This window comes from Coturnix japonica, chromosome 1, assembly GCF_054131305.1.
Source record: "Coturnix japonica strain WE chromosome 1, WE-NBRP24, whole genome shotgun sequence".
NCBI lineage: Eukaryota > Metazoa > Chordata > Aves > Galliformes > Phasianidae > Coturnix > Coturnix japonica.
In genome coordinates, this window is record NC_140663.1 from 139,648,843 (window position 1) to 139,720,931 (window position 72,089).

The 72,089-nt window shown below is 39.0% G+C and overlaps 1 protein-coding gene and 1 long non-coding RNA gene across 6 annotated transcripts in view; one reads left to right on the forward strand and one right to left on the reverse strand.

The window, feature by feature from the left end:
* Window positions 1-9,869: 9,869 nt before the first annotated feature.
* Window positions 9,870-48,722, reverse strand: LOC107308030 (uncharacterized). Its single transcript, XR_001552600.2, has 3 exons — window positions 48,636-48,722; window positions 10,971-11,169; window positions 9,870-10,053 (listed from the first exon to the last, which is right to left on the reverse strand). It is a non-coding gene; the product is annotated as an uncharacterized LOC107308030 (long non-coding RNA).
* Window positions 48,723-66,684: 17,962 nt separating this feature from the next.
* Window positions 66,685-72,089, forward strand: part of SPRY2 (sprouty RTK signaling antagonist 2) — a 5,734-nt gene continuing 329 nt past the window's right edge. Inside the window, exons 1-3 of one of the 5 annotated variants that reach the window (XM_015851580.3) lie at window positions 66,685-66,816; window positions 67,054-67,129; window positions 70,647-72,089. The exon at window positions 70,647-72,089 is cut by the window's right edge and continues 329 nt beyond it. In XM_015851580.3, coding sequence (XP_015707066.1) covers window positions 70,698-71,639 — 942 coding nt within the window. In that variant the 5' untranslated portion in view covers window positions 66,685-66,816; window positions 67,054-67,129; window positions 70,647-70,697 and the 3' untranslated portion in view covers window positions 71,640-72,089. Of the gene's footprint in view, window positions 66,817-67,053; window positions 67,130-67,236; window positions 67,345-68,711; window positions 69,034-70,646 lie in introns of those variants that run through there. The other 4 variants (XM_015851583.3, XM_085553198.1, XM_015851581.3 and 1 more) reach the window with 4 other exon arrangements.

Sequence of the window (72,089 nt, forward strand, 5' to 3'; positions counted from 1 at the left end):
AAGTTACACTTCCCACTACTTTCAACCTTCTATATGATGCACAAATATCCGAGGCCTGTGGTTGAATAGATGTTGTGAAAGCTTAAATTCTAAATGACTGCATGAAATGCATAAGTCTGAAGAAATGAAGTGAAGTTACATCAAAGAGAATGGGAAAATGGCCTTCAGTACTCCTACTGTAATTCCCTTTGTGTTAGCACACAAATTATTCCCTAAAACATGAATCCAATAAGGTTTTCATCATTTAACTATTTCTTTTTCAGATGTGTTTTCTGTATGTTCTCATCTAAGGCTGAGAACACTGAAACATGTAAATCATGAAAAGGAAAAAGTCTAAGAGCAGATTGTTGCATTGATTATACACAGCAGTCTACACTCTAGGAGTCTACACTCTTCAGAAAAAGGAATGATCAGGTTGTTCATGTAAAAGCAGGGAAGTTTGAGAAAATCATCTGTTTCACCTAGTGATAAACTTGCCTCCTTTGAAAGTAAGACAGTGATTCTGGGCTTCTTTATCACACATTTTCAAGGTAATCTTAACTTATAATGCAGCCAGGGCTTAGATAAAGGTAGACCCTTGTTTCTTCTGATAAGTTTTTTACCAATCAGGATGTTGTTCCAACCAGGACTGTTTCATCTCTTTTTTTTCTTGTCTCCTTTAAATTCAATTTACAGATAAACCAGACAAATGAGAAAGATGTATGTTGTAGAACAGAAAAAAAGGAAATGCAAAAGCACATTCCCTCTTATGTCTGGTGTGTGAATTTAGGAGTACACAGATGGTCTGATCTACTCAAAGTAGCAATGACTAACAGACACTAAGAGGCAAATTTTCTATCTGTAAGCAGTGACAACAAACACTTTTCTTGCATCATGCACCTGGTGAGCTGGATATTGATTGTTCACATATAGACATTTTCTTGTTCAGTGGAATTTACAACAGCTCAAATGTATTATGTTTTTTGTGAAGATCTGTAATATGTTGCTATATCATTCCTGAATCAAATACTATATCTAGTTTCATATATAACTAAGTAAAAGTTTGTTTTCATCCTAAAGGACTTACAATTTAAAATCACAAATATTTTTTGAAAGAAAAGATCATTTTGCCTTGAAGAGGGCAAAGTAAGAGTTTTTACATAAAGTACATTAATGTAAAATAGATAATATAAATAAAAAATATAGTAATATATGTAAATTGTATAGAATAAAATTGCATATTTGTCTTCATTTATGTGCTTAAGCTTCATGGAACTTAAGTTTCAGGGGAGATACCAACCTGAATTACCTTGGTTTAATTATGAAGAAGAAGCTTTTTTCCCTCATCCATTAAAATGCCTGGAGTCAATGTATAAATGACAGTTCAGACACTAAGTGCCAATTATTCCTGTATCTGCTCATTTTAGACATCCTCACCTTTATTTCTCATTTCCTTTAAGACAGGATAAAATACAGAGTTAGTTATTATAAGCCAAATCTATAGATAGTCTTCCAGCATTTTACTGCTACACTTAGCACTAAAACAAGTTACAGGCAACCTTAGCAAGGGAATTTATGACCTTACAAATGGAGGCAGCATGTGATAAATACCACACTATCAGTTGTTCAGGTAAGTAATATGCACTCTTGTAAAACCTGTACTGAAAGCTGAGTAATTTATGAAGTAAAAGAAGTCTGGCTTCTTTAACCTCTCATGCTAATTTATTTTAAGATAACATGAGAGTAGACTTGTGTACCACACTCTCCTGCTGTTTTTAATTGCTATGTCCTCTCTTGTTCATTAGTGTATCCTATTTCTCCCATTTATCATGTAAAAGGAGTGAATGCTATTTCACCTTTAAAACTGAAATCCTTCTTCCTGGTGCAGACTGATAGTTTCCAACTTCTTTTTCGAACAAGGAGAAAAAAAAAAAAAAGGAAATTGCTTTTCTGGCCAGTGGCCATGTTGAAGTTGAAAACATGTCTTTTAGTAAAGGTAAAGCATCCTAATGAATGACTTGCTTTTGAAAGAACATGAGACAATCCTTGCAGTCATTCAGTACAAGCACTAATGGAAAAATATAGAAGAAAAAAAAAGACAGCTTCCCATGTGTACTGCAGTAAACATCAAACTCAGCATAGAAGACTTCGGTTTCAGCAAATCAGCCTTATGAATCCAATTCATTAAAAGGAAAAAAGGCTGAGGTCCAAATTTTATATTCATCTGACTTGTGAATTAATCAGACTGGTCTGGGTACATGAAATACCTGCCCTTAGATGGACAGGTGATCTCTGAGACCCTGTGTTCTTTTTATCCTGTAAGTTTAGGGATTTCATATTTCTGTAGCAGCTTCTAATCTTGAAAATGTTACTGATCTACTTAAGCAAAACAAAGACCGTCTAATAAATGACATTACCATTACCTCCAAACTTTGCAATGACATTAAGTTATCCAAGCTACACACAGTACAGATCACCATGAGGAAGATCATACAGCATGTACTGAACAACCATGTACTGATCAGGCTCAGCCAGCATGGGTTCATGAAAGGCAGGTCCTGTTTGACCAACCTGATTTCCTTCTATGATGAAGTGATCCTTCAGCACTCTCCTTCTCCCACAGTATTCTCCTGGAGAAGCTGGTAGCCCAAGGCTTGGACAGGTACACTCTTTGTTGGCTAAAGAACTGGCTGGAGGTCTGGGCCCAGAGACTGATGGTAAATGGAGTCACATACAACTGTCAACTGGTCATGAGTGGTGTTCCCTAAGGTTCTGTACTGGGGGCTGGCCTGTTTACTATTTCTACTGATGGCATGAATGATGGCATTGAGTGCACACTCAGCAAGTTTGCAGATAATGCCAAGTTGTCAGGAAGGTCAAACAGCGTGGGGGTAGGAAAGCCCTACAGAGGGATCTGGACAGGCTGGATCACTGGGATGAGGCCAAGGGGATGAAGTTCAACAAGTCCAAGTGCAAGGTTCTGTACTTTGCCTACAACAACCCCAGGCCATTCTAAAGGCTTGGGGCAGAGTGGCTGGAAGACTGTGTAGAGGAAATGGACCTGGGGGTATTTGTTAATGCTTAGCTGAACAAAAGCAAGCAGTATGCCAAGGCGGCATCCTGGCTTGTATCAGAAATTGTGTTGTAGGACCATGGAGGTGATCATCCCTTTGTACTCAGTACTGATGAGGCAGCAACTTGAGCATTGTGTTCAGTTTTGGGCCCCTCACTAAACAAAGACATCAAGATCCAGACATCTAGTACCTGAAGGGAGCACATAAACAGGAGGGGGAACAACGGTTTATGTTGGTTGATAGTGATAGGACAAGGGGGAATAGTTTTAATCTAAGACGGGAGATTTAGATATTAGGAGGAAGTTTTTCATTCAAAGAGTGATGACACACTGGAACTGGTTGCCCAGAGAGGTTGTGGATGCCCCATCCCTGGAAGCATTCAAGGTAAGGCTGGACGTGGCTCTGGGCAGCCTGGTCTAGTGGGCAACCCCTGCTCATGGAAGGGGGGTTGAAATTAGATGATCTTTGAGGTTCTCTTCAACCCAGGCCATTCTGTGATTCTAGGTTTCTGTGATCCTGAAGCCTGTTCAGGGAGGGGCAGTGAAGCAGGTGAGGGATCTGGAGGACGAGTCTTATAAGAAGTGGCTGAAGGAACTGAGACTATTCAGTCTGGAGGAGTCTTGGTGTGATGTTATCTCTCTCTACAGCTACCTGAAATGAGGTTGTGATAAGGTGGAAGTAGGCCTCTTCTCCCATCTGACTAGAAAAAATTGCTAGAGGGAATGGCCTCAAATTGTGCCAGGGGGGATCAGGATGGACATTAGGAAATGCTTGACTGAGAGACTGGTCTAGTGATGGAATGGGCTGCCCAGGGAAGTGGTATAGTCACTGATGTACTGAGGGACATGGTTTAGTGAGAAATACTGGTGATAGGTGAACAATTGGACTGGATGATCTTAGAGGTCTTTTCCAACCTTGGTAATTCTATGATTCTATGATAAAGAGATGTCAGTCTGTAATCTAGCCATAACATCCACTTTTTGTGTCAAATGTAATTTGATGTTAACTGTCTCACCAAAACATCTCTGATATTGTAGGATATCTCAAATAGCACTTTGCCTATGCTAAACAACTAGCTTCTGTCCCTAGTTGGTCCTTGCAAGGAATTCTGCAAAAATCTGCAAAAGATTCTATTCCATTTCAAATGAACACGTATATGTGAGACTCCACTGGTAAATTTTCCAAACCTCCACTTACTGTAACTCAATTTAGATATGTAATTCACTGACATCTTGACCCAGTTAGCTGGCTACCATCTGCAGACGAATCCCAGCTCTAGCATAATTCTGTGCATTTTATTGCATTGCCTCAGAGCTAAACAGTTGCTGCCAGATGTGAAGGCCACTGGAGCACCAGCTGGATATTCTCTCTCTCTTTAAGTATTCCCCATGTGAAACTCAACTATGTACTTCTAAATATAAAAGAAGAAATTCCCCAAGGATTCCTATTGCTCTTAGGAGCCAAGTAATATCACTAAAATAGTTTTGCAGACACTGCTGCAAGATTTGTACTGCAGGATGTTTGCTGAAACGAAAATTATGGAATATATGGGAGTAGAAAGAAGCATACTCTGCAGAACATCTTCTCACTCCACCTGCTACCCAGAGACAGACTATGACAGTCTTGCCATTCACTTTGTTGTCAGGGCCCTCAAGTCTAGTAAAAAAAGAATTAATATTTACCTGATATGTAACAATGTCTTGAGAAAAAAAAAAAAAAAGATAGCTGGGTCAATTGAGGGAATTGTTTTCTACACATATATTTTTATATTTTTTTTAAAGAGCAAAAAGTGCACATCCTCCCCACTCATTTTGTGTACACTCAGGAAAAACTGCTATGGCACTAGATTAGTTCAGGGTTTATCAACAGTAATTTATAATATAATAAATGTCTAAAATAATATAAAAGTAGTTACACTTCATCTAAAGTTGAAACGTGGAGCTGTTGGAAAGGGTCCAGAGGAGGGCAACAAAGATGATCAGGGGACTGGAGCATCTCCCCTATGAAGACAGGCTGAGGGAGCTGGGCTTGCTCAGCCTGGAGAAAAGAAGGCTGAGGGGTGACCTCATTGCAGCCTTTCAGTACCTAAAGGGAACCTATAACTAGGAGGTACCTTCCCTTCCTTTTCTTTCCCCTCCCCTGCTCTCCCCTCCCCTCTCCTTCCCTTTTTCCCCTCTTTCTTCTTTTTCTTTTTTTCTTTTTCTTTTTTGCCTTTCTTTCAAGCATAACAGAAACTGCTAACTGCTGCAGATAGACAAAAACTCAAATAGTGATCTTTTCTCTGATTTTCTCTCCTTGATCTATTACTATCCAGAACCACTGAAGTAGCTTAAATACAGTGAATTAATCATATTGTCATTCTCCTACATAGCCTCAAAAAAATATTATATTAACTGATTAAGCAGATTGTAGGTGGAGAACATTAATATGTGGAACATTTAATCTGCCCATTAACTTGTGCCATAAAAAGTGACATTTATTAATTCCCACATGCTCTTAAATGCACAGCAACGTGGTGCATTTCAGTTAGTTAAAGTTGAGTAACAACAGCTATTAACAAATTTACATGCCCATCAGGGTTGACATGTCTTGGCTAGCTAGTAAAGCAGGATAAACTCTTGGCACGGTCAAATAATAAAATTCATTGTCATTCTGGAGACAAACATGCAACTTGCTATTTCTTAACTGAGACTTTTGAAAAATTAGTTCTTCCTTTGTGTCTTACTCAGAGAGGTATATCTCTTTTGAAATATTTTTTCAAATTTCTATGTGATAAAAGAATGTATGATACCCATATACTACTACTAAGAATACATTTATAGTCCTGGGCAACCTGCTCTAGGTGGCCCTGGTTGAGAAGGTGGTGTTGACCAGATGAACTTCAAAGTTTCTTTCCAACCCATTTCCATTCTGCCATTCAGTTTATTCTCTTGGCTTAAACAATCAAAACATCAACATATATAAACTCAAGCAGACCTGGGCTAGGAGGCTCTAGCCCACACTGTGTTCTCACAAGCACCAGGCGATACTGTTCTATATCTGCTGTTACCAGGATGTATTTTCTTACTCCAAGCAAAATACTCTCCCAACACAGTTGAGGCTTTTAGTCAGCTTCCCAGACTGCTGTCAATCTAACAGGAGGAATAGCATGGATCTAGATGTTTTACACCTGGAAATACTTAGCCAAGGGACAATTTTTGTGCAAGGTTGACCTATATAGCCTCAAGATGTCCCATGTTTACTAGACACATAGTTCCTGCTGAATTTTGTCACCTCAAATTATTATGCTTACACTGCAAACACTGAGAAAAGGGTACATCACAAGAAGCACTATTTTGGCCAATGACATATGTCTTCTGAAAATGGATCCAGGAAATAGAAATTTGGAAATAATAGGGAACTATAGCATAGTGGATCTGGAAGGAGAAAACATTGAAGCAAAGGAGAGAATGAGTTTCAGATGCTCACATCATTCAAGAATGAGTAGGACATAGCGTTCTGAAAAAATGACAATAGAAATCTTTATCCACCAAGTATTTTATTTATACAATGTGTTTAAAGTATTTTAAAATGTCTTTAGGGTATTTTAAAATGTCTTTACATGTGGCTTCTGTCCTCATGTCCTTCCTGTAAACCAAACTTTCTACCAACATTGCTTCTTTTAAGGTTTCAGAAAAACGGAAAGTTGAAGAATAATATTAGATAAATAAATAAATAAAAGTTAAAGTAGATTTTAATTTTGTTTGATCTATCTGTTAGGGTGTTGAAATCCATTATCATGCTATTAATACTGGGGGGGGAGGATGTGCTTTTAATAAAATAAAAGTACCTTGTTTTATCAAAAATGCTTATCTGTTTGTTCAGAATACTGAACTTCAAATTCACAGTTATATTAATTAAAGTACTATGTTTTAATTAATGGCACAGATCAAAAGCTATTTCCTTAGCAAATCAAGTAAGCTCATGTTTAGATCTCATCTACCTTAAGGATACTTAATAAATGTTGTTGTTTTTTTTTTTAAATTGTGCTGAACTGAGGCCTCTTCCAATTAATTTTAAAATGCATTAATTCCAGTGTCTTTTCTCTGAGTCCTCTACAGCTATGCTCATATAACTTTGGAATCTAACATTAAAAGTTAGAAGTTAATCACCATTTACTTGAATTTCATTGAGATTTCAGGAATTGCTTTACTATCAAATATGTTGCACATTGAAAACTCCATAGTGTTATGTCATAAATACTGTGGCATACTTGGAGAAACAGCAAAAACCTGCTGCTCCAAAGCTAGTGAATTTATTAGAATTTCATTGATGATAAGTGTTTTAAACAAGCAACCTTGTTTTGTTTCATTAAAAAGATAGACAGCATTCAGAAATGCTATTTAAAACAAGTAGATAAATTTTCTTTTCTGTTTTTTCACACAACTTTTCTTCTTAGACATCTCTCATATTTGAATGTGTCCTGAGATATATTTCATGTAAAACCCATGCATCATTTTGATAAATACTTAGTAAAGAAAGTGTACGTACCACATGCACAGTAAACCATGAGCGACAAATCTGTAAGTGCTACAGGTTCATAAGTTCATGAGAAATGTTTTATTACACCAACACACTTGATTTAAGTCTGTCTAAATTTGAGCACACCAGACTTCTGCCCTAAGCTAAAGTTCCTTTGTGATTTACAAATAATGACAAATGCATGTCTGAAATGATTGCTGTAATGGAGACAAAAAAGGAAGGAGAAAAATCCTGACACTTGAAGAGCTGAAGTAAAATCTACTTACCAGCCCAAAGCAAAAGCCTCAAGAGGACTAGTCTGCACTGTCTTTATTCAGCTGAAGGGCGATAAATCAGTTTAACAAGATTTCTGTAATTTCTTATTCTTTTAAAAACAAGACAGAACATTAACAGAACTTTTCCAGGATATTTCTGCATATCAGTATCTGTTAATGGGCATTGTAAAACTCAGTTATTCATTAAGACCAGAGTAGAATAGCATTGCAGATTCTGATTCTATCATACAAAGTCCCAAATAAAATGACACCAGCATTACTCCAGCAAGCACAGCTTAAGATACCATTTTTGAGGATTCATTACTTCCAGTCACATCCTTTATTAAAATTTCCTCATTCTCTTCCTCTTGTCTTGTCTTGTTCTTTCTCTCATACGCAGCGACACACACTTGGACAGAGAAACATTCACATGCTCCTATAAATGTACACACATTCCTACTCTTCGCTTTTGAAAATATCATTGTTGTTCCTTTTACAGCCAAAATGCTGATTGCTGAAAAGTGCATTTTTAATCTGTTTGTTTTTCCTACATCATTAGACCTACTTTCTTGGACAGGTATTAAGCAAGGAAAAGACTCTTAAATAAGCTGAGGATGTATGAAGAAGTTTCACGATATATGACAAAATGACAGAAGGATTTTTAAACATGGCTGTAGGAACATTTTGGCATGAGTCAGTGGAGGATGTCACTTTTGTAAAAGCACTGTGGCCCCTTTTGTTTTTGCAGGTTTGTGTGAAAGCTGTCTTCTCCTGCAAACAATTCTTCCCTGAATGTCCAAGAATGTTCAGAGAAAACATGCAATTGAAATAGGCACAGCGCTTTGTTTCAGACTTTAATGACTTCTTTTGATTAAAGCATACTAGCATGTCATTATTCCTTTAAAGAAGTCTTCTCCATCCCTATGTGTTAACTGAAAAAATATTCATTTTAAACTAAGAAATTATACAAAGTCTTAATATACTTTATTATATCCTTTCTAGTAGGAACTACTATCTAACTGCACCATAAAAGAGCAAAAGGGATATTTTAACATTAAAATTCCAGTCCTATAACTGGAACATTAGTTCTAGTCCTAGAAAGGGACTGGACTTTCTGACCTAGAAAGTTCCTCCTCCTTATAAGTTTATTTAATTTTAGTAGTCTAATAATCAGAGAAAATTTTTTTATTTTGAAAGCTGGGTTATGTACAAGACTGAATAACAACCAATTTAAATGTAACCTTACTTGAATATTATGCTACTATTGCCTTATTTTTCTAGATTGGTCCAGGCCTTGCCAGCAACCTAATGCATCCAATGCCATAGAAGAAAAGAAAACCTTAAAAACAGAATCTACCACATTCCATTCAGATTTAATATTGTCTCCATTATTTTACCATAATGTTTTACCTAATTGCAAATGCAACTACTGTCTGGTGTCAGCAGAAACAGAGAAGGCCCAAGAAAAACCAATAGGTGAATAATTGTTATTCTTCAAAAGCCATGAAAAAGATATACTTCAACTAAATTAGGGAAGTAAATGCTGAAATCTAGATTTTGAAGAAAAGACTACAATTTTGGAATATGTAGCAAAGCAATGTCTAAATTGGAGACAAGCCGTTCACCTTAAACTGTCAGTGTATAAGATTGTGTGCATGCCAGTGGGCACCATTTCTTCCTCGGGGAGGAATTCAATGGTATACCTTTGCTCCGTAAATGCTTCCATGTCAGACACCATTTTGTCAGATTGCCCCTCTGCTGCCATCTGTCACATAGCAACACAATGTACCTAAATGTTGGCAGAAAGTTTTAGCCTCTACCACCATACCATCATAATCTGCATCTGAAGTTGCCAGCCAAATGGGAGGCATTACTTTTGGAACAACCCTTATAGTTCCTAATCCAACAGCTACTGAAAATATTTATTTCCCTTACACTACAATAGCAAATATGATCATTCACATTAGCAATATGAAGAACGTAGTCATCCGGGAAGAAAATACAGCTTCTTAAAAGAACCCAAGAATACATCTGAACGAAATCTGTACATATGCTTTTATTTCTGAACTTCTTTGGGCTTGTTTGTTGTTGTTATTTTTACATTACTGATGTTCGATTGTTATTTGTCATCACAATTGATCTGCCATGTACAGGAAGGAAGAAAAAAAAAAAAGAACTTCCATCCATCTTCAGTAGGCAAATTGATGCAGTAAGCTTTAAGTTACCTGGAAAAAAATAAAAATAATAAAAAAAATAAAGTATTATTTATTCTCTCTTTCCATGGCAAGGTTCTCTCTTCACACCAAGGCACCTTAACCAGAAGCCTGTTTTTTTTGTTTGTTTGTTTGTTTTTAAAGTCTATTTCTAGATAGCAAGAGAAAGAACATTAAAGGATACTTTTTTAAAATGAAGAGTAATGTTTAGCATTTAATATGGTTGAGTAGGTAGAGATAGTGACAGCACAGCTATAAAGTAGCCACTATCTAGAAGCAGTATGTTCAATGGAACTTAAAATACCTTTAATATTGCTGTATGTAATTCATAACAATGTAAGCACTGGCACAGTGTGCATTAGAGAATCCTACACAGTACGTGGAGGAAGGGAAAAATTATGAATAAATGATAGAATATGATAGACTTGGGTTAGAAGAGACCATAGAGATCATCAGGTGCCACCTGCCAGATCAGGCTGCCCAGAGCCCCATCCAACTTGGCCTTTAACATCTCCAGCGATGAAGCATCCACTGATTATCTGGTCAGCCTGTGCCCATGCCTCACTGACCTCTAAGTGAATGATTTCCTCCTAATAACTAATCAGAACATCCCCTCCTTCTATTTAAGACCATTCCCCATTACCCTATCAATATCTGCCATTGTAAAAAGACAGTCTACCTCCTGTTTATAAGTTCCCTTAACTATTGGAAGGCAACAATAAAGTCTTCCCAGAGCCTTCTCTTCTTCAGGCTAAACAGTGTCACTCAGCATCCCTTCATAGGAAAATGTCTCCAGCCCTCTGATCATCTTTGTAGCACTCCTCTGTCCTCACACCAACACTGCTATATTTTCTTGTGCTGAGGACCTTGGGTCTGGATGTAGTATTCCAGATGGAGTCTCATGAGGGCAGAGTAGAGGGAACACTCACCTCTCTCTCCACAGCTGTCACCCCTCTGTTGATGCAGCGTGAGCTACAGTTGGTCTTCTGGGTTGCTGGCTTTTCACACTCCAGAATCCCCAGGTCCTTCTCCAAAGGGTTGCTCTCAACGAGTTCTTCTCCCAGTCCATACACATATGTGGGATTGTCGCAGCTTAAGTGCAACACCTTCCATTTAGACTTGCTGAACCTCATAAAGCACAGCAAAAAATAAATTGCTTTTCTAGTGGAAATGCATAGGACAATAAACAGTTATATGTGGCTGCTCATCTGTTTCAGTGTATTTGTAGGACAGAGGGCAGTGTGGTTCTGTTCCAGAGTATGCCTCCAAGTATTTGGGCTATGGAAGAAACTGGTCTTGTGCAAATTTAAGCAATATATTAAACAGTGTTTATAGGATCTTATAATCAACACCGGTATTTTTTTTTGCTAAACATATTACACTAACACCACTCCATGATGTAAATATTTCTTAATAGCACTGTGAACTTCCTTTAATGAGTACACTCCCTTCTAAACCCAACCCATGTAAAATAACTTCATATGATGTAGAAAGATACTCATGTGGTATTGCAAGAATCTGGCACATTATGTTTCATTGCATTTAAGCCAAATAACCAGAAGTAGCCAAAATTTTCAATTGGGTGCTATCCAGCCATTGTTGATGATGAAAGACATGGCACAACAAATTCACATTCATGTATGGGAATAATGAAATATTTCTTTAATTCTATACAAAAATCCTGAATGAAATAGCTTTCTCTCACTATAAAGTGCCCCTTCTGCATCTGTTCCAACTCAAAGGAACTCAAAGGAAAGCCTCCTATTGATTTCAGTGGAAGCTAGTGAGCCCTGTGAAACTGTGTTGGATTATGGCTCCTGACTTCCTTGAAATCTGTTGCAAATTTGCTTTTGACATGCAAAATAGTGGCCTCACAGCTATAAAGCTTTTCAGAAGGCTGTTAGATTTCAAGCAACAAAGTAAATAAGTACACAGACAAATAGATAAATAAGTAGAAATTCAGATAGAACAGCCTCACTTTAGAAAATACTTGCTCTTCAGCAGGCCCAGTAATAAAATTAATTATGCAGGAAAACCCGAATTTGCAGGGAGTTCAGGTGAGATCTCCAGAGGACCCTTCCAACCCCTATGGATCTGTCATTCGGTGAAAACACATTAAAAACTGGTAACTTAGAAGAGACTAGGGAAAATATATATATATTTTTTTTATATATATATATCACTTTTGCATGTTTGCATGGAATATTTCTTTGAAAAGTCTTATTGATAGAATGATTTGCTAACATTAATAGCTAAATTAAGAATTTTCAGAAATGACAGATATGGTATAGAAAATATTTTCTGAAGTTAAAATATATTCTTGCAAGCCTTCATGCGTAAATATCAGATTTTTTTTTTTTCAGTTTATGATAGAATAAATGTACTTCACACCTTCAAAGCAAGAGGACTATGATAGCATATCTTTATTATGTTCAAAGTCTCAAACTGAGCAATTTGTAGTCTGCAGCCCCTTTTGTATCTGATCCAGTTCTCATTGAATCCAGAGCTTAAGTGGTATCAAAGATGGATGCCACATGCATTCTATTTGAGATAGCTAAATAAATAGGTAGATAGATAGATAGATAGATAGATAGATAGATAGATAGATAGATAGATGATAGATAGATAGATAGATAGATAGATAGATAGATAGATAGATAGATAGATAGATAGATATAGATGATAGATAGATGATAGATAGATGATAGAAGTTTAAATTGAAGCATGAATGATATATAGATAGAAATAACCCAAAAATCTGTAGTAAAAGACTTAATCAAGTTTTGTCAAACTACCATATCATGGTGTGTTGAAGAACTCTCTACTGTTTCCTTCTTTAAGGTGCTGACTAGTTTCTGGCACTTAATGTTAAGTTCATTTAGTCTTAACATGGATTGACCAAACTGTTGCCATACTCTCTACTATAACTTTTCATTTTTATAAAAAGTGGATAGTTTGACTTGAAGGTTTTCTCCAGTTTGTATGATCTGAGCAGTGTCTTATGCTATGTCTGCAGTAGTTGATTCCATCACCAAATGCTGAAGAGATTGTTTTGGGGAAAAATGAAATCATGCCAGTGATTAGGATGATGATTTATAATTTCTTCTGATCTACTGAAAGAAATAGTATAACTGGGAAGGAGAATGGATAAGGTGTATAAAATAAAATTGTGGTTTTTTTATTTTTTGAAGACGAGTGAGATAACATATACAGTCATGTTTTCCCAGGATAGCAGTTTCTACCATAGAAATTGAGATTTCTCCTGTCCTCTCATAAACCACTAACTCATCATATTACAACACTGGGACCATTATTTCTATCTAAAGAAAGATTTTGAAACATACAATTTTGGTACAAACTCCAGAAGAAGGATTTTTCAAAGTTAAAATGTTAATTTTGCCTCCCGAACTCCAGAAATAATTGTGAGGATTAAAATGATTATCTTTGATGAGCCCATGGGGGAAAAAAAGGAAAAAAAAAAAGAAAAAGATGGCAAAGATGGCTTCTGTTGTGAACCCAGATCTTGTCTCATCACTGGGATGCTATCTTATGATCTAGTCTCCTGACTGGACAGGGCCACCGATTCTATCCTGTCTACCTTGCTGTACTTGGCACTGCATGACTGCGCTGTTCCTCTTGCCTCCTCTTCCTTAAGAAGCATCTGACCCTTGCTCACTGTTCATCAGTTCCGTCTCTGCTTTCAACCTAACAACTAAGAAGAATACTTTTTTCTTTTTCTTTTTCTTTTTTTTTTTTTTTGGTTTCTAAATGTTTGTCAGAACAGAACTAAGAATTAGTAGAGAGCACAAATTTCTTACTAGACATTTGTTCATTTTGAAATAAGAATAGAGATATTGTAGCTTTGCTTCAGGTTTTTAATACAGGCAAAATTTACAAGGTGAACCTTGTAATGGTTGTTGTGTGCATAGATGTATGTAGCAGCTACTGTGCTGGTGCATTCTTATAACCTGTGTATGACATTCATTAAAAGTTATCCATATGCATGTGAAAAAAAAAAGTGCACTTTTAAAATTTTTATGTTGGTGTGTTTCACTGACACATTTGCTTTTTTCAAGTCCTTGACAGACTTGAAAGGTCAGCCCAGGTGAACCTAATGAGGTTCAAAATGGCAAAGTGCAAGGTTTTGCACTTGGGCTGGAAGAACCCCAGGTGCCTGTACAGACTGGGAGGAGTAGTCCTTGAGAGCAACTCTGCAGAGAAGGATCTGGAGGTCCTGATGGATGAGAAACTTAACATGAGCCAGCAGTGTGCTCTTGCAGTTCAGAAAGCAAATGGTAACCTGGGCTTTATCAGGAGAGGGGTGGCCAGCAGGGACAGGGAGGTGATTGTCCCTCTCCACTCTGCTCTCGTGAGGCCCTGTCTGGAGTACTGTGTCCAGGTATGGAGCCCTCAGTACAAGACAGAGAGCTGTTGGAAAGGGTCCAGAGGAGGGCCATGAAGATGATAAGGGGACTGGAGCACCTCCCCTATGAAGACAGGCTGAGGGAGCTGGGCTTGTTCAGCCTGTAAAAAAGAAGGCTGCGGGGTGACCTCATTGCAGCCTTTCAGTACCTGATGGGAACCTATAACCAGGAGGGGAGTCAACTCTTTGAAAGGGCCGATAATAGCAGGACAAGGGGAAATGTTTTTAAGTTGAAAGTGGGAAGATTTAGATTGGATGTTAGGGGGAATTTCTTTACTAGGAGAGTGGTGAGGTCCTAAAACAGGCTGACAGGTGCAGGCAGAACTGAACTTGGTAAGGGACGTGAAAAACAATAAGAAAACCTTCTACAGGTACATTGGCCGGAAGAGACAGGCCAAAACGGGCGTACCTACTTTGGTAAATTTAAAAGGAGAACTGGCTTCAACAGATGAAGAGAAAGCTGAGGTGCTGGATGAGTTCTTCACCTCGGTCTTCACTGGTGGCCAGGATTCTAGTCTTTTTCACGTCCCTAAGTCTTGCACCCCCATACCTCTATGTGGGGACCAAGGAGGTAAATCCCTCCCCACTGTAAGGGTAGAGCAAGTCCGAGAGTGCCTCCTTAGACTGAATGAGTACAAGTCTATGGGGCCAGATGGCGTGCATCCCAGGGTCCTGAAGGAGCTGGCTGAGGTGGTTGCTGAGCTGCTCTCCATCATATTTGAGAAGTCGTGGCTGTCAGGTGAGGTCCCGGATGATTGGAGGAAGGGTCACGTCACTCCCATTTACAAGAAGGGGAGCAGGGGGGACCCAGGGAACTACAGGCCAGTGAATCTCACCTCCGTGCCTGGGAAGATTATGGAACAGATCCTCCTGGACAACATACTTGATCACATAAAGAACAAGCATGTGATCCTAGACAGCCAGCACGGCTTCACCAGGGGAAGGTCATGCTTAACTAATCTTGTGGCCTTCTATGATGGAGTGATGGCGTTGGTGGACAAAAGGAAGGCGACCGATGTCATTTACCTGGACCTGAGCAAGGCCTTTGACATGGTCCCCCATCACATCCTCATCTCCAAATTGGAGGGAGGTGGAATTGATGGGTGGACAACTAGATGGATAAGCAATTGGTTGAAAGGCCGCAGACAGAGGGTGGTGGTCAATGGCTCTATGTCCAGGTGGAGGCCGGTAATGAGCGGTGTCCCTCAAGGGTCTGTCTTGGGACTGGTGCTCTTTAACATCTTTATTAATGACATCAATGAGGAAAGTGAGTGCACCCTCAGCAAGTTTGCTGACAACACCAAGCTGAGTGGTGCGGTCGATACAGTGGAGGGAACGGATGCCATTCAGAGGGACCTTGACAGGCTGGAAAGCTGGGCTCGGGTGAACCTAATGAGGTTCAACACGGCAAAGTGCAAGGTTTTGCACTTGGGCCAGAAGAACCCCAGGCACCTGTACAGGCTGGGAGGAGTAGTCCTTGAGAGCAGCTCAACAGATAAAGACCTGGGGGTCCTGATGGATAAAAAACTCAACATGAGCCAGCAGTGCGCTCTGGCAGCCTGGAAAGCAAATGGGATCCAGGGCTCCATCAGGAGTGGGCTGGTCAGCAGGGATAGGGAGGTGATTGTCCCTCTCTACTCGGCTCTTGTGAGGCCCCATCTGGTGTACTGTATCCAGGTGTGGAGCCCTCAGTACAAAAAAGACATGGAGATTTTGGAAAGGGTCCAGAGGAGGGCCACGAAGATGATAAGGGCGCTGGAGCACCTCCCCTATGAGGACAGGCTGAGGGAGTTGGGTTTGTTCAGCCTAGAGAAGAGAAGGTTGTGGGGTGACCTCATTGCAGCCTTTCAGTACCTGAAGGGAACTTCCTCCCAGGAGGGGAGTAAACTCTTCGAAAGGGCTGACAATAGCAGGACTAGGGGAAATGGTTTTAAGTTAAAAGAGGGAAGATTTAGGTTGGATGTTAGGGGGAAGTTCTTTACTAGGAGAGTGGTTAGGTCCTGGAACAGGCTGCCCAGGGAGGTTGTGGATGCCCCGTCCTTGGAGGTATTCAAGACCAGGTTGGACAGGGCCCTGGGCAACCTGATCTAGTAAATGTGTATGTTTGGTGACCCTGCTAGGCAGGGGGGTTGGAACTACATGATCCTTGAGGTCCCTTCCAACCCGGGTCATTCTGTGATTCTGTGATTCTGTGACAGGGAGGTTGTGGATGCCCCATCCCTGGAGGTGTTTAGGACCAGGTTGGATGGGGTCCTGGGCAACCTGATCTAGTAAACATGGAAGTTTTGTGGCCCTGCCAGGTAGGGGTGTTGGAGCTTCATGATCCTTGAGGTCCCTTCCAATCCAGGTCATTCCATGATTTTGTGATTTCTTTTTTAAATTATATTAAACTGTTGGTTTTAAATGTACATACACTCCTGAGCACAGAAAGGTATCAATTTTTTTCAAATATATTCTCTAATATTTTGATCTTCCTAGTAAAGGTAATGATATTGAGATAACCTTGAGCTCTCTGGAATTTGTATTATCAAAAGGCATAGAACTATCAGGGTTGGAAAAGACCTCCATGATCATCTAGTCTGACCAATATATCCTCACTAAACCATGCCCCTTATTATAGCATCTAAACATTTTTTTTAACACCTCCAGGGATGGTTACTTAACCATGTCCCTGGGCAGCCTTTTCCAGTGCATCATCACTCTTTCTGAGAAAAAAATTTTCCTAATATCTAGTATGAATCTCCCTTGGCACAACTTGACGCAGTTTCCTCTTGTCCTATTGCTAGTTACTCAGGAGAAGAGATTGACTCCCACCTCACCACAACCTCATTTCAAGCAGCTGTAGAGAGCAATACGATTTCCTCTGAGCCTCCCCTCCTCCAGAGATTAAAAAAAATTAATGAAACCTTCTTCCTTTGAAAAGATTATACAATTTGTGTGGAAACATCTGAAGATATTTTCCAGTTTCTGAGCTATACAAGCATTTCATAAACTTGGCAGATATTCTTGTTCTCAAAACAACAGTGCTAGCACTGATATCCAACCAAAGTATTCAGTGACTCTTTCCTCCTAATTCCACGTTATATTGTCCTGTATAATTTTACCCACATTAACACAAACTTACTACATAGATCATTATTACCGTATTACACAGATTTGTAGATGAAGTAAATTATAGTCTTAGTGGCACATTGTTACATTCCTATAAAAAGCCATGCCTTGAGACTCTGCAATTCTTTCATTTCCTTATTATGGTAACATAAGCCCAGTTGGATGAAACCAGAGTTTCAACCAGGAAATGCTATTGGTAAGACAGATTATGAGACAAATCTTATGGTTAGCAGGAGCAGACATGGGAATGAGACAGAGCATATGCAAATCAGGCAAGCTCTTAGTTCATGAAATTAAATCCCAAATCCTACTCCATGATATTTCCTTCAAAATCAGAGGCACTGAGATGACCACAGACAGATCAAACTGTTTCTACTGCAGTGTAACCCAATACAGTGATGTTGCACTTTGCCAATATCTTTCTTTTCTGAACTTTTAAATTAAGTTCTTTAAACTGTAGTATGGAATCTTGACTTCTTCAGGTTTGATTTCAAAGGAGGCTTATTAATACAGAGAAAGGAAGTATAAATATATAAAGGGAAAGCATAATAATTAGTGTGTTTGGTCAGCATGATTTGCATATAAATCAATTTTTGAAGAAATCCATTTCTGACTTTCTGTCTATTACTCCCGCACCAAATTCTGGTAAAGGAAGACTTTTCACTTTTCTATACAGTTCCTTACTCCCCTTAAGAAAAATCTATCATTTTCCAAAGCTGAGTATGTATCTTGAAACCCAAGGACAATTTTCTAGTCCCCAACTCAGACAACATATTGCAGCTGCAGTGAGACTCCAGAATGGGAAAATATGTGGGTATGTATAGTCACCACCATTCCTTGTAAAGAAAAGTTGTTCTCATAGCTAGGAAGGAAAATTTCTAACTGAAGGATGGAGTCGATATTTGGTATTTGCAGGATTTCAGCCTGCACCAGCGCATGCCACAGAACAGAAGTACACATGCAGTCTTAAGGAGTTCAAAATACTGAGACTGACACAAAGCAAGAGAAATCTAGTAAAGCAAACTGAAAGAGAAATGATAAGTTCCTTCTCTGCATGAGAAACTGTGTCTTATTTGTGAAATACACATTTATACTCCTTTCACTGGCAGTCTGTACAGTTTTGTGACAGCTCCAGTTTAAGACTCCTCCAGAAACACAGACAACGTGTGTTATTTCTCACTTCTACCTTGTGTCTGGAATCATTACAGAATTTCAAACATAAAAAGTTTTAGTGCTTATAATTACAGACAAGCCTCCATCATAACAAAAGTGCAACATCAAATGAAAACATTATCAAAAATACTAAGTGAAGTATACAATTGTCTTTCTGCTGTGTTTTGAAGTGATACCACTATACAAACTGTGTGAATCTACAAGGTAAAGGCTACTAAATGGAGAAAATAACAGAGCAGGCATAGCGTTCGGAACTACCAGATATAATTAACAGAAAAATTGGAGTGAAGGGAACTAAAATTGCAGATGGATATGAAGTAAAATCAAGCCCTATGAATAAATTGTTCCAGAGTGCAGAGTCCCAAGAGCTGGTGCCAGCACTGGCTAAAAAACACAAACAGATCGGTCATTGGAGTTCTTCAACAGTCAAGTCACTTGGAAAAACTCAAGAAGTTATAAATCAAACAAGCCACATGTTTGCAAGCAGATTTCACATAGAGAGAGTGTTAAGACAGACCTGCAAGGACATGATTACAATAGCCAAGAAACTGCATATATATGTATGTATGTGTATATATATATATATATATAAAATTATTTTTTATTTTCCTTTTTTAATGTTTGGAAAGCACTTCAATCTTTGTGATTGCTGCTCAAAAGCACTTAGTTATAATAAGAACAGCAAATGTGTAAAGACAATAAAGCATGACCAAGGTAAAGAAGATGGGGAAGAAGAAAAAAAAAAGAAAAAGAAAAAGAAAGAAAGAAAAAGAAGTGTCAGAGAGAGATTAGATCTAAAACACTGATATGACATATAAGAACCTTATTCAAGGTAGGCTAAAAGATACTGAATTTATTCCATAGGCAGTTAAATAGTGTTGGAACTAACTCCAAATCAAATTAAATTTGGATTTCTACCAAGCTATCAACATTGGAACATAAATATATATTGAATAGTGACAGGTTCATTTCCATTTATAGGTCATAAACGCTGATATCCCTGTACCTCTGACAGATAACTGTACGTATAGATTATGTAAGCAGAAATAAAATAGGAGAAAAAAAAATACCAAGGAAATAACTTGGTAGTCCCAAGAATAGTAGATAAAACTGAAAGTAAAATTTGGCTGAGCATACTCAAAAAACTATGAAAACAAGGCAGATATTAGCAGACAGCTGTTGTAGTAACATCATTTTGATGTAGCAGCAATACTGAACAATAAAATTAAAAACCCGAGTCGCAAAGCTGATTGTCACTGACAGTATATGTATAAAAAGAAAAAGGAAAAACTCAGTAAAAGTCAAGTAATCAAAGCAAAATAAGATATTCACTTACTGAATCCTTCACCAAACAAGAAAGTGTGCACTGACAGAGGTCACTTTACCTTGTATAAGTAAGAACTATGGGTATTGAAAGGATGATTTAATGCTTAAGAGTGTGTTAAATTACTTTCTCCAGCATCCATGAAACAGTTGAAGTTCCACAGGCACAATCATGAGTTTTTGAAAGACTGAAATTGTAAGACAGGTGCTGGTCTGTCATGAGGCTCCTTCCCACCATGGCTAGAACTAAGAAATGACCAATATAAAGTGCCGCAGGAACACGCATAGTGGCAACAATGCATTTGGCATGAAGGAAAAGAGTCTCAGTTTGGTTTGTTATGAACCATTTTAGTCCTATCTTCTGAGATTATACAAAACATTATAATCCTATCATTTATGTACAACAGTATGGCGTTCACAGCAATTACACTGCAGATTGGAAATATTGGTTCAGCTCCTTGTTCAGCCTAAGAAGATTTAAACATGCTTATTTCACCTTCAAGATTTTAGACTAGGCATGCTGTGTCTTGTCCTTAGTCATTTACTGAAATCAATAGTTGAAATCCCATCACACTTTATTTAGTAGAAGCACTGCAACTGAATTTTAGCAAACGCATGAACCAAGTAGTTGGTCTTTGCATTAGAAATCAGGGACAAATAATGGAAGCTTCACAGTAATGAAGCAAAGTTAGTTTCTTTCAGGAATAAACATTTTGTTTTTCATTTAAAACAAACAAGTTACCATACAGGCAAATGCCACCAAAGTGGAACACAAAACTTTCATTTTGTTCAGACAATTCTCCTCCAAATGAGGTTACTCATCAAAACTTCAAAAGAGTTCATGCCAAAACCATTATTAAAAAATTATTAAAACCAACCCTTGTCTGCACTGATTTCTCCAGACAATAATGCTCTGTCAAATTACCAATTTTGATTGCTGAACTTCATTGAATATTTCTATTAAAACATGGCATACATAGCAGGATAGATGGAAAAAGTGCATTTTTTAATGCGTAAACATTTTTTTTTCAGTGTATTCACAGAACAAAAACCATGTTCTGCAATTCACAATACTAGATTATATACCACTTTAGCATTTCTAGATAAGTAAATTCAGAATATGAAATTGTTTTGAATTGAATTGAATAGTTTTGAAACTTAAAGTGGCAAGAGCTGGCAAATATTTGGAGAGCTAGCAAGAAAACTGCTAAGTTCTAAAAAGTGTTATTTGTAATTCAAAGGGAGAAACTAGAATATGTATGTATGAAAAAGTGAACATTCTTTGTAACATGATATTTCCACAAAAAATGGGTGCAATATTTAACGTAGGTCAAGAGCCCATTTTCTCTACTCTTCCTGGAGAGCTCCAAGAAAATTAAAGATTTCAATCTGACTCCACCAGAAAACATTAGGTTTTGAACCACAGCCAGAAATTTCACATTAGTTTGCTCTGGGTGATACGTGGAGATTCTTCTTGTATTTGTTATTAATATCAGGAATGATTCATATTAAATATTTTTATCTGTTCAGTGAAGAGTTTCTTTATTATGACAAAAGCACGCAATAGCAGTTGCATTATTGCATTATTGCTCTTACCGTTCTATGTCTTTCCTTTATCCCTTGAAAACAACATAGTCTACACTTCTGTTTTACTTTAACAAAACCCAGGCTTAACCCCAATTGTTGTCATGTGCCTTAATTTCAGTTGGTACTGGTTTTGTTTTTCTTGGTCCCAGCAAAAGCTAAGCACAGTGAAACATAGCTTATTTCATGTCAAAATATATTGTGCTACACATACTAGCTGATCAGGGGTTGTTTTCTCTAAACATTGAAAAGATTTCCTCTTGTTGTTTCAGGATATTTCTAAAACGTGTCCCTGAGCTTAGGACGAGGGTTTGATTAATGCATGATTTCCTCTTTGAAATTAGAAACAGGAACTGTGAGTGATGGTTAATAATTCTCATTTGCTCTTCTGCTCCATTTTCCAAGCAGTCTAATTAAGGCCTGGTTCCCAAGCCTGATTAGCTTTCTTTTACATCTGACTGCAGTTTGCAGATAATGCTTCCAGGCAGGAACTCATGCTTATTTGCAGTAAATAGGAACAATCTGGGAAGGAACAAGGAGATTGTTTTTGTGTGGCTTTTGTTGTTGTTGTTATTTTCCTCTTTAATTAGAGAAATTTTAACATCTCTTGCAAGAATTAATGACATGATTTAAGCATAAATGTCAGAAATGGAGACACAGAAATGAGGCTCCAAGTCACATTTGCTGAACCGCACATTGTAGTCAAGCCATTAGAGATAACCAGTTTGCACTTTTACCAAGTCTATTGGATTGCAGGGCAGTCTCTTTTATGCTGTCTGAAATTTCACATGTACTGTGAGAATTGTTAAACTGTAAGTTAGGAGCAATGCTGCCTACGCGTCCTAGCAGTGAAGAAGGTGCTTGTCCTGTAGTCAATATTTGGAAAGAAATATTCAAAAAATATTCCTTTCCTGTGCAACTACACATACTTGTAGCCGTCTGTAAATGATTCACAAACTGAGTTTCAGAAAAAGAAAAGGTTATTCCTCTGTACTCTCGCTGTATAGTTTTGGGGCAATACTTTTTGTTAACTCCAAGGACTTCTCTGTCTCTGCAGACTCTCAAATGGGTCTTACTTCTCAGGAGACAATGTTCTCAGAAACTGGATTCTGTCCACTTACCACAGTTCTCTGACTTGTTCTTGATAGATGTGTAATGCTTCCAGTACTTTTAAAAAGCTGTTTGCCAGTGATGGGCTACCAAAAAGATCAGATGCACTGGCATGCTTTAATGAAACATACCTTTCATTAATGAGTTCCTCGTTCTGACAAAATTTCTATATTATTGTTATCTGGCTTTTTGTGTTTTTTTTTCTTTTTGTTATGTTTTGTTTTGTTTTTCCCATTAGTGTCTTATTATAGTTGCTACATAGGTATATAGTTGTAACATTTCTTTATTGTGAGGGTGGTCAAACACGGAACAGGCTTCCTAGCAAAGTGCTTGATACCCCATGTCTGTTAGTGTTCAAGATGCATTTACACAATGTCCTCAATACCATGCTTTTACTTTTAGTTAGCTCTGAAGAGGTCAGTAAGTTGGGCTTGATGATCTTTTTGGGTCCCTTCTAGATGAAATATTCTAACTCTAGTTCCAATTTTTCATTTTATTTCTATATGCTGTAAGAACAAGTAAAGTGCTCTTTTTCCCCTACATGTCACCTGTTTAAGTGATAAACATATCTTTTTTCTATCACACACCAAGCATTTATGCTGTAATATACAGAAGAAAATCCCACAATTTACTGAGTCTTCTCTTTAACATCTCTTACTGCTCATTATAGCTTCGTGTTGTAAGTCTAGTGAGCCTTTTGCATAAATAAAAAATAATCATTGTCAAAACTAACAAGATTTAAATGATACAAGCAGAGTCCATATACTTTACCTTCAGAGGTTGCTAATGTAGCAAGACATAGATAATGATTTTTCTAATGACAGAAACATGTGAAGGCAGAATCTGAGACGTTACATCCAAGAATTTTTGTGGCAACTACTACAGCCTTGAATGATATGATGCAGACAATGAAATAAAATAAGTAAATAAGCCTTATTATAAAAATTAAGCTTTAAACTCAAGATAACTTGCATCACCACTTCTTCCCCAGAATGAAGTCCTGTCACTACAATGCATAATTTCTATGAAAGACAGATGCAGCCTCAGTTTTCTCCTTTCATTCTGGAGGCAAATGATAAGAATATTCCCAGAGGAAGAGGGAGACTGGGATGCTGTTTTATCAAATAGGAGTCCAAAGACTCAGCTCTCCTTTCTTTACATCAAGCAGTTTCACAGTGCTTGTATCTATCTCATAAATTCATCATCTATTAGCAGAACCGAATTGTTCTGCTGTTTGAGAGAGGCTCTTTGAATGAGGTAGGTACAGATAGCCTCTCCGGTGACAGGAGAAACATAGATGCTTCATCACATATCTGTGATGCAGGTGGACACCTAATTTTCTCACATAGGTGAGGATCAGACTCAGAAGCTATGTTTCTTTTTCCGAACAGAGATGCTGTTTGACTTTTAACATGTCTCTTATGCTTGTACATTGCTCCTGAGGAGGCAATAAGAGATATTTATGTGTCTGAAATCCACTAAAGCTGTATGTTAGACAGAATTTGGATATGGAATATACTTTCCAAAAAATCTCAAAATTCAAGTTGGCTCTGAAATGTCACTGTTAACTTCACCACACCTTCTTTCTCTCTCCCTCTTACTATTAATTATTTATTTATTACATCAATTCTTGCTCCATATTTTAAACAAATTAAGATATTTAAAAAAAAAAAAAAAAAAAGAAGAAGAAAACTACAATACTATTCCACTGTATTTGTGCATAGAAGAACATGTTTTACGAGACTCACTGGTTTTGGTTAAAGAAAAACATGACTACCATGAAAGGGCTGTATTTTAGAATGAGAAGAATAAATGGAATAGGAAATGAAGATCTTCTGGTACTGGAAGGAGAAATTGAATGAAAAAGCAGTTTTTAAACATTTTGGGTGACTTGCTGAAAAGTTAATAAATTCTGTTATTGTCTTCAGAACTTACAGTTGCCATCTAAATATGTAAGTGGTTTTCCGGCTAACAGTTTGGGGTGTGTTTATAGAAAATAAACTATCTGACTTTTGGACAACTCAAACGTAATATCTAAGCAACAAAATATTGTATACTTCACCAGCGCACTTCACTCTTCTCTCTAACAGCCACAAACTGAAGATAACATATTTTGTTATTAGTCTACCTTGTCCTCTTTACATCGCTAAGCCATAGGTAGGAAAAGCTTCTTATATCTGAAAGAGGACTGTGTTCCAAGTCATTTTTGGTCTTTTGATATGTAAGGACATCTTTCATTTAAACTGAGCATTTCATTGTAGAGCTTGGCACATCAGCTAGGAGTGGTGCTGGGGTGAGGCTGGTAATTTTGCTCGTTATTAAAGTTGCCCAATACTTCCCATTATAAAGCTTGTTTTCAGCGGCATATCACTTTGCCAAACCTTAAATGTTTGGACTGAATTTTTCCATGCCAGGTGGCTGCCTCAGGCAGGAATATTTCAGGAAGTTTCATCCAAAATGGTACAGCTGTTTTCTGAGAATGAGTTTAAAGAAAATCTTTTGTTTAGTAATATTTTTTAAACGCTGAATATGCTTTCCTAAAGAAATGCAAGTGGTTTTAACCATAAAACAGAGGACAAAATTCGTGGTGACAGAGTTGAGGAGAAGGAGAAAGCTACATTTCTCTCAGAGATGTACATCTCAATAGAAATGTCTGAATTTACACTTTTTAGAAGTCCCCTTCTAAACTTATTCAGTAGGGACCTGTAGGTTCAGATTTTTGGTCTCTAATCTCTGCTGATGTCCCTTTGCTTGTTGTTTCCTACTCTTCACATAATTCTAATAAAAATAATAATAAAATCTGCCAATAGGAGACAATGGGAAAAGGGGCTTATGCAGCACTTATACTGCAACAAGTAGAGCCTAAACTCAGATATTACAGTCTGTGGAAGTGCAGTCCATGTTGGATATTACTCAATTCTTCATTACACATTTTCAATACTGAGCAGTGCATGCACTTTCCCCTAAGAACCACAGAAACAAACTAGGAATACAGTGGAAGAGTCAAACTTTCATGAAACTGCTTCCTATCTGTCCTAGCGTGGATACAGGATGTGACACTGGGAAACATGGGCAATGGTTACTTGGACATGAGGAGCAGAAACAGTCTGGGGCTCAGCATGGGCACCCAGCTGCATGCTGGCCAGGCATAGGGTGGGGAAAGCAAACCTGCCAAGGAGCGACATGGTGTCATGGAAAACAAAATGAACAGGGCTGGGGTTTTACGTGAGTCTGAAAGCTGGGCAATAGAAGTTAACGAGGCAAGAAGAGCTAAAGGAAAGAGATTTAAATGTTTCAAATGTGGAGGAAAAGGGTGAAGAAAATAAAACTAAAATGAAAGCGTAATGGAATTACAGCAGTAATTGAAGCTCAGTGAAAGGATGGAATTAGGAGTGCTGGAAAACTGATTCCAACTACAGATAATAAGAACAGAGTAATAGCATGAGAGGAGATTAAAATGCTAGGGGTGAACTTTAAAAAGAGGCTTCAGCAAAACAAAATTTGGACCAGGTGCCAATAGTGGTAAACAGAATGGCACAGAGATATGACCAGATTTGGGAAGGCTGAATAGAAGGGGTTGCACATGCTCAACAACACTCTCCAGAATCTTCAGTCGGACCTAAGAATACTTCATATGACTAAAATTAAAAAGAAAATTAAAAAAAAAAAAAAAAATTAAAAAGATGGTCTCAAGCTCATCATGCAGCCAAGCCATTTAATCTTTATTAATTACATTCCCTGGTGCAACTTTGATCTGTGATAAATACCTGTCTTGCACCATTCTCAGATATACTTCAGGAATAGCACAAGCCACAGACTGTTCATAGTTAAGGCTATAGATGAATACAACCATCACTGAGGTAAACAACTATTTAGCTACAATAGGTGCAAATTCTCTCATGCCACACACTCAAGTCCAGAGAATGGGTCTTGTTTTACATTATTTACGGGTATAGATATTGCCTAGAGGTATAACTGTACTCTTAAAAAAAAAAAGAAAAGGGCCAGGGAATGACTCAAGTACTGAACTGCTGATTTTTCACACTGATTAAGAGTTAGTTCACTCATTCATGGCCCTGGTGTTGGACCACTAAATCTGGTAGAAGTCTACTTTAGAAGGGGCGCAAACATGAGCTACTTGATGTCACTTTCTCTAGCAGACATGTCAGTGGGCTCTTTTATTTAGTGGTATAGATGTCGCCTGACAAACAGATAGGAACCCAATGCTCTTGGAAATTAATCCACTGAATAAAAAAAGAAAGAAAGAAAGAAAGAAAGAAAGAAAGAAAGAAAGAAAGAAAGAAAGAAAGAAAGAAAGAAAGAAAGAAAGGGGAAAAAAAAGGGGTAAAATTCACACCAGTGAAATTTCCAGAATGTACTAAAACAAAAAAAGGAAATTATAAATCTACAGAGTTGACATCATGCTTCTATTTTTAGTAGTGAAATTAAATAGTAAGGAAAGGGCTTATGAAAGAACTTATGAAAAATAAAGGCAATTAGGAGAGCATATTATAGCTGACAACAGGTGAATCAGTTTTGCTAGGAATAGATTAAATTACACATGAACAGGTATCATGCAATGCCAAAGTATTCTTTCAGCTGTCCTTGTCACGTTGCAACCTCCAGTTTTATACTGCAATCTACACTGCAAAATACGTGCAACAAAGGATATCATCACCTGCTTAGCTGATCTTGTATTAAATCCAGATAGAAGCAGTTAGAACTTCATTTCACTGTAGGCAGGCCTATGCAGGACCTAAGAAGTGGCTCATGCAGGCTTCTATGGAATACTAAATCAGTATGGAAAACTTTCAAATCACACTCCTCTTTTGCCCACTGATATGAAATGTATTTGGCAGATCAAAGCTAATATTAGAGGATGAATACTGATTGTTTCCATAGATCAGATCTCATAGACCTGGCTAATATATATATATATATATATAATGTGTTTCTAGAAGCACAGGAAAAAAAAAAAGAAAAATGCCAGGGGGCACAGAGGAAATAATACATGTCAATACAAATAACTATCACTCTGGGTGAAATTCCAACCCATAAACTTCATTAATTTAGTGGTAGCTTGCCAAATTGCAAATCCCACCAACAGAAAATGTAAAACCAATAAAACAGAGGGTTCAGTCATGCTCTGTTGAGTTCCTCCTTTGCTCAGTTTCCATCATTCCCTTATACCACAAGTAACCTATATGTCTTCAGCCTCATCCTAAGTGATTATTGTGAATTCTTCGTTGGAGTGCATCCAAAAACAATCCACAGAATGGAACAACTCTCCTATGAAGACCGGCTGAGAGAGCTGGGGCTGTTCAACCTGGAGAACAGAAGGCTCCAGGGAGATGTGATAGCGGCCTTTCAGTATCTAAAGGGGAATCTGGAAGAAAGAAGGGGACAGACTCATTAGCAGAGTTTTTGGCAACAGAATAAGGGGAAATTATTTCAAGCTCAAAGAGGGTAGATTTAGGCTAGATATAAGGGAAAAGTCTTTTACAGTGAGGGTGGTGCGGCACCGTAACAGGTTGCCCAGAGAGTCAGTGGATGCCCCATCCCTGGATACTTTCATGGGGAGGCTGGATAAGGTCCCAGACAACCTGATCTAGCTTTGGTGTCCTTGTTCTTTGCAGGGGAGTTGGACTAGATGGCCTTCAAAAGCCTCTATCAATAATATATTCCCACAGTGCAACTTCAAAGTCATCCTCTACTTTTATCCTGTCCATTTTTTTCCAAAACTGGGAGTCACCGTTTGTTGTTCTGTATTTGTTACACAATGTACAGATTCACAGCTCCAGGAAGATAGCTATTTTTTCTTTTGGACACATTATTAGGCTTTGTTGAATTAACAAAAGAGATTCAACTTCATCATCCTTGAATAGTGCTTAATATATTCCTATTCTCATTTCCTTTTATGTCATCTAGTATATAACATTTCGAAAAAAACAGGAAGGTATATCTGACACGAATTCACAGATTCACACCTGCTGGTACATTCTGCTCCCGCATCTGCTTTCTTCTCAGGTTAAATTACAGATATGATGAACAAGAGCAGTCCTTGTAACTAATGGCACTGCAGTTGTCTAAAGCTTCCTTGGACTGTTTTCTTTCTTGTTTTTTGTTTTTTTTTTTGTGTTTGTGACTTGTCAGATTTATTAGTATCACGCAAATCCTCTCAGCAAAAATAAGAACCAAGTAACTTAAAAGAGACATTTTTTGTCTGAGAGACAGAATTTACACTGCAATTTTAATAAAACTGGTAGTAATCTGAGAAGAAATTATCATTAAAAATGCTAGTTGGCAACTGCTAGCAACAACTCTTTTCTTTTTTCTTTTTCTTTTTCTTTTTTTTTTTTTTTTTTTTTCTCTCTCAAACTGTGCTCTCCTTTGAACAGACAAGCTAAAAGTAAAGCTCGGTAATTATTTTAGTATGAAATCTCCACAGATTACACAGAGATAAATAATTTTATAATGATAATCTTTCTTTCTGTAGTAGTATTCTAGTGAGAGAGCAACAGAAATCTAAAAGTTGAAGACACCATTTTCTGAGTTAGAAACAGTACTGGAGCTCTTGAAAAACCTGAATAATCTACAGTATCACCCTATACTATGTTATTAATTTCAGAATCCATAATGCTTCGACTACGCCTCCTCTAAGCTACCTAATATCACATAGAGCTTTGTAAGCGTTTATTTCTTTATTCTTCCAGAGGTTTGTATGTATATGTAAGTTTATGTGTGTAAAATGCATATTTATGTATTATATATAGGGGTAGGTGAGATATAAATGTGTTAATTGACTGCTTACTTGGCTGTTGGCAATGTCTGGTTGCATTCTGTCTGCTTGGAGTTCTTCAAGCTACTAAACAATCAAGCTGTACTATTTAGGAGAAGTAACTATCATGCTCTTTGGAGCTACAGTAACACTTAACGCCATAATATTCTAGCGATAAACATAACATTAATTACTCTATTCTTCAACTAAGAGGCAGGAGAGTGGGATAAGAAAATACAACATTATTTAATACAAAATTAATTGTAGAAAACTATATAATACAACACAACATAATAATTAAGCAGAACAACTTCTGAGGAATACCTTTTATCACTTCCATTTCTACATCCTGCAGTTTGCATGTGACCAGGCATATTTTCAAATTAGGTAAAAACTCCATTCTTTGGGTTCAATCCCATATATCAAATCTCAATCCAGAATGATTTTTTTACACCCAAGTTAAAAATCCCTGAAAACAGGGGGCTATAGTGGAAACACTGAGTACAATACCATAAATAAAAGCATTCCTCTGAAGGATTTCCAAGATTTCTAGTTCATAAAAAGTTTAATGTTTCAATTGAGACTTACAACAAACTTCAAGTAATGACACACTACAAATGACAGCAAGCAGTACACATGAAGTAAATGTACTTGTGACACACTACTGGTAACTGTTCATGTCCCAGAAGAAAAAACATCGAGCTGAAAGGCAGCACGATTACCCATATCCTGTAAAACTAGACATTTATTTCCAAGAAGTCTTTACTACAGCCGGAACTGCACCAATGCTATGCTCTTTCAAGAAAGAATGTTTCTAATGTAAACTACATCTTGTATTTTTCACAACACTGTTCTTTGCGTGCTGAGATCATTTTAAATTTAATTTTTATTTTTCCATAAGATAGTGCTGTAACAATCATCCTTGAATGCAATTTTTTTTTTTTTTTTTTTTTCCTCTCAGCCTGAATCAGCTGTTCCAGTATCATTTCTCTGTGTTTCGAGGGCCAAATAAAGATACTGTATAGGAGAATTTGTTTCTTGTTTCTGTTTTGGAACTGTTGGTTTCTCTGAGATTAAGGAAGGCTGAATCACTGGTAACAATTTTCTGAATCTCTTACTTTTCGTTCACTATTACAAGACAGACTTTTAATCAATCATCAGATGTTCAAATTGTACTCTTTCTGCAAATGTAATCCAATGTTTAAATTAATGGGTTTGTATTCTTTTTATCCTGTGACTCTTCTACGGCAAATACCACAACTTGGTACCACTCATATTGCTCTCTGCTATACTTATAGCAGTATCATAATACATTTGGTTAAAACTGCCAACTGAAAAATGAATACTGAGTAAGTGCATAGTGATTTTCAGCTTTGATTTAGAAACAAAAAATTTGAACTCTTCTGCTGTGGTAAGACAGTGCTAGGATCTGTCTGTCTAAATCATAAGACTAAGATATCAGTAGGGCAACAACAGTCTCAGTCCAGGTTCTCATACTTCTTTCTCCTTCAAGCACTTACAGAGGGAAAATATTCATTTAATTCTGAAAACCTGTATGACCTGTATAAGAGAAGAAATGAAAGGCAACAAGGTACCAACTGTGAGAACTTCAGTTAAAAATCTAAGGAAGGTGGAGTGACCTTGGGCCTAAACACTCACTGAACTCAAGTGGACAATTAAACTGACACTAGATCAGCTTCTGAGGAGTGTCCCAACATTAATAAGATATTTCAACTTAGCGATTAGTAGAAACTTCATTGGAATGTTTCTCTGCCCTGCTGACTTTTCACCACTCTGTCTTTCTTTCTGTTTCAAACTCTCACAAATATTCACCCTGTCATGTTTGATTGCCAAGTCTCTGGCTGTGAAAAGAATGTCAGTCCTTATGCTGAAAGGTGTTTCTAAGCAGCACATTTCAAAACAAAATGAAGTGGTCCAAACAGAAATGCAGTGTACTTGCAGTCAGTTGGAATTTCCTTTTCCCATACTTTTGTAATGATATTTTATTAATGTTCATTGACTTTTACAAACAACTTCAAATAGTTTACAGAAATTAGTCTCTTCTGAAACTCTTGAGGTACCAGGGTAAGACTTTCAGAGCTCTGGTATGTGATCATTTGTGTTTTGTATTCTCTATTTGACCATCTGTCTTAGGTCATCACCAGTATATTAGAATAGAATAAGATTTGTATCCAGGCCTCAATCATCACATTTAATGGTCCATTTTTTTAATGAGCATCTACCTTCAGTACAATTTAATCTAATATTTTGTACTGCAAACCACAACGACTGACACATGGCTCATATTCTATCCTTCCTTGCCTGTTATTGGGGAATTAGGCTCTTGAAAAGTGATAAGAAAGGCATCTGGGTACTGTAATACTTTAAACTACCAACATTAAATACACTACTATTTATCACTTGGAGCCCACATTGAGTTTAATCTTTTTTTTTTTTTTCTTTTTCTTTTTTTTTAATGAGCTCTCAAATAATAAAATTATAGTGTGGGGAATTTAATTGATCTGTCTGAGGTCAAATAGTAGCTGAGTGACATAACTGGTGTAAAAGAAAAGAGAAAGAAGTACAAAAATGGGAAAAAGCAAAGTCAGTAAATAATCATCATCTTATGTCCCTACTATATGTTAAGCTTATATTTGTTAAGCTGTATCATTTTTACTGACTTTGTTTAACTCTTTTTAAATATACAAAGAGCTAAAATTTGCCCCTTCTATGATAGAATCACTAGAACTCAATGAAATATCAAAACATATGGACACTTTTTGTCCAAACATAGAGAAGTTACATGCAGTGTTAAAGAAATGTAAATATCGCAGCTGATTTTGGCTGGCGCTGGAATTCTTAGCTTAAAGCTGAAGCACTGAAGCTTGCTATTTCACAAAGACTTATCTTTTGCAACAACAGCAAAATTCTTCCTTCTAGCATTGCTCTCAAGGTACTGATGGTGCAAACATAATCTGCTCTATTTCTGCTAAAAATATTTGCATTCAAAATAGTCTTATTTTATTCTACATTAAGCCATACACTGATTATGATTTTAAAAAGTCTTCCTCCACCACTTAAATAGATTAAAGCAAATGTTCATGTATATATAAATGACAGTACTGTTGCTTTTTCTCTAGCTGATCTTTTCTTCCTATGTGGATCTGATATTTTGCCTTTGAGAATAGAACTTATTAGCAACCCAAAAGAAAAAAAAGACAGGATATTTTTCAGAAAGAGCCTCTTCTTTGCCAAACATCCTAGAATTTGTCTCCAAGGACTTTAAAAGAAAGGAAAGAATGAAGAACAGAAACCATAAAGCATGCATTACTGCTATCATCTAATTGATGAATGAATAGCACAGTTGTTTAGTCTGATTGCAGTAAGCTAGTTATCCACTGCAAGCTTCATTGACAAAAAGGGAATCTACACAAATTATAGGGAAATTCAACCACTAAAGGAATGTTTTGGTTCAGAGGTTTGCAATGACTATTGGCTTTGGTTCCTGGCACAGTTTGCCTTTGCCATATGAACTCTGCTGGGCTGGGTCAGCTCAGAGCTGTCCAAAAAAGCCTGGGAAGAGGACAGACTTCCTTGTCATCTGTATCCCATAAATAAATTAAAGTGATGTTCTCCAGTTAGAGTTTGTTTCTTGGCAGGCTAATCTGCAATCAGAGAAAGAAAAGCCTTTCATTTGTGGACTCCAACTAAAGGAAGAAGCTTTTGCATGCAGATTCACCAGAGACCAAAATATTAAAAAGTGGAAGAGAAAAAACACATGTTGAAATCCCCTGAAAAATAAGCTGATCAAAAAAGTGTTTTAGAGCCATGCCCTCAGTTGATGATGTTAAAAAAACAAAGCATTCCTTTCCAAGAAACAGGCAAAGCAATTTCACCACCATCGCTTTATTTCAGAACAGGTTTACAACAGGTATATCAGGCTTTTTTTTTTTTTTTTTTTTTTTTTTTAACTTTCTCTGGAAATGGCAAAAATTATACAAAACAAATATATCAGATTCCAGTAAGATTATGTTTCTGCCTCTTATATTATGGAATGTATGTACAAGTATGTAGAATGGAAGTATAGATTTAACTTCCCTGCTATTTGCATGACATCATAACGAAGAAGTAACTATAGCTAGTGCAAGTAATGACATAAGCATACACAGTAGAGACTTCTGAATATTTTATCTGTCATACAAAATACGGTGGTTTAGCAGCTACATTTCTCATCCTGAAGCCAATTCCAAAGCTTGAACTGACTCTCCTTCCATGTGACTACTTGCATTTACAACCTAGTGTCCCGTGTTCTTGGACTATTTCTTTCAAACTTTCTTGCAGTCTTCACTGAAATGAACATTTAATAGAGGTTAATTTCTTAATTCAATCTCAGTAAAACCAAATTGCACCCACAGAAATAAAGACATCTCAATTTTTTCCTCTCTGGATGAGGCTGCAGTTCAAGACAACACATTGAACGATAATCTTAGGTCTTTTCTAACCCGAGAAATTCTATAATTCTGGCAGTCTCTGACTATTCTGGAAAGCATAAACACTCCAGTCTCAAGTCACAGTTCCCTGTTTTGGGAGACCTCTGTGCTTGGAACAGCTGATCAGGAAAACTGTTCTCCACTGGAAGAAGCGGAGATACCGTTGTTATAGATGTGAGCAGCATGAGAGGTGAGACAGTGACCTAACTTGAATGAATCACACAAAACAAGAAACCAAAATACTTAATAATTGAATTATAATGCCCAGAGAGTCTTTTGCTAGTGTGAATTCTACTGTTTGGATGACAGGTTTGTGCTTTGCCAATGAAAGATCTGTTTAGGTGCAGCTCCATCAGTCCTTAATGAGTATGGCCATATCAACCATGCCAGATAGCCATTTTAAACATTTTAAACTTTGAGAGCTGTATCTCTGACACCTGTATCAATGACAATAATGTATCTCTAGGGATGAGTATTATTCGAATATTGGATGCATCATATCTGGAAATGTTTCATCATCTCAAATTTGGAGCCTCTTTAATATAGTATATTATAAAATGCATTACAGAAACTGAGAATTGAATCAAATTAAACTCCATTAAGATACTATTAATTTAAAATTAATGGAAAATGCACTACTGAATTTACTTGGATATCAGGGAGACTAAAGATAACTTATTTGCTTTCCAAAGTCTACTGTTAAAAAAAAAAAAAAAAATAGTTATTCCTTCTCTTTATTCCCACAAACCAGGGCTAACAGCAAATGTATAATGATTTGAGATATACTTAGAACTGACTCTGACTCTATCAACACAATGAATGTAAAACTGCAGTTTTTTTTCTATGTTACTGCTTATTGGCCTTTGCAGGTAGGTATTTCCATGTCATTTCTTCTCCTCTACTGCTGAGATGATTGCTGATATGTATTTTTATCTGTATTGGAATCTCTCTATGCAAATTGTTTGTCTTTGAAATAACTCTTACTAATTCAAGTAAAGTTACAAAGGGATTGATATGAGAGCATGGCTGTCAAGGATTAGATACTGAGACTGAAAGCAATCAGTTGTAGGTGCTGTCATTGCACTTGCCTTACAGAGAGAGCACTGTGCACTTAACAAGGAAGAAATTATAATTAATGTGAGGTTTCTGGCAAGGCACAATCTAAGCAAGAGCTTAATGCATTTGTCATTCTTGGAGCAGGAAATTGGATTTCTGTTTCTCCTCTGAAAAGTCTTATATAGTCTTAAATAAAGAAGAAGTCTTAAATAAACTCTGGCCGAGGCTGTGGAGTCAATAATGCTTCTCAGGAAACTAAAACGCTCCTCAGCAAACTAAAAGCAGTGCTGATGATGCTAGTGGTTTCAAGAGAAGCATCTGATGTAGACATTCATACCTACAGTATACACTCTATGAGATACTCATGCTAATATTCAATATTAAGATCATGTCCAAACAACAGAAAAAGACCAACAATGCACCAGTCACCTACAGCTTCCATGGTTCAGAGTGCCTTGAGCTGCAGCACATCCTTGATTGTCAGTGTATGACTGCAGTTGCTTGATTTATCCTCTAGCAGTGTGGGGTTAGTAGATTCTTTAAAATGTCCTGATGCATCATCCATAAAGTAGAGGGTTGAATGGAAGACTGTTTTTAGGGTTTTCTGTGACACTTAGCTGGGCTGTCAGTTCAATTTTGTACTACATATGGATTTGGGTATCACATCTGTCAGCTTCAAAATGCTTTCAAGTGTTTCAGTCCCACGTAAAGTTCTTTGGCTTCAACTTCTATACAAAAAATTACATTGCAAGGCTTCATTGAAGGCTAAACCCACTTCCCAAAGGAAGAAAGCAAAACACGCTGTTTCGCACCCACAGCATCCATTTCCACAGTGGAACTGCCACTGACTAAACACTGGTTAATTTCTTACCAAAAGAAAAGAGAGAGAGAAAAACGTGGGTCTCTAGAAGAAGCAGCCCCTCCTTTCTTTCACTGAAAGCTCCTCTGAGTCTGCTCTATCTCCTGTGCTTCATTCCTCCTCAACTTCATGTTCATATAAATTTGCTATAGGAAGAAAAAAAAAAAAGAAAGAAAAAAAAAAGAAAAAAAAAAAAGCACCTGCCCTTGATGTTAATTTTTGCCCCATTATGACTAGTAATTAGAAAGCACTAAATCTACACGCAGTAGCACTGCCATTTCTGTATCACTCTGATTCAGCAGTGTTTTTCATCTTCAAGTTTCTCTTCCTCATTCTCTTCTTAATGGTGATCACAATGCTTCTCAGAGTCATCACAGTAGTTGAGTAGCTCAGACATGACAACAGAGAAAGAGCACTCCAGTCTTTCTAAGATCGCTCAATGAAAAAAAAAACCACTTTCTTACATGGGACCATTGTCAATAGAAACTCACTCTGATATAGCTCTAGGAATATCATCCCTCATACATGATTTTATATTTATATAAATATCCTCTTCAGTAAAATAATTTGCTGTTAAAGGTCACCTGAATTTTAATAAAATTAACTTGGTCCTTTCCAAGTCTTCAGAGAGAACTGCTTCTGTTTGAGTTTGAAAATTAAAGACATAGTATGTATTTTACCTAATTGTATTAATCTCTGTTATTAAGATACTTAATTTTTTTTTAATTGAGATTCATTTAAAAAAAAAAAAAAAAGACAAAAGCCAAAAAACCAAAAACCCTTCACTTAACAACACCTAAGAACTTTGCTGGGTAGAGCTTGAATCTCCACTCTCTATTTTGCTGCCTGCTTCTGAGGAGCATTGTACAAATAAGCCATCTCTGTTGTCCTAGGTTTCCATATGTTTATTCTTATCCACTTCTAAACTCTTCAGACAGAAAATGTGATATGCATGTTAAGCAATAATCTCTGCTATCTTTTCTTGTTAGCACTTATATTCCTACCCCAAAAATATTTGTCTAGGGACAAATTTATCCATGATACTGCCTCATATTTTGCAAATGGAAATGACTCCATACTAATAGGAGAGCAGGTACATTTCATGCCCCAGACGTGAAGAATTGCACTTATTTAACTGATTTTGCCTTTCGTTAGATCCTGGGTGTAACAACTTCATACAGAATTCAGCAACTAATTGTTTGGAAACAATTCATTGTAAATACTTTTGCATTTATAGCCATTACAAAACAATGAAGATAACATCTGAGAAGGCTCCGAGTGAATTATTGCAGGAAGAAGCTGCAAAGGATGTGCCATTGTCATTATTAATAAAACTTCTGTCTGCCTGCAGAGCAAGGAACGGAGATAAGCATCAGCTGTGTCCCTGGAGGGAAGAGACAATGAAAGACTAGTGGGAAGAAGAGTGACACATCCACCTATGATCGTCTATGTGGAAGATGAAGCATGCATAATGGTTTGCTCAGTTCAATTTGCACAAATGTCATGGCAAAAATACCTTTCCTATTCTTTTACTGAAAGCCTGCCCAGCATGTCTAAAATTCTGGATGAACTCCTAACAGGCTGTTAGGCTGAACTACACTTAACTAGTATCAGAAGAAATGCTCATGTTCCTTGTGTACTATATAGAAATTTGCATTGTGAAGGTAAAATGTTTTCAAAGATGCACACAATACAATGAATCTTGAGTAATTTCCAGTCTCTTTAGAGAACATATACAACTGTATTAAAGACTGTTGTTATAGAACAAAATAACAAGAGCAAATAAAGCGGAAAATAGCAAACTAGATGAAAAACCTCAATTTTCCAAGGAGAGAAGATTTGCTGAAACTAAACCAGATGAGAAAATATTACTATTTCTGAGAATGGACTTATTCCAGTATAACTGAAAATTGTTGTTACTGTGAGTGTACAATTTTTTATCCTCCGTACAAACAACCCTTAGAGAGGGACAGGATGTGACAACACCCATCCTATGAGGATGGGTAAATCACAGTGCTATTTTTTCTCTAGATCAATAAACCTCAAACTCTCTAGACAAAGAAATGCAACAGGGAAGTGAGGAATGAACACTTAGGGGAAATAGTTTCTTAATCCAACACAGCAAAGCCAGAATAGAATGATTTACAGACTTCTCCAAGGTCATTCACTCTCTGCCTACTGTGTTAAACTGAGAGGAACATGGACTAATCTCTGGCCTTAGTGACAGTGACTGGCTTGCACTTGCACTGTTCAGGTGTCATCTCCTCTATACCATATACATCCTGAAGACAGTTACTTAGCATAATTCAGTGCAGGGCCAAAGAAATAATACAGATAATCAATAGCTAATTTAGGATATGATTGTTGAGGACCAACTGTTTTGATTATGTAACGATACTGAATACTAATGAGTAGGAACTTCTCATTTGCACTGTCTTGTTTATGACTATCAGTACAATAAAGTCTTAATGCAAAGACTGTAAGTGGCCTGAATATCACTCAGTACTTTAAGAACTGCTATTACAGTGGCATCTAATTCCCTGAAATATGTATAGTCATACATATATATCTATTTATTCATACATATATACATACAAACACATGTATACTGAGCTGCAACGATGGATCCAGTGCTTTAATATTCTCTTTGGTTCTCTTTTATTTAGCTTTACAGACAACATTTATTCTTGTGAGAGTGCATGAAGGAGATAAGATATGATACAAAAGTTACAATACTTAAATTTCAGAAAGCTTTTAAAGGACAATTTGGAAAAAAAGAAAAAGATAAAGAAAAAGAAAAAGAAGGTTATACAGAAATACACTGTAGGTACTTCACTCTACACAATTTAATATGTATATTGTACACATTATTTCAGTGTTTCTTTTCCAAGGTTCCTTCTCCATTTGTCATTTATACAAAAGATAAATAGCAACAGTTGAGGGACTCAGTCTGACAGGAAAAGATGTAGGATTTTGCCTTTCTTACTCCCCTCCTCTAGTATGTCTTCCCCTTCAATTATAAATTATTATCATCAATTATATTTAAAGCTCCCATTCCTGAGGTTTCTCCTTTCTACTTCACTCCATAATTGTCTTCTCCCTCCTTCTCTCCTAGATTACTTTTTTTTCCTCATCTCACCACTTCCTGTCCAAGCCTGGTCTTTAAGTAATTTTTTTCTGCACTCCCAGAATTCAATCTACTTTCAAAAATCAACTACTGCTAGCCACATCTTCACTTTCCTTCTCCAAGTGGTAAATCTGGTGTATGCTTATCACTGAAAAGCAAAGGAATAAAGGCATAGGCATGAGCTTAGCATTTTTTAAGCTTTGAAAATTTTTTTACCTTCTTGTCACAGAAAATGATGTCATTTGTTTGTCATCTGTTTCTAACTGAAACAAATGGCCTTATGTTTTAAAATCTGATGTGAAGTTTATTTATAATTCTTTTTGATGTGAGGTTGTTTTAAGTTAAATAACTTCCGACAGGTTCTCTTTCCTTTTGTTCTTATTTGGAAGGGAACAGGGGAAATCCTGAATCAATAGGTTTTGTTTTGTCAGCAAAAAGTCCTCAAAATGAGAAAGAAGAATGCTGAAAATTAAGATAAGTTTTTCATGTATGAATAGACCATACAGTTATCAAGAATTAGTCCTTCCACAGAAGTAACATATCAATGACTGAATTTGTAAGCTGGCATCTAGTCAAACTTCAAAGCCATCCAAGGTATAAAAATATATCCAACTTGCTGATTCTTAGCCAATCTTTCTTTATTCGGCACACATTCAGAGGAGAGGTCTTTCAAAAACATGTCATTTTTCTGCTACATTTATTCTTATTCTCCTTTTGCATTCATTTGGTTGGATAACAAAGAGCATTATGCTCAGCCATAGCAAAGCATTTGTATAGACAAGCTCAGCAGGAGATTTCATGTTGTGCTGTCAACACTGCACAATGGTAGCCTTTTTTTTTTTTTCAGATTGATCTTGATGCAGCAAGACTTCCAGAGCAATTAATATATTGATATTAACTGAATTGAAGACTTAGCATTACAAGATTAATGGCTTGTAAGAATACTAATTCTGAGATTGGAGTTACCTTCTATGAATGGTTACACATGCCCTAATATGTGGAACACAAGAATTTCTATCAAGTATTAATCCACCTGTTATGTAGTTGAGATCTTCTTATGTATCTTGAACATACGTTTTCAGGAATGTTGCATTCTTCCACATATTTGTCACTATTGTTTGATACAAAAGATGAATGCAGTAAAATTAAAAAAAATAATAAAATAAAAAATAAAAAGATTAAAATTTCTGAAGCGTGAAATGCTGAAAGACATGATTTCTTGTATTTTCAAAACAGAGAGCATACTCGTCAATATGCCTTAATGAGTTCCTGAAATTAAGAAACACAAAACAAAAGTGGATAATATGCATAAAAAGAAAATCTGTCTCTAAAGTGCACCTCCTTTCAACATACAGATAAATTGTTTCACCTGAGATCTCTAATAAAAGGTTAGAGATTTGCCACTGACTTCAACAGAATTTTAATGGACTGTGTGTCTGAATATAACTTTACATGCTTGTTACTGAATAGCACTTGCAGCATCAAAAAACTGTAATAATATTTACTACTTACTATATACTGGTGTCACTATGAAATATTTCTACAGAGGTAATTAACTGATTTCTGTTTAATGCTTATATACAGAAATGACAATGAACTATGTATATAACATAACTTAATTTCATAAAAGCTCAAAGTAAAATACAAGGAATAGTGAACTGTTCAGAGCAGCAAATTAGTCTTAGGATATACTCGACTACAGGAGAGGTGAGGTCCTACAGGCATGGGATACAAAACCCAAACAAGTTCCATTCAGTGACTGTTTAGAATAGATTGTGTAAGCTTATCCTTTCAGTGATATTTGAATATACCTTCTTTTCCCAAGGAAAATATATCTTATTTCAAACATGGAAATCATAAAATTTTAATGAGACACGTTTTCTTAAAACATCACAAGGGTGATAATATCTGTGTTTTTCACTGTATGTGGCAGTAACACAAGTGAGAATGTTAATAGAAAATGGTTTTGGATGAGTTTGCATTTTTCCTTTCTCTAATGGAACCATTCCATCCATTACCTTCCCCCACTTATCGAGACATCGATGTTTAAGTTTTCTATAACAATAAATAGCTTTCTTATGCCACTGTATGGCCTAATTCCTTTAACTGTAAGTTAATCATCTTAAAGCTTTTCAAACCTTCACAAAGCACAGTCTAGATGCATCAGAACACATTTTTAAACTTCCTTAATGAGAAAGTCATCAGTATTTGAAATATATGTTCTCCCTCTAAATCAAATTTAATTTGTTAAAAACATATTGGGATTATTTAAACTGCTATGTCTACTGCTATGTTAGAGAGTTAAATATCTTGTGTTTTTAATGGAAACATTTTCATGTAAGAGAATGATAGATAAAATACATTTTATCTTTTCTATACAGACCTGTTCTGGTTCTGTTAAGCTAGGAAGAAAGAATAGGTTTTACCAGCACATAGATGTTAAAAGGATATATGAGAAGGAACTTTAACTCTGTTATGTCTGGGTTGGATTCAGGTCTGATTTTCAAAGTAATAATAATCAATAACTAGGAGACTATTTAAAAAAAAATAAAAATAAAAATTGAAAGTTCTTTTGAAAATAGTAGATCACAGACATTTGGAGCTTTGGATGTGCTGCCCAGTGAAAATAAACTGTAGGCCATATGGGGATTTGTACAGGCTGGGCCTTGAGGCTGACATTTCAGGATGAAGTCAATGAAAAACAGAATCACAGTGAAAGGTTTTGTAGATGTTACTAGAAAAGCTTCATAGGACTGCAAGCCAACACAAACCAATGGCTATGTCTATGGTGGTAAATAAAAAATATCCAGAGACCAAAACAAACTGTGACATTGTCTTTGGAGGTGGTCCCTGGAACAAATTATCCCCAAAACTGCCAAGTTTTCACTCAGAAGTAGTTGTTTGAAGAGATCCTCCCAGAGACTGGAACCAAGCCAACAATTAAGTAGGGCTTTCAGCAATGGATCCAAAATTGTACTTCTCTCCCTTGCCTTCTTTTATTTAGTGCACAGTGAAAATTAGTGCCTTTGTCCAGAGTGATAGTGATGGGAAATGATTAAAACATCATATCATCAGATATAGTAAGTCAAACGAAGGATTTCTTTGAGGTTGCAGAGCCTAGAAGTCAAGGCTATGTTGCAAACAGCATTAGTTGTCATTTATTTTGGCCATTGTGACACAGCAAATGATGTGGTGTGGCTCTACTCATAAAGACAAGCTTTCCTGGAGCTTTCTAGCCAAGCCTGATGAGCGTAAACAGCCCATGTCAACTGCACAAGAAAGTTCTACATTTACCATTTTGGTTTTGAAAAAAGTTCCCCAACCACATTAGCAAAGTATTTGAGGTCATTTATAGAAGCATAATTAGACAGACACTCTCTTCCTTCCACATTTCCTGTCTCTCTTATTGCCCATCCCAGCAAAACAAAGTAAGTATTTTTACAGTGATTTTGGACTTGCAACAGACAGAATCAAAGATATTTCCCTTGTGTTCTCCAATTGTTACAGTACATTTCCAAGAACATATTTAAGTCCTAAACCAAAGCGTGCTGATTCTTGTTGATTTCGAGAACACTTCAGATCTAGATCTAAGTCTTGGATCACTGGCATGAGACAGAACCCCATGTAGGATATTCAGTTTTTTTAGGTGGTACAACTTTCTGAAAATGAATACTTAAAGTGGAGACTTTGCCATATTGCTGAGAGCTCCATCTCGTGCAACATGAAGCCACTAGCTTTGAAAAAATGCCATAAGAACAGCATTTTGTGCCAGATGCTACATTTATTCAGGGTTACTTGAGCAGAAGAAACGAGAAATATTAAAGCAATGTTTACATAGTGAAACGTAATATCAATCATGCTACGTACATTAGTGATAAGAGCAGGGATTGAGTTGTTTTGGATAAAGCTGAGGTTTCATCCTGAGGATGGAAAATTACTAGTAGACTGCAAATATATCTTCCTAACTTAATGTTATTTTTCATCTAGTATGAAATAAGTTTTATTGTTTTACTGTTTCTTTTTGACAAACTGATTTGTCTTTAAAAATGTTTGCATTTTGAAATGTTGTTGTTCAGACATCTTGTCTCAGTGGCCAATACAGTTTCTATGTTTTTCTAACACAAGATTTAAAAAAAAAAAAAGAGGGGAAAAAAGATGCAAGCTATCCACAGAGAAGTCAGCTACTCAAGAGCAATAAAATTAAACAGTCTCCTTAGAAAACTGTACTCTAAGGACCTTGCTATACAGAGAATCAGGTTGAACACCTCTGCCTCCTTAGGGAACATCCTCTGTAAAAGAATGTGCTCAGAGCTCAGAACAAAATAGCCTTAATTCACATCACAGTTCCTGATGAGAAATCCCTGTCTGAAAGGAGTCATCACCAGCAAACCTCTCTCATCTCTCACACCAAACAAGGTGGAGGACAAAAAAACAAGGTTCAGAGCCTGGGAGACCTACATGTACTTTCTATAGTTGACCTCATGTCCCATCTATGTAAAGTACATGGGCCCCACACATTTTTCCTATAAAATCTGCTAATCAGTTATGACTAAGAAAGGCTCCTAATTTCCACCACCCTTTTCTATATCTGACCATAGCTTGGCTGTATGCAGAATGGAAGGCAGTTAATTTTCATCTTTGTATAACAAGGAAGGTTATTAATGCAAAGAGGACTAGCACTTTCCCAGAGGAAGGCAGGCAACATCTTGTCCCCCTACCCACCTTCCACATGACAAGCAAACAAACAAACAAACAAAATTGGCAGTGAAGGGAATCACTAGCTACAGAACAAATGTGATGTAGTAACTCTTAAGAGATGGAAAAAGCTACAACACTGCTAAACAGCTTGAAGAAACAGGAAGGAACAGCTGCTCAAAAAAAATGCTCATGATCTTCCCATGACAAATCCAGTGGGGAGTATATGAATTCCACGAATTATAAGGGAACAGCCAAATGAAGTGCAAACTGGGGAGGCAGATTAAAATAGGGACTGGACAAAGACCAAGAGGAGAAATTAGCAAGAATGGATGAGGCATCTGAGACCCTGCATATAGAAGAGGAGACAAGCAAAGCTTTGTGGAGGGGAGGAAAAAAAACAATCAAAACAAACAAACAAACAAAAAAACAGATGGGAAGTTTGTATGGAAACACTGTTAACACCTGCCACAGGTATGTTATGTTTTCTGTATACGAAAACATTCATTACAACGAACTCTGACCAAAGCACAATCACTGAAAGAGACCTGTCAGAAAGGCAGAAGAGACAAGCAGTCCCAGTCAGTACTCTGCATACAAGGAAGGTAGTTCAAAATATTACCAAAAAAAAAAAAAAAAAAAACCAACAACAAAAAAAACATGATAGAGAACCAGGATGAAAGGGATGTCATAGCAAAAGTGTTGCTAGGTTTATTGAGTTGTGCTGTGGAATTTCTAATAATCGTATTCCCTATAGGAACAAATGACTCCAGAGAACTACATTTACACCATATTTAAGCAACTATTTCTTCAGACAATAAAAAATCTTAAAAAATAAAATCAAATGGAACTGTGCAGATAAGTAACTTGCAGAAGTTTTCCCCATGCCAAACATGGGTGAATAAAGTAAAGTGCTGATACTGGAAACCAACCAAGGGAAGATCAGATAGGGTAGATTGGAGGGTTTTGAATTCACAGATCACTGGAATGCCTTCTGCAGCCGGAGCCAACTGTTTGGATTGCACTGTCTCCACTTATGCAGACAGGTTGCCAACCTCTTAGGCACAGAACTGGCAGGGCCTGTTAGGCAGGCTGTGAACCTTCAGGAGAAGGAGGGAAAGGAGAGCTTTCATGTAATTTGAATAATCTGACTTGTACTTCCAACATACAAATTAAGCGAGAAACTAAAATTGTTCTGAAGCAAAAGATGAAGGATAACAAGAATATAATGCCTGACGCAAATGTGTGGGGAAACAAGCAACAACTAGAAGATGCCGTACTAAATAAAAGAGATTACGATCTAGAAAGACTAACTGAAATTTAGTGGGATAATTCCTGTGTGTTGAAATGACAGGATGCAGTATACATGGGAAAGGAAGAGTGGAAAAAATCAATAGGTGCAAAAATGTCATATAGTGCCTTTAAAGTCAATGTGTTAGAATTTCTATAGTGACAGCAGTAAGATGGTGAAAGCCTTGAGTAGACATAGAAGAAATAAATTAGAAGAAGAAGAAATTTTTAAAAATATAGTAACAATAGCATGCATTTCATTTAGGACACTATTTTGGAACAGAGCCAGGAGAAATGGCACAATTCATTCTTCTGAGTAAATTTTGGCCAGTTCTCTTGCTAGCATATACAGATAAGGAGTTATCCAAACTTGTCAGTTTCATACAGTGAATTCCAATGAACAAAGATGGTAACTTGGGACAGAATTTCACTAGCTGGGGAAAGGGTGTTGAAAGTATGGAAATCCAGATAATCTGGACACTCTAAATAAATAAATAAATAAAATTAGATAAATAACAATTCATAGAGTAAAATGGTGGAAGATGATCAACTCCACTTTCAGAAAGTTTTCAGAGAATATAAATAATTGAATATGATATAGAAATAAATGCTTTCAATGTGCCTTTGTGGGGGGAAAAAAAATCTGGGATACTTTTGGGGAAAATGTTTATGGTTCAAAATTCACTGGTGTTGTAGAAGAAGATAACAAGGAAAAGGATTGGTCACAGTATCCTCCCCAGGGCTTTTCAGAATCCAAAACTCATGTACAGGAAGGAGTGGCAGGGAAAAAATCCAAGGACTTTAACAGGACTTTTATAGCAATGGAAGTGGGAAAATGAGTAGAGGTATAAAAAGAGATATTAGCAATGAAAGAAAAGGAAAAGAAGATGAAATTTAAGGTGAAGCTATAAAACAAAAGGTCAACCTGGACTGAATATCTCATTTAAGATAAAAATAAATAAATAAATACAGACAGACAGTTAGAGCCAATGCCCCCAAAATTGTCTTCAACTGTTGGGAACAGGTCCAGAAAATTACACAGACTTTTGAAGTATTCAGGAATCAAGAACAATCAAGGGATCAGTCCTTGGCATAGAATGTAGGAAATTTAGGGTGTGGTTTATGTGCTCTATCTTAGGCAATGAAGGCTCCAATATCTTTGAGCCAGTTCCTCTAGGTTTTTCATGATCAACAAAGGAAAACAGGAAATTAATCTCTGCGCAATAATGCTGGCTTCTGGAATAAAGTTAGACAAATCTTCACATCTACCTTTCTCCTGTGAGCATAAAAAGCAGCTCTGTTTAGATTTAGACACTGTCCTTGGAGATCTTCACAAACCATCTGGATTTAGTCCTTGGCCATCTGCTCCATCTAATCCTGCTTGAACTTCAGATTTAGACCAGATGACCTCCAAAGGTCCTTTTCAATCTCAACCATTCTGTGATTCTATGATCTATTTTACTTGCATTTCAAGTCAGGCAATAAATCCCACTGTGTTCTCCTAGGAAATCTAGAAGGCTGAAGTAATGTGTACAAGTTTTACAAAGCTGATTCAAAAAATAATAAAAATTAGAAAGTTCATGTAGTTATTTTTTTATATATTTTATTCTGGCTGGTTGTTTGATTGATTGTTTGTGCTTTTGTTTGCCAATTTTGTTTGTTTGTTTGTTTGTTGAAATGCTAGAAATAGGTCAATATCTTCATAAGAATATTTGTGTCATATGAACAGAGTATAGATTTGCTTTGTTATTCCAACTTAGGCTAAATTTTATTCTAATCCAGCACTCACAGAAAAAAATCATGGTAAACACTGAATATAAGCTTTGCTCTACCAGAAAATTGCAAGTACACTTTGATAATTACAAGTGTGAAATCCTACCCTCTTTGAAGCTGATGCCAAAATTCCCATGAACTTCACTAAGATTTCATCCAAAAAGGGTGAAATAAAATAATGTTATTTAAAAGAGCAAGTTGAAGAGACGGGACAATACTAACAAAGATGAATGTCAAGCTCACTATTAGGAAAACATTCAGTAGTAGGTTTTAATAACCTCTGAAATAATGCCTTACTAGAAATGTTTAATGTTGACTCATTAAGCCAACAGGAAGAAAAATGAGTTGAAAAAGTTGACATTGGCAAGGAGAGGGAGCAAAAGACCTAGGAGGTATTGTCAATGTCTAATCTCCTCAATCAAAGGGGATAAAATGGAAAAATGTAATCCTAATTGCTTTCAGAAGTTTTAGATTGTGTACCTTATGGAGATGTGAGCTAGTGAAAGAGTGCATTTGGAAAAGTATTTTATAGTAGAAAGAAAGGAAACAATTTAGAGAACTTTAACACCTTTAATGGCACCGTGCTGAGAACAGGAGGAAGCCATCAGCATGAATGAAAATGCTGTGCATATTCATTGCAAGACATAACAGCTGTAGACATATCCTCACTCTAGTGGGCCTTCTCATCTCTAAAATGAGCATAGGTAATGCCTATTGGCCAGAAGCTGTGTGAGGAAATGTGTAGTAGACCTGTATTTCAGGTCTACTGGGACTATATTGTATATGTGTGAATCATACTTTTCCTGATGTCAAATAAAACTGTTTTATCTTCCCAACAATCATTCTCTTCTAATGAAAAGGATGGGATAAACAGAATCCGTCAGTGGATCCAGCAAGAAAACTGGTGTTACTGAATTGCTTGGAAATCCAGCTAAAAATTACCAATATTTTGCTTAATTTGAATGATCTTATTAAAATATTCCACATTACTCAGTAGATTTCAAAAAAAAAAAAAATAGTGTTTTGTTAGATAATTTACAATATAAAGCATACAGAGTCCACTTTGCAAGGTAGATAACAGTTGAACGATGAACATTGTTCACTAGCAATCAGCAATCGAAAATTAGCCATCCCGCTGTGGATGCAGAAAAATGATGTAAGTCCACTTCTGTTTATCTTTGCTGATTAAAACACAACTGTGACAATTGTATATTTCATTAGCAAGCTAAAGTCATGGGAAACACTGAGAAAAATTAAGATTAACTACAGTTATGAAAATAAGAGTAAAACATTTCCTTCTTCCTTAACACACAGAAAATATCCTTGCATTCTTTCACCTCTTTATTTTGCTGTGGCAGCAACCATGAAAGGAACTCATTTTCTCAGTGCTGCACCATATCAGTGAGAAGACATATCATTAAAAATACTCAAAAGGAAAAATCTCCCCAGTCATACAAATGTGCTGTTACTTTACAGTTTTAACCTCTATAGCTATGACATCTACAACTGCCACTGAAGTCAACAAGACAGACAAAAAAAAAAAAAAAAAAAATCAAGATAAGGATGTCTGAACTATAACACAATCGTCAACAGTTCACAATCAACAGTATAAAATAACCCCAAGAAAAGTCAAGTAAGCAGAAAATGTGTTAACGTGATCTGTGTTGTGCACTAAGTGAAGCAGAAGCCCAAAGGAAAATATACTATGTGACATAATTAAAAACTGTAAAATAAAAGAAATATTAAGGTTGTGGAAACAATAAAGTTTCTTAACTTTTGCATGGTTAATTTTTGTTACTTACAAATGTCAGGCTTTTGGACTAGTGTAACTGTTCCAGTTCTTGGAGGTCTGAGGTGTACAGTTTCACTGGCAGTGACCCTGAAGAACAATGCAGCAAAGTTATTCTTGGAGACACAAGGCGACAGGATGTTCTCATGTAGGCAGTATGCAATTATACATTGTTATCTAGTGACAGCTGATCCACCAGCCAGCGTGTGCTGCAACACAAGTCAATATTGTTTCTCATACAGAGAGGATAAACCTTTCTACAGAGCAGAGGCTAACTCTAGCAAGAGTATCCAAGGGAATAATCAGTTTCTTTATTTGCAGGTGTAGAGAAGAGGTTTATGACTGCAGCTGTATTGTTCTTCCCTTTAATATTATCCCAGATTATATTAATTGCTCCATAATGTGTCTCTGTTATAGAACTAACTTAGATAAATACCTCATTTTTTTTTGTTGTTGTTGTCTTATACATGCAGGATATTTCTCTCACAGCAGTCCAGTGTGTCTATATGAAAGACCAGCTTAATACCAATGCTTCTCAACCTAAGACTAAGAAGGAATCTAGAGATAGGAGTTGAAATACAACACTTTTTTGCCTACCTAAAGATACCCACAGTGAAACTGACATAATGCTCAAGGACATCTACCTCCAAGTTAATCATCTTGGTTTCCTTTGTAGCTACTGGAGGGCAACAGGAATTTCCAGGATTTATCCCATCTTAATCCGTAGCAGACACCTAAAATAGGCCAGTCAATAGTGCTCTGAAAATACCTATTTCTCCTCATAAATGATACTGTAAATATCTGAAGATTTCCTGTGTAATTGCAAATAAGGTTAAATGTCTGGGAAAGAATGTATGTTATTGAAAACTGGGCAAACGAGAAAGAAAAATAGTTTGCATTAAGCAGAAATTTAAACATCCATTTAATCTTTTATCATTTCTCTGCTTCCTTCATCATCACTTAGTTTGATGTTTGTTCCTTAATCCTAAAATGAGAATGGGCTTGGTCAACAGTCACAGTCAGTTTACCTTAGCTCAGCCCCTAGTTTTTTCTTACCAATGCATTTAAGTTTCATTTCTGGGCATAATAATGTACGTCTCCAGTATGTGGGTAAATGTTTGCATGAGGGCTCTTGTAGCTGTAGGTAGGGGGCAGTTTTCATCCTTAATCTATTTTCTCCGTGATAACTCAGCTCTTTTCCACACTATGTACACTCTATGCATATTATGTGAGCTGCTCAGATTCCCAAAGCTGATCTAACTAAGGGCTGAACAACTTCTTGACAACTGTGAGCTGGATTATATTACAGATGTTTGCTCAGGGCAAATAATTCTTATCTGATGTTGCTGCTGTCCTGAGGACTAGAAACTGTCCTATAGGCCACAATATCCCCTAGGCTACCAGTTGGATAGCTTTGTTCTAAATTAACCAAAGAGTGGGTGGTACTAATAAGCATATAAGAATAATACTAAATTGAGTAACGTAACAAAATAACGTATTGTCCATAAAATCCATTTTTCATGACCCTCTGGGCTAGATGAATACAAAGCATTTCATTTGAGGTTAAGCTTGAGCAGCTACTGCAAAATAGAACATCACTCAAAAATTCAGCTACCAGTAGAGCAAGATTTGCCTTCTGAGTGTGCATGTATAAAGAGAAATACTTTTTCTGGTTTACTTTTGTGAGATAAAATTCTATCTGGCTTTGCAAACTGTATATATTTCCTTCCAAAAGCTAGCACAAACATTTGAAACAGACTGATATTTGATTCAACACAATGACATCTGTAGTAGCTGTACAATAGTTGAGGCTGATAAATAAATATATATATATATTAGAAATAATAGTTTTGGGATTACATTTGTGGTTTTGTCAATTAAATATAACTACAGTACCATCAACTTCAATTACAAGAATTTTCTGAATGACTTTGGCAAAGGTTGTATGTACTAAGATCAATTGGGAAAAAAAAAAAAAAAAAATCATAGCAGAGGAAGGATATCTGTTCACACCTGAAAATCAGGGAACAAGCAGTGTGTTTTAATGATTCAGTCCTTGATGAGTTTCTGTAAAGTTTACTTAAAATCAGTGTACCTGAGGGAGGGGGAGAGGAGTGGGGAAGAGAAAGAAAAAAAAAAAAAGAATATGAATTAAAAATCATTTATTGGTTGATAAAAGTTATATTGTGGTAGCTAGATAAGAATGGCAAGGTGCACTTTTTCCCATCAGAATTTTTTTTGTGTGTGGTTGTACCATTTCTGATTGAATTATTGTTAAGAAATTCTCTCAGGTCTTAACAAAAACGACTCCCATTTAAATAAGAGAAATAATCATCATCTGCATCATCCCCAGAGAGGCCAATAGCCTATGGAATAGTATATAGGAAAGTGAAGCACAAATACCCAAACACCTCACTTAACTCAAACCATTATCATGAATGGTTATCTGTCACATCCAAACTTAGCAGCAAAACTGCAGCCTGATCTGAGACTGCATAACACGATTTATCAACAGAACATTTTTACATAGTTATTTCTTGAATTCAGAATGTGGCTTTCTAACCAGATTCCTTTAAAACTGTGCGTATTAGAGGAAATTGCTAATTTCGTTCCTTTATCTAGGTTAAATTCAGATCCCCATTTATTCCACCCACATCAGGATTCCCCATCAGACTGCCTACTACAAATTAAATGGAAGCTCATACTATGAGGTTTTGCTTCAGGTAACATAACTGCCAACTACAAGCTGAGCTGTGACTAAACTTTTCTCCATTTTATTATTCTTTGCCTAATAACTTAATTTTAAATCAGGGATTTCATCCATGTTGTCTTCCCTCAGCTTCCTCTGCTTCACTGACAAGCACTTCTTTGCTTCAGTCTTTCTAGATCCTAACTCATCTCCTGAGAGAAGGTAATGGGGAAGCTGCCAAAGTAGAGCTGGGGCACTCAGCACCAGTTACTGGAGCAGGTTTTTAAACAACTCCAGAAGTGTGTGGTGGCCTACAGAACATATTCCACTTGGTAAAAATAACTTCATATTCTTTGTAGCATGAAATTATATTTGATCAGATGCCTGATCATTTGATTTTATTTATTAACAGTTGTCCTTGGAGAGAGGAGTTATTTTTGCATGCATTGTGTGTTTTATTTTAAGTCTTGTCCCATCTTAGAACAGGAAAAGCATTTCCTGTCCTGTTGTAGTTACTTGTCAGAAGTTGTCTAGGGAAAACATGCATAGAAAAAGAGAGAGAGAGATGCATGGAGAGAGCTGAAGATTGTTAGGCCCTCCCAGATCTAGGAAGAGATAAGCCTCAGGGAAAAGCTAGAAATGCATACATTTCTTTAATTGGTTTAAAATCTGTTTTCTTTGAAGTGCCTCTGTGCCAAATAAAGATTCTGTTTTAAAAAGGCAGTTTGGTTCTGGCATCAACCTCTGTCATTGATTTTGGAAGAAAAAGAATGCATGGTCTAGGAAGAAGTCAAACCTTCATAATTACTCATGGTTTTCTGGGCCTATAGCCAGTAATGTTGTTAGAAGCTGGAAGTGTCACCTGATTTGCCCGAGAGTATTATGATCTGTAGTGCATGCATACACTGACATTTTGAACTTGGTCAAACTTAAGACTGTCTTCAGCTAGATCTATCTGTATAAGATATTCTTTCCCCACCTGCACAACACTGAAACCTCTGTATTAGTCTGAAGTAGTCCCTACTGCACTTTTTCAAGCAGCTACAAAATTGACCTTTAACAATCTGACTTTCTTTCCAGGCAGGTCCTCCTTTACAGACAGCAAGGATAAAAAGTGTGTAACGAAAGAAAGTACAGAAGACAGGAACGATGAACGATTGTTGTTCCTGAGTAACAAGTTTAAGAGGAACCACATAGCAGTGGCTATCTGCCCTCCCTTCATCTCTTCCTCCAGCAAACATAATGTGGAGTAGACAGCATACAACCAAGGTCTGCAACCCATACACGGCCACCTCTGCTACTTCCATTCCTCAGAGGGAGACCGTTCTCCTAGGGTATCTGGATTATAAGTGATGTCTCACTCATTCAACCAATAGTTTTGAACTGTCTTTAAGCTAAAGCAAGAAAGTACAAAAGTGGAAGGAAAAAAAAAAATACACTGTCACTACAAAAAAAATAAAAAATTAAAAAAAAAAAGATACATACAAACAAATTAAGTACAGAATAAAATATTTTGTTGCCATTATTTTTTTCTTCAGCATCAAATATCACTGCATAACAAAATCAACTGTTAAATAATTCTTCACTTGAAGTTGACAGTTAAAAGTAGATGGATACATTTCCAGAAATAAGAAACATTTAAAAGGCAAGGAGGTTAAAAGGAATAAATTATATGGATAAATTATAGCTCCTTAAATTAGTGTAAGAGGCCATTTACTAAGGGATAATATTACCATTTATTATTGCCTTTTATTACTATTTATTAAAGGTGAAGTTAAATAAATAAATAAATAAATAAATATTTAACCTATAATAATAATAATCTAAGAACCTCCAAAACAACTAGAATGAACAACAGAAGTCAAAATAGGAGCATGTAAACTGGATTTGTCTCTCATTCAATAAATAAGTAAACAAATAAAAATATAAAGGAGAAAGTAAGTATAACTTGATATTCTTCTATGAATGGCACCATGAAAAAATAAATAAATAAATAAATAAATATTTTCCCACTTTTGAGCACAGGTTATGGTATGAGCAATACACTCAGTCTAGATATAAGTAGAAATTCTGGATTGTGAGGCTTAGCCATGCTTTCCATTTCTTTCTCAACCCTTTATTATAACAGAACAAGGCAATAAATTTCTTAAATGCTTTATTATTTAGCTCATATTCCACCTTAAAATAAATAAATAAATATCAGTGACATTAAATGTATGAGTTTTTAGTGCTGAAATAGTATATATATCTTAGTGTGTTAGTCCACTTTTAAGAGGAAGTCCTGTTGGCTAGTAGCTGCCTTTGAGCCAGCAGAGGGAGTATAAAGCGTTGTTTTTCTGGAGTTCAAACCTGAAAGTGAATGTTTTCTATTCTCTTCTAGTTATTAATTAAAAGGAAAGTGAAAACCCACACTAAACCTTATGATCGTGCTTTCAGTGCTAAAAAGCACCCTTCTGTGCATCATGAGCAAAGCTGTAAAACAACACAGGTGTAATACTGTGATATTGTAAATAACTTTCAGTGCCTGGAACACTAAGGCAGACAGAGGTAGGGAATTTCATTGAGATGAGATGTAAGATATCCCAGAGCGTGGTGGCTAGACTACATTCCCAAAACATACCTTCATATCATCCTTACTCAGTGGAACAACAGTGTGTTTATGAACAGCAGCCACTGAAAAAAAAAAAAAAAGAAAAAAAAGAAAAGAAAAAAAAAACAGAAAAAAGTGCTGTTTTCCAAAGGGCATGTTTGTACACATACACGTATCCAACACACCTGTGCCCAGCTGTCTACAAAAGGGGTGTGATCTGGGTGTTGTGAGAATTAATTAGCTAATGAGTCTGATCTTCCTGTCATTACTCGGGTAAAACATCCATGTGTCTCAAGCGTAATAACTGCAAAACTTTTGAAGATGAAATGTATGATATTTGTGCTACATAACAGCTGACAACCACAGGGACTGTTTGCCCTCAAATTCCAGCCTTTTTCTTGTATGAAAGCAATGAAAATTGTGTGTTGAGCTCTTCCACACACTAGAAAGTCTATACAACAGACTCCAGAAAACTTCAAGACAATAAATTAAGGTCTTTTCTTATCCTCATGATTCTCATTATTGGATTCTCACAGAACTGAATCCTACTTTGACATGCCTTCAAAGAGACTCTTGTTAAAGGGAATGGCAGCACTCAGCATTTTGCAGGTTGTATTACCAAGAAAAGCACTCATTGCAAAATCTAGCAGATACATGCACCCCTCACCTCCCTTATTCTCCTGTAAGAGTCTGGAACCACAAAGCTTCCAGGATCAGATTTTCATAAGCTGAGGCCTGTAGATCCCTTGGAGGATCTTCTCATGCATAGTTTCTGCAATTGCATATGTATAGCTTTTGTACAAACAAATGGAGACTGTGCCTAGCTCAAAGCAGGAATCTAAACAGCCATACGAAAATGCACATGGACCTCAGTTTTTATTTTATTATGTGAATGAAATGAAGAGGGAAGAAGGATGTGATGGGAAAAAGATGAAATTCAGACCTCATCAAAGTCAGAAGTAGTTTACCCTATAGACTTCAAAAGATTCAGAACTTCATCTGTTAACATTTATGTAACAAAACCTGAAGATGGGTTCAGAAACAGGCTCATCTTCAATTCATTTGGCAACCCAGCTTCTTCCTGGTTGAATGGAGGAAACACTGACAAGAATCTCTAAGGAAAATTCTGTCGTGATCTAAATCTGCAGTTCTCCATTTTTGAATCTGTCTGGGCAAAATAGTTCCTTCCATGAGACAGTTATAGGCTGAACAAACTGGGCTTGTTCACCTTGGAAAAAAGAAGACACCATTGTAAGCTTCAAATATTTAAAGGAAGCTTATAAACATAAGGGAAGACAACTTTTAACAAAGGTACATAGGGGATGTTTTTAAACTGAAGGAAGGAAGATTTATATTAGATGTCTGGGGGAAATTTTTACTGAGAGAGTGGTGAGGTGCTGGAACAGGCTGCACAGAGAGGCTGTGGATGTCGTGTCCCTGGAGGTGTTCAAGGTCAGGTTGGATGGGACTCTGGGCAGCCTAACCTAGTACTTTATCTAGCTGCTAGCAGCCTTGCCTATGGCAGGGGAGTTAGAACCCTTCCAACCCAGGCCATTCTATGATTCTATGATTCTTTGATAGTAAGATCTTTATATACAAGCCCTTACCACTTCTATAGCTCAAGGTAGAGTGTACATGAAGACCCATTGGACCAGTATGCAAAGTAGCAGAGTGTTTCCCAGAAACCATTTATTTGTTATGCAGTTTGTTCCCAAGCTGCCCTGGAAAAGAGGGCAGCTGAGAGAGAAAAGGCTCCAGGCCGGATAGATTGAACTTGGAGTGTTTGGCTTCCACTTTGCAGAATGGGTGCTTTTCCTGTAAGTTCTCACTGTTGACAAAGATCCAGCTAATGACCATTAACTGTCCTTCAACAGTCTCTTACATCTTCCTTTTGAGAAAAGGGGTGGAAGGAAATGTGGGAAATATTCCCTTCCTGTGGCCAAATTTAGCTTTAGTCTATGCAAGTACAACACTGCTGACGCTGCTGGAGTCGTATGTTGAGTAAATTCTTGGCCACACTATACTTGATGGCAAAATTCCCACTGAGTATAGTCTAGATTTCACAACAAAATGTTAAAGGAGTGTGAATGCAAGACTGAGGCAAAGGCAAAGTAAAGGCGCCCAACTACAATTCAGGGATAGGACATGACGTGATTCTCTGGGGCTTTAAGGTAAGAAATTAAAACATAGATAAATAAATAAAATGGACCCTCCTCTTCAGAGAGCTACCTGTACATGTCTCTCTTTCCCACCTTCTCACTGAAAGGCATCCATCCAATTGTCTTTCCTTCAAACTTGATGGTCCTGCTAAGCTTCTCTATCAGCCTTCTACCATTTTTCTGTCACTTTCCAGATGACAGGATTCACAGCCTTACCTCACAGACCTGTTTGTATATCGGAAGACAAACATTTGTCACACTTGCTTCTTATCACCCATTAAAAAGTGAACTTAGCTAAGGAGGAAAACCTGACAGGAAAGCACTGACACTGGCTAAATATTGTTGGGTTTTTTTGTTGGAAGCTGTTGTTTTTTTGTTTTGTTTTGTTTTTCCTTTTGCATCTCTAAAAAGCCAGAAAAGATTTGAGAAGTGAAGGATTCAGCTCTTCTGGGGAATTAATATGCATATTCTGTAATGGCTATTCAAGTGTTTTCCTGAATATTGGTAGTGAAAAACAGAGGGTTAGGTTTTTTGTTTTTGCTTTTGTTTGTTTTTTGCTGTTATAGTTTTGTTTTGTGCTGTTTTGGTCATCTATTGGTGTCCAAGCAGATGCTTTACATCACTAGGCAATAGCAAACTTGCCAGGTGTACATTTTTATACCACTCTTCAGCATCAAAAAGCTCCCAGTTTAACAAACTCTACAATTCTTCTCACTTTAACAGCTAAATATTACCATGGACACTGCATGAACAGATGAACAGACCCCAGTTAATGTAACACACACACACACACACACAAAAAAAATAAATAAATAAATAAATAAATAAAATAAAAATAAAAAAATAGAACATGTAACAGGGCTATACAGCAAAATCTTGCCATCATAGATTCCCTATTTGTGAAGCTTTTGTGAGATATGGATAAACCCTGGCTTCCATGAGGAGCAGGATTCCCAGAGGATGGAAGTTAGCAATGGTAAATCACCCCAGCTGAGCATCTCCTCCTCAATGTAATATGCTGTTTATTTATCCTGTTGCAAATGTGTTCTAGGAAATTGCCAAACAGGAAGGAGAGCCTTGCCTGAAGTAATTTGCAATCTAAAGACTGGATCCTACCAAAGCATCTGTTCTGAGGTTTTGAACAGCTTTTACTCCCATAGGATTTCAAAAGGTATTCAGGAAGACCACAGTCTTACAGCATGCTGTAAGGTTTGGCTAAAATTGCCTGCAAACTACTCTCAGGCACTTAGCAAGTCTGTGTTACCCTAGTCTTTAAAAATACAGAAGAAATGTGCTGTGGATAGGTGAACTGGGTGCACGAGTAGATGCAGTTTTATTAACAACTGCATAAAGACCCTTAATTCCAATTTTGGACAGATGATAACAACTATTTCAAAACTGAAAACGATGTACAAACCACCCTTCCCACCATGGAGTATACCATGGAGTGTGTTGCATCTATAAATCACACTTAACTTGCTGCCTACACCTTGCTTCTCATGACAATTTATTTCACTTCAATGACTCCTGGTCACCCTTAAGCAATGTTCTTTATTTATTGTTAGTAGGTGGTGCTGTGAAGAAATAAGAATATACATCCAGTGCTGTGTTAACAAGCAGAATTTGATGTTGCTGGAAAATAACCAGCTCCCTTTTCCTCAAATCATTTTTCACCTAGTCCAGAACTTCAGAAAAAGGGCTCTCCTTACCTCTGCCTCTGGATTTATCATCAGTCCTTTGAATAGTTACATTTCTGGCTGGTTTGCAATGTTTCAGTCACAGTGCATGGACACTGCAGAATGCTGCAATGCATGTTTGACCTCTGCCTTTTATTTCTTAAGCATACCATCGGTGCCACTGAACATATTAGCAGAGCGGAGCATTGCTAAATGACAACAGACAAAAGTCTCATTCTGACTAATCTAGATTCTAGTTATGCTGAGAGCTTCTCGTGATGGCAGATCCAGGCAGGTGCGTTTCAACTTGATGCAAGCACAAACATTGGCTCATGTGGATTCAGCAAGGGCCTTTGGGGAAAAAAAAAAATATATATATATATATATATGTATAGGAATTTATTTGCAAGTTGCTGCACTCTATATGTCATTCTGTACGCAAACAGCATATGATGATGTATCACATGTGATGATAGATTAACACCATCTGCACCAGCTTGGTACATCAAGGTATTTCTGCAGTTCTCAGGTGCAGGACTATTTTTCCTAAACCCACAGACTGACTAAATCGGGGGCATCCCTCTGCAGTGTCCAGCGTTACTGTGGGGTGAGGGTCAGAGCAAACGGCCCCTCCCTGCGAGCCGTGAAGCACTCAATCCCCATAGTGTGGAAGCAGGAGAGGCGTTAGCACAAACACCAGTGGGAACGAGGAGATAAAAAGTCAGAGCACAAAGATTGCAGTGCTAAATCACCCCAATGGCTTTGCCAAACTTTGACATGCTCGGTTTCCTGTGCTTCAGTAATTTTATGCCTTTTTTTTTTTTTCTTTTTCTTTTTAAAAGGGGGGGGGGAGGTGGAGGAAGGGGGCGGAGGAAAAAATAGCCAGCTGTTCCTTGTATGGTCCAGGAAACACGTTTGATTTATTGCTTTAAGGCTATTTCTGAAGGGGCTGCCTATGGCAGCCGGCGTGCCGGAGAAGTCACTGAGGCCTGTCCACTTGAAGGGCTCAAACTGTTTCCTGAACAGCCCTTCTTCTCTCGTCACCTCCGACAGCTCTCATTGACAACGTGTGACTGGGGCCTGGGAGTATTTTAAAGCTGCGGGGGGCCGGGCCGGACAATAGGGCTGTCAATTACCTTTTCCCCCGCCGTGAAAAGGGGCCGGGGACAATGCGCGGCGGCGACGGGGGGGCTGCGAGGAGCGGGGCCGCCGCCCCCCGCCATTCCGGGCCGGCCCGCGCCCGGCGGGGAGCCGCCAAGGTGAGGGGGGCGGCGGCAGCGCCGCGGGGCCCCCCCTGTTCGGCGGCGCGGCCCGGGAACGCCCAGGCCCGGGCCTACCTACATTGTGCCTGGCAGAGTTTCCTGCACGCCTTGATCACTCGCTGGGAGCACTGTCCGTCACACGGGCGCTTTGTCTGGCAGTCAGTGCTATTTGAATTTGAGTGACTGAGGAAGCCCGAGTTATTTGTAAAGAACAACAAGGCTTTTCATTCATAATTTCAGTAGGGGGACAGGGTGCTAATGACTGAGCTTGAATAACTAGGGAATGCGGTATTCAAGGCAGGAAGAAGCCCAACTGGCTGCCAAATGAGAGGAAGGGAGGGAGGAGGTGGGCGGGGGTGGGGGGGAGATGTAGGTGAAAGTGCCTGTGTGAAAAGGCAAACAATGAGATGGGATCGCACATCGCATGTATACAAATACAAATCGGGCTTTCGGAAGGTGAGATGGGCACAGATGGGAGCAGGAAAGGAGCCGAGGAAATTCCAGGTTGTGTCTCATTAACTTGCCTTCAGAACCAGCCCTGCAATTCTAAGGACGAGGAGGTCTGGGCGAAAGGAAGCGTTCTTCCGCCCGCCGCCCCCTCACCACAGAGAACGGCGAAACTTCCCGACTCTTACTGTAAAAATTCGGGTTTGGGGCATTTTGCCTTTGCTGCTTTAGCTGTGCTTACACAACGTGAAAGCACCAAAGCTGGCCCAAGCTGTGGCCCAACACGTATTGTCACCATGTACGTTCATACTGTCTGGCTGTCTCTGTACATACATCCCCTAGCTTGGTGAAGATTTTCACAAGTCAAGCTACCTAATAATAAACCTTCCTGACCCCAATTTCAATTATCTTCTGTGGAATTTTGGAAGAAGGCATATTCTGAGCTAAAGCAGATCGTATAGGACTGTAGGATAGGTCACTGTGAAGAAAGGAGATCTACAGAGCTAAGGGAGAAAAAAACTGAGTGGTGTTTATTTTTGAAATATATAGGTATGTATGTATATATATAGCTACTTTGACACAAGTTGTCGGCAAGTGGAATGATTTATGTTTATTTGAATCGTGTTGCAAGCAAGTAACAATAAAAATCTTTACATTCTTTATATGGATTCACCAAGTAACCTGAAGAATGGTGAAAGTTTTCCAGGGGCTCGTTTTGCAGATTTATTTCTTTTTTTCTCTGTCAGATGCAGTGTGTTTTTGCCTCCATTTTCCATGTTCCCTTCAGCTTTTGTTAATGAGGACACCATCCTCAGAACTGTTCTGGGCAGCTTCCACTTGGGTTTCAGAACACATTGGGGCCTGCTGTGGAGGAAAATTCACTTTCTCAGCCAGTTTCTGCCTTTCCCTCTGCAGAGCTCGTGAAAGTAATATGCCTGCTTAAAATACAGGAAGAGATGATTACAAAACCACAAATAAGATAGGAGTAACTACACCAGATGTAGAGACGGAAGTACAGAGGAACTCTTTAATCAAGTAGTGGGAGTGGATGCTCCTGCAGAGATAACCTTGTTTAGATAATCAAACATTTTGTCCTCTTCTTCCCTTTGTGAGATAAGTATAATTATCTAACAGTTCCCATTCTCCTTAAAGATGCTGTGATTCTATTAAACACATTTCTTGGAACTTTGGTTGTGCAAAAAGATCCTGGAGTCACCAGGGAGATACAATGCCACAGGTCACCCCGTGAGGCAGCAAGAACAGGATGGGTTTATGGAGTAGGGAGATAGGACTCCTCAAGGATCAGATAAGTTCCTTCTTTCCTTCAGTCCTCGATTTTCTCACCTACAAAATGGACAATAGTGATATCTCTTGTAAATTACATTGAGATCTGTGGGGGAAACTGTAATAGAACACCTAGCATTTTAATTATGATTGTTGATATTCCCATTACAACCAGGAGAATGAAGACAGTTCTATGCAGATCAGGATATTCCATGATTATTCTGTTGTTTGTTTTGTTTTGTTTTGTTTCGTTTCATTTTAATTGATGCAACAATATAAAGAGTAGCTATGTTTGTTGTTTTCTGATTTTCAGGCAAATGATGAGCTAAACACCAGTTCTGCATGCCCATGCAATCCCCATGCAGTTTTGCAACCCCCATTCTGCATCCTTTTCATGCAAAATTCCCTTATCTCTAGCAAATAGTTCCATGCTGCATTTGTCACCTCCACTTCCACAATGTTCTTGTGTGTCACCTTGATGAACACAAGAATTTCGCAGCTGAGGAAAAAAAAAAAAAAAAAAAAAAAAAAAAAAAAAAGAGCATCTCAGCAGGTAACAGAACAATTATACAGTTTTTAACCATTATTCAATTTACTTCCTTTGCTTTGCAGCAAATCCTTAAAGTCTTGCACATATTCTTTGGCTGGCTTTCAAGCTATTTACTACCTATTACTAATCTTTGACAGTAGTTTTTGATTGAAATCCAGCCTCCAGTGAAGAAAAGTAGCTTATGTTATGGGAGCAGCACAAAGACCCATGAGATCTACTTCACCCTTGGAAGACGAGCGGGTGTCCTGCTCTTTTCCAGCTACACTGCCTGCAGCACACAAGATATTCATTTACCTTTCCACTACATTGCAGTTTAGGGCTAGACTGGGTATCTCTACATCAGTGGTTTTCTAACTGTGATCTGTGGATTCCTACAGACAATTTCTAAATGGGAGGTCTTACAATTGTCTTTAAAAGAGTCTGCACTTCTCTAATAATTTTTTCCTTTCAAAATGTAGAAAAAGTCTGCAAACTGAAGACGTTTGAAAACAACTGCCGCAAGCTGTGCCACAGTAGAGATATAATCTCTTTTTCAGAAAACCTACTTATCCTCAGATTTCCCATAACTGCTGCCATTGAATCATTGCATTCTACATTGGAAGGGACCTCTGGAAATAAAATCCAATCCCACTGCTAAAGCAGTTCCCTGTCATAGGTTACACAGGAAAGCATCCAGGTGGGTTTTGATTATCTCCAGAGAAGGAGACTGTACAGCTTCTCCAGGCAGCTTGTTCCAGTGCTCTGAACACAAGCATAATTGACGTGTTCTGTTTCTTCTGAGTCACTTTAATTCCAGGTCAACACACAAGTGTCTGCATCTTGCTGAAAAATATGTCGGGAATTTCCAAACTAGTACTTACTTACTAGTATTTTAATAGGCAATTAGTTAGTTTTTGCATAAAATTCTAGTATCGTCAAGCCCAGCATTATCTAGCCTCTAAATGAAATAAGGCTAGAGAGTGTAGCATTTAAAATGCTGACAGACACGGCTTGCCTGTGCTGCCATCCTCATGATTTCAGCCAAAGCAATTGAAAAATTTAGGAGGAAAATCCCAGGGCAAACAAATACATCATAAAAAGCTTTCCATAAATCCTGTTTAGCAAATAAACTGCACTTAGTACTGTCCACACCAAATTGTCCCACTTCTGAAAACTTGGTCTCGAGGCCCTTGAAAAGAGAGAACTAATTATAAATTAGTTGTATAAACTGGAAAGGTTTATAAAGTTGAATTCCAAAAAACCAGTGCTGATTTTATCAAGGGTACAAATATAACCCAATAACATTGAACAGCACATCAAAGAACACACTAGCTTTATTAGAACAATTTACATGCAAAAGCTCTACATTATATTATAAATACTAAATGCACAGTATTCTTTAGTACAATTTCAGAAGAATCAAGAAAGGGATTTGTTTATCTTTTAAGTTTACATAAGGATAGTTGGTATTCAACAAGAAAAGCAACTGTCCTTCCTTAAACGGGAGCAGCCATCAGATGGAGAGGAGCCACGTAGGCCCCTGTCACCTCTAAGGATACTTAAGGAAGGTGGTGATCATTAGCCAGATCTGAATGACTTAATCCCAGAAGATCTGGCATTGCTGACAGCAGGAGGCCAATTTTCAGTAGTTGCAGAGCAGGCGTATTCCAAACCAGAATGTCATTTATTCTGGTTTTCCCCGTGTGCTGCACCCTGCGCCACCAGCACAGGTTCCCAGGAGCATGTTGGACATGGTGCCTTCACTCATTTTCCACTCTGAATGGTTTTCTGGGATTTCTCTAGGATAAGTTACACTGAAAATCACAAAAGCAAAAACAGTAAGATTGAATTTAAAAAAAAAAGAAAGAAAAAAAAATAATAAAAAAAAAAAAAGTCCAGCTATTCATAGTAAAGTGAGTTTGTCTTCTCTGTTTCTCTGCGTGACACATCTAAGTGTCCTGGCCTGCCCTGAGACTTTCAATGAAGTATCAGCAGGCAAAAGGCTCCACAGCTCATCCCAAACTACTTAATAAATAAATAAATGAAAATCCTGTAACTCTCCTAAGTACATTACCTTCTTTTTTAGAGTTGCAAACAGGAAAAGCAATCAATTAAAGGTTTAAGTTTCTAAGGAAATGCAGAGCATTAGAAGTGGTGCGCAGCCAAACTTAGGCCTTTCAGGATGTGCAGAATCAATATCCTTCTATCAGTGCATTAGCTCATGAGATAATGCACAAAGAGTTCCGGAGGTCAGCAGATTTACTGTGCATTCATTCCCTTGCAGGAATCAATTCCCTGTGAATGAGCTCCCTTTTACTTTACAAAAAAAGGAGGGACATAACAACCAGTTGTCAGGTCCAGGGTCAGAAAATTAAATCAAACCAAATCTTAGGAGGCAATTTCAGAGCGTTGCAGAAAAGTTTCAACCAGTTCAGATGGATTGAATGTCATAGACCTTCCTCTGCCTGACCCTTCATATGAAGTCTCTGAAATTGTATACAGACTGGATATAAGGAAAAAGGTTTCATGATAAAGGTGATGAAGCACTGGAACAGGTTTCCCAGAGAGGTGGTGGATGCTCTGTCCCAGGAGACATCCAAGGTCAGGCTGGACAGGGTTCTGAGCAACCTGATGTAGCTGTAGGTGTCTGTTCATTGGAGGGGAGTTGGACCAGATAGTCTCTAAGGTGCCCTTCCAACTCAAACGATTTTATGCTTCTGTGACATTGATACTATTCTAAGGTAAGTGTGTGTGTTTGTGTATACATCTATGTACAACAGGCATATGAATGAATTGCGAATGAATTCAAGACCTTCATCTCCACAAACAGGGGGTCAAAAGTGAAATAAAACAAAATCATGCAGTGGTTAGAGCAAGCCACTAGGGGAAACATAGTCACATGCATTGAACCACTGTCCCTGACAAGAAATGTACAATGAGAGGGATAGATGTAATCCTGATAAGGTTGGTCTCAAAGAATCAGCAGATTAAACGTCTGAGAATTCAACTTCGAGATCCCAGTATGAGCATATATACACGTGTGTGCTTAATGCTGCATATCTGTGGATTGGTTTTGATTCCTTCTATGCACGCTAAGTTTGTGCACAAAGCTTTGTAGGTTTAATGCTTCTCTTTCAAACCAAACAGTGCTGCGATGCTGTATACTCACTGTTTGCTTTTTTAACATCCTTCTCTATAACACTGATACTTCATTTTGCACACGTGAGTGACTCTGTGAACAAAAATAGCTCCACTGCTTTCATATCTGTAGGTGGGACAGCTCACTGCATTATGTGTTCACACCTGTACTTTAGAACTGGCATTTAAACTTCTGATTTCTCTGTAAAACACAGTATGGTGGATTTTCTAATTTATACACTATTTCTGTGCTTGGTTTATATCCTGAAAAAAAATCAAGCAGGCTTTCCCTCGTCCATAAGCTTCTACATGTTGTCCATTACCTATTTTTGCCTTTACTAAGCTTCACAGTGAAGTGAAATCAACATCATTCTTCTCCCGTTCCTATGCTAACCCGCGCTCATCCCTCCCGGATGAATCCCATGGATTTCCCGGCGCAGCCTGAACGTAGCACACAGTTCTGAGGATGCCCAGGTTCATACTCAGCAAATCCCACTCATCACTGGTGACCCCGTGGATCTACTAGGGCCGCATGAAGGGATGAACGCAGAGCTGTGGTCGTCCCATAGAGAAACTATGAGAAATAACTCTCAGCTTCATAATGTTAGTACATAGTACTACATAGCCTTCTCCGCCCCCTCCTCATCCTCCCACCCCATTTTTATTAACAGTGACCCCTCTCTCAAGCAGCGATGACAGCAGGTGGAGAAGAGGAAGCGCTGCCAACTGCCTCCCAGCATTAAGAAGAGCTCTCAGGGCTTTCGCCCCGAGAATTTGCTCATGTAAATAACGCGCCACATCGCTGCTCGGCACGCCGGGTATATTTTAAGCAGGGCCACACGTGATAGGGGTGTACGAGCGCTCTGTGCATGCCGACGTGGATACGCCGCTGTGCGCGCTTTAAAGACCCGCTGGCGGCGCGGGGTGCCCAGGCCTGACGGCACTGCAGCCCGTGCAGAGATGACCGGCTGCTCCCATATCAAGGGAACCTCTCTCACAAACAGCCATTTCTATCAGCTGCCCGTGGGCCGCGTCCCGTACACGAGTGGGAATCCATTACAATGGAAGTTTCATAAAAGCGAGCGAAATTACAAATGAACGACGCTGAGAAACACCCCCCGGGGGGCTCTTGGAGACCCCGCTGTGCCCCTGCCGCCGCCCGCCCCGCGCTGCCCCGCGGGCCCCGCTCCGCGCCGCCGTGCCGCCTCCTCGCGTTAATCCGCGGCACAATGCCGCGGGCAATAAGCGGCCCTTCCTGCTGCCGGCTGGGGGGGTAGGGAGCAGAGAGTTTAAACTTTTTATTCCATAGAGGGGGATTAAAAAAAAAAAAAACAAAAAAAAAAACAGAAAGAAAGAAAATAAAAAGAAAGGGAAAAAAAAAGAAAACATGGCTGGGGGAGGGGAAGCACCTGGGAATGGGTCTCCCGCTCCCCCCAGGGAAAGCAGCTCCCCTCGACCGCCCTGTAGCCCGATCGCTGCTGGCCCCTGGATAAACACGCGAGCACAAAAGCAGCCCCGAGCGCCGTGTGACCGCGCACGGAGCTGCCTCCTGCGAGAACAGGCTGCGGCCGGGCCCGGAGAGGGGCGCGGGGCTCCGCACGGCGCCGGGGCCCGACGGGAGCGGGGCCGGGGCCGGGAGCGGGGCCGCGATTGTGGTGGAAGCGGCGGTAGCGCTGCCCTTTTGAATGCCTCCCGCAGCTCGGAGTGCTGGCAGGGCGCTGGGAGCGCCAGTGAATGTAGCCCCGCAGAGCCAATGAGCTGGGACCGGATGCGATATATCCTCTGGGACAACAACTGCTCTGTTCCTCCTCAGATCCACATGACGCCATTTACTGCTGCTTTTGCAGAGAGATCACCCTACCTCCTCCGGAAAGAAAAAGAGAGAGAGGGAGAGAGAGAGCGAGCAGAAAAACGCCGAGCCCCTCCAGCTCAGATCTCAAACCTTCCTCCTCCTCCACCTCCTCCAAACACACAACAACAACCACCACCACAAATCCGCTGCGCTCCCCAAACACCCCCCCCACCCCCCCGCTCGCAAACCGCAGAGCCGCCTGCAACACACTCACACACACACACACACACACACACACGCTCGCAGAGGGAGCGAGAAAGCCGAGGGAGAGAGGGAGAGGAGCGTGCGGCGAGCGGCGTTCGGCAGCGCGGCCCCCCCCCCCCCCCGCCCGGCTGCTGCTGCTGTTGCTTCCTCGGATGAGTTCGCTGGAAGAAAGCTTTGCCATCGGATTTTAGATCCACTTGATTTTGTTTTCTGTGGCTTTCTCCTTCCTCTCGATCCTTTGCAACGGCAGCAAGAAAAAAAAAAAAAAAAAAAAACGGGAAAAAAAAAAAAAAGAAAGGTGACTCGGTGCTGGCGGTTCGGCCTCCTGTTCATTGAGGGAGAAAAAAAGGAAAGTGTGTGAGAAGTGAGTTCTTTGGAGGAGAACAGAAAACCCACCCAGATCCGGAGAGGTGTTCTGATTATTACTATAGCACATAGGCGCACACACGTTCTTACAGTCGAGCTGGGCAGAGGGGAGGACTGACTTTACTCCGGACTTTTTTTTTTGCAAGCCGATCGTTCTGATTCTCATTTGCAAGTTGGACGAAAGCAGAGTTTGGAAAAGAATTTTTTTTTTTTTTTTTTTTTTTTTTTGCTTTAGGGCTGGATTTATTTGCAAACCGCAGGAAGAAGAAAATACAACAGAGAGAGGGGTTTGGTGCAGCGCCGCGATCACGGTGAGAGCCTTTTCCTTCTTTGCAAAACAAGCTTTTCAGTAACCCCCGCAACCCCCACCCCCCCTCTTTTCCCCCTCGTATCCCCCCCCCTCTCCTCCCTCAGCGCTGCTCCAAGAAAACTCGTGGAAATGTTTGAGGCCGATCCTTTTTCCACTCGCACAGGTTCTCCCTCTCCCCCTTTCCCCTCTCCTTCCTTTCCCAGAGAAGAGCCGGAGGTGGGATTTCGGAGCTCTTTTTCTCTCCGGGGAGGGTTTTGCGGGCTGCGCTTTATTTGCGCCTCGTCGCGGTGCTCCGGGGGGCGCGAGGCTGCGCGGGGGCGGAAGGCTGCGCGAACGTACACGCGTGCCCGGGGGGCTGCGGGGAGGCGGGGGCCGCGTATTCCCGGCTGCGGGGAGCCGGGCACGGGCGGTGCTGCCCCGGGGGAGGCGCAGGGAGGGCGCTGCGAGGCCGCCGGTACCCCCGGCCCGGGGGAGCGCCGTGATTGACGCCCGTGTGTGGTGGCGTCGGGAAGATCCGTGCCATTCGGAAGTGAGTGCACGGCTGGTGTGTAAATACATCTGTGCGGCTGCGGGTGCGTGCGTATTTCTCGTGCGGTGAAACTTAATTCGATTCATGAGACGGGGAAACTTCACTCCCAGGTTCTACTTTGCAGAGTGTGTGTGTGGAGGGGAAGAAGGACTTTTTTTGTGGGGGTTTACTGTGTAACAGGCCCCCATCCCCCCACCCCCCTCCCCGATATATATATTTATCTGCTGGTGTTCTCAGCATGTTACTTGTATGTCAGCTTGCCCAACCTTGATGTAAAGTCGCTTTTGCCCTAATCCAGAGTCTGATGGCACACTCTGCTCTTAATGTGGGTTTCAAAGCACTGTGAAAGCAGAGACGGTGACGGGGGTGTTTGCGGGGCGGTGGGGGTGGGGGTACTGCGCGGCTCCGGACACAGCACAGTAAGTCCCGGGCAGGGACCTCTTCCCCCGAGGCCCCCTCCGCGATGCGGGGATTTTCCACACGCAGCACGCAGAAGCCCCTTGAGTTTGCCACTTCCTCGGACGTGCGAAGACGAAAGTTGCCTCCCCCCCACCCCCCCGGCTCGCCCTCCTGCCAATCCCAGCCAGGAGTAGGCAGCGGTCGTGGCACTTGAGCTGTGCGAGAGTGGACTTTGGCTTCTGGAAGTGGGGAACGGTGTTATCGCCCACATGCACACACAGGAAGGCCAAGCGCTGGAAGGGTGCTGGGTCATAGGGAGAGTCGTGCTTTCTCTCAGAGCTTTCGGGCATGGCTGCAAATAAAGGTGCTGGAGGTTTACATCCTGTCCCGTTAGGGTCTGTCAGGGGGAATAAGGAAACATGGCCCGGCTCGGGTTGACAGTGCCTCCTGGGCAGGGGCGGGAGGCTCAAGTTCGGGCAGTTCTCTTCTCTGGCGGCTGAATGAGCGCTCAGGGCAAGGCGAGGGGGGGCAATTTGCCTCCTGCCCGGCTGTCCCGGAGGTTCTGTCTCCAAGCGTCTGCGGGGCGCCGCTCACTGCCCGGCCGGGAAAGGCTTCCTGAGCATCTCCCGGGGGAGGGCAGGGGGGAAGAGTTAAAAGGAAACATGGGTTTGACTTTCCTGATAAGGCGACTGCGGCCGCCCCCTCCCACCTCCCGGCCCGGGGATGTCTCCTGTTAATCTCCAGGTTGTCTGCACTCGCGGGGCCGCCGCCTGAAGCCACGGGGCTCCGCGTCCCACCTGCTGCGCTCCCGCTGCGCGGCCGGATGTAGCCGCGCCGGGGGACGTCCGGCGTCCGAGGGGTTCTTGCACCGCGCTCGTCCCCAGCTCTCCGCAGGTCGGGAGCAGCCTGGCTTCTTCTCGGGGCTGTCACTTGTGCATCTGCGTCCGTGGGCTCCGGTCTGGATGCCTGGATATAGGGTTAGCAGTTCTTCTCGGGGATGGGGAGAGTATTTTATTTTAATTTATTTTATTTTAATCGGATGAGGGAATGCCTACTTTCTGAAACTTCCTATACAGCAAAAGCGTGAAATTGAAGAAAACATAAGTAATGCTGCTTCGTGATAAGCTTGCAGGACTTCTGGGGGGAGCACTATGACACACTCTGCAGTCAAAACCAGGAGTTGGCAGTGTTTAAAATAGTCGGTTACTCTTTAAAGCCTAGATTTTTTTTGGGGGGGGAGGAAAAAGCACTTGAGGGGAGGGCACCAGGAGTTAAAAGGTTAAATGCTTTCCGCTGCTGTTAGAAGAAAGACAGTGTCTGGAGATGTTCATTGTTAAAGTGTTTGGCTATATTTTATTATACTGTGGTATAGTATTCTTGTTGGTAACTGATGTGTACAGAGTAACACTATGGTGCTCTCTCTAGGTATAATTGAAGACATTGTGTGGTCCTTGTAAGGAGCTTGGTTCCTGCTTGGATTTTAATTGTAAAATATTGTTCTGGATTTTTGTGTAGGTAATTGGATTTAGGAACTGCTTTAAAATATGATAAAGGCAAAACAAATACTGAGTGATTCAGAGGTCAGTGCTTGAAACTTGTGCATATTTTAACGTGGAAGTAAGTTATGTGCAAGTCCCCATCTTTTGGGTCTTTTCCTGACTTCCCATTTAAATTCTCAAGACTGCCTTTCAACTTTGTAGTTATTCATCCTTTAAAGCTGTTAGCAACCAAGTAACCTCCTTGGGTGCTGATGTTATCTGATGGCATTATTCACGCCTCTCTCCCAGGAGCCACTCTTGGTAATATTTGAGGTGTAGTCTATGGAATTTTTTACACATTTTATAAATACCAAAACTGGTAGCATTGCTTTTGTAGTACTGAGCCTTAAAATAACAATTGCAGTGGTGTACAAGTATGACACACACTAAAATATTGGAGAAAGATATTTTTACTTGTGCTGCTGAAGTTTTTGGTAGCACTAACTCATTTAATGTCTAACCTCAAACATTTTATTGCTATTTAGTGTTTTTCTTGGGACCATTGGTATTAAACTAAAATTTCCTATTTACATCATGTAAAGTTTAATGTGTAAAGAAACTGGCCTACCAAAATATTATCCAGTTTTAAACAAAATTGGAGAATTGTATGTCTGTCATCAGCAGGTCATGTTACACTTGCTAAATGCTTGCAGGCTCTTTCTAATTTAATGTAAAATAAGGTTTTCAGTAGTATCGTGTGAAAAGAAGAGTCACTTAAAGGGGCTGAAAGTTGGTCACATTAGAGGCTGTGGTCTGGCAGGAGGATGGCCTGGGATGTCCTAGTTACCAACCGTCATCCTTAGGCTTTCTAGAGGCACAGGCTGAAATGCACGGACCTAGAACAGAGTCTCTTTAAGCTTTCTGCAGGAGTAGCCAGGGGAGGCCAAGTAGAGCATACTTAGCTGACCAGCACTGCACTCCCCCCTGAGCTGTGAATCCTTTTTTAATGGCTGATGCATTACTTTGAATGTGTGCAGTACTGTGGAATCCTGCAGGCTGGTGGAGAGCATGAGATGTGTTGCAATTAGTGAATCCTCTCTTTGTTGCTCCAGGATTTCAGATGTGTTCTAAGCCTGCTGGGGTGAGCACGCTTCCGGGCAGCGATGGAGACGAGAACTCAGCACGGCAGTGGGTCGGAGGCCTTGCTACAGGCTCGGCGTGACAGTGGGAGGCCGCATGGGGAGCCCGACCTGCGGGATGTCCTGACGCAGCAAGTCCACATCCTGTCCCTGGACCAGATCAGAGCCATCCGCAACACGAATGAGTACACAGAGGGACCGACGGTGGCTCCGCGGCCAGGGGTCAAGTCTGCTCCTCGTCCAGCAAACCAACCCAAAAATGAGAGGCCTCACGGCCTGCCTGAGCATCGCCATTTTAGCCGGGTTCAGCACACGCAAATGCACGCTTCTCCTAGGGCACCTCTGTCCCGCTCCATCAGCACAGTCAGCACAGGCTCACGGAGCAGTACAAGGACAAGTACAAGCAGTAATTCCTCTGAACATAGACTTCTAGGATCATCTTCAGGGCCAATTGCTGATGGGATAGTCCGCATGCAGCCCAAGTCTGAGCTCAAGTCGAGTGAGCTGAAGCCGCTGAGCAAAGAAGATTTGGGAGCACACAGCTACAGGTGCGAGGACTGTGGGAAGTGCAAGTGCAAGGAGTGCACGTATCCAAGGACCCTTCCGTCGTGTTGGATCTGTGACAAACAGTGTCTTTGCTCAGCCCAGAACGTGGTCGATTATGGGACTTGTGTGTGCTGTGTGAAGGGCCTCTTCTATCACTGCTCCAACGATGACGAGGACAACTGCGCTGACAACCCCTGCTCTTGCAGTCAGTCGCACTGCTGCACTAGGTGGTCGGCCATGGGTGTGGTGTCCCTCTTCCTGCCTTGCTTGTGGTGTTACCTGCCAGCCAAGGGTTGCCTTAAGTTATGCCAGGGCTGTTACGACCGGGTCAATCGGCCTGGGTGCCGCTGTAAACACTCCAACACGGTTTGCTGCAAAGTTCCCAGTGTCCCCCCCAGGAACTTTGAAAAGCCAACATAGCATCACCAATCAGAAATAATCAAGTAATAAGGATTATTTTAACATATATGCAACCAACTAAGCAGCTAAGGTCTTGGCACTGTAGTAGAAGGGTTGGGGGTACACTTTGCTGTTTGCAGTGACATGCTTTTCTCTGTGTGCCATCTTAATTGATAGGCTTGTTAGAATCCAACTAGTGGGATGCAGAATAAAAAAGGCAATGCAGTACATCGTGACCCACATATTGCATAAGCTAAAGCAACACAGACACTCCTAGGCAACTCCATGGTTTGTGAATAGTACTTGCAAAATTTGTAAATTAGCAAATGACTCCCTTTTTTCATTGTTTTCTGCCAGAGATAATGTGCTATATTTTTGTATATACAATAATATTTTCAACTGTGAAAAATAAGTGGTGTCATAAGACATGGCACAGTCACAAAATATTATACTAATATGTTGTACATTCGG